Source organism: Sorex fumeus, unplaced genomic scaffold, assembly GCF_029834395.1.
Source record: "Sorex fumeus unplaced genomic scaffold, SorFum_2.1 ptg000055l, whole genome shotgun sequence".
Taxonomy (NCBI): domain Eukaryota; kingdom Metazoa; phylum Chordata; class Mammalia; order Eulipotyphla; family Soricidae; genus Sorex; species Sorex fumeus.
This window is the reverse complement of record NW_026606112.1, coordinates 6,014,433-6,086,521: the sequence shown is the minus strand read 5'-3', so window position 1 is coordinate 6,086,521 and position 72,089 is coordinate 6,014,433.

Here is a 72,089-nt window from a genome sequence, read left to right as displayed (position 1 = left end):
AATAAGCAGAATATATAAAGCAAAAAAATAGATGTCTATATGAAAACATAAGAAACAAATGTTGTATATACATCTAATGTACTTATTTCTGCAAAAATGCATATAAAATACACATTTAAGTGCATCTATGAATTCACCTATATATAAATTTGCATCTTTATATATGTATATATGAAACATATATATTTGTACACTTATTGTTTCTATATGTTTGTCGGATCATCTGAATAGGTAATGCTGACAATAAATTTTAATTCAAGCTGTGACTATAATACATTTATGAGAATTTATTGTGTATTTGTAAATTAAAAACTTTGTACTGAGAATATGTTAAGAAACATGCCATCACACAAATATAGGATCCACAAAAATGTTTTTTGCCTTAAAGGTTTAAGCAAACATCACACAAATTTTATGATGGAAAAGTGACCTTTTTAATCAATAATTATGTCTTTTCTTTAAGAGACATGACAATTATAAACAAGATGAGTGATTTCTCATTTGCAGCATTTTAAAAAGTACTTCCTCTCCACAATAGAAAATAGCTTCTCAAAATATTTCTTTTTAAGATTTGTTCATGAAAAACTAAGAATGTTGAATTCAGTTTTGATTGAAGGTATCTTCCACTGTATTGCAAAGAAGGGAACACCAGGAAAAATAAATTGGAAAAGAACATGTGCATTACTGAAGTGAACAACTATCTTTGAGGAAACAGATAAAAGAATATGAGTACCAGAGAGATAGTACAGGGGCACTTACGCTTGCATGTGGCTGACCTCAATTCAATCTCTTACCAACTCAGTTCAAGTCTGAGCACCATTAGGAATGATCTCTGAACAGAGTCATGTGCATCCCCTGAGTGCTGCCAGATATGGCTTGATTACACAAACACACACACAAAATTAAAATCAAAAAGGAGAAAATAAGACAGTGCGTGTATGTGTGTGTACAACAACAGAAATGAGTAAACCAAAATATAGTGGTTAAACTTAGAAGTGAAAGAAAATTTCTCCCACCTTAAAAAATAAATAGATCATCTATAAAGTCACAAATTTTCTTGCACTCATAAAAGCATGAAAATCACAGAATAACTGACTATCCCAAAATCCAAGTAAATAAATGTGACTGAGAAGGAGGACTACGGCTACAAGATGTAGGATAGCATTGGTTTGTTGCTTTTCCCTGGCCGCAGGGAGCTTAGATTTATTGCTCACAGTGCTTCTGAGACACTACCATTCCTCTGTGTTTATCTGTAACCTCTTTTCTGTGCTCTGCTTCCCCAGCCGGTCAATCACCTTTATCCCCAATCAGACTCTGTTGTCTTGTAGGGTCAGATGGTTCTAGGACACTGGACTTGTATTTTTAAATAATGTAAGTATTCGCTTTTCTTTTTGCCTTATATTCTTTGCATAGTCACTTTGAAGTGATGTCCTTTTTTGTATCGACACAGGAAGACAATTAATGCCATGCTTTTATAACTTGGGAGTTATCTGACTCCCAATAATATTCACTCCTGAGCATCTGTTTTTCTCGACTTAAGCCTCAGCTACCCTTAGTTCCTAGAACCCCAAAAGCGAGGTCCCAACAAGGGACTGGATGAACCCAGGGCAAGCTGTGAGCTATCCTGGCATGGAAATGGGCCAGGTTAAGCACCATAAAACTTAACTATATTTTAAGAGCATGGTCACGGAAAAATTCTGTCATGATTCCAAGAGTAACAACTGGATTAGGACACTGCTAGGGTTAGGAAAGACTAATTTGGCCTGAGCACTGTAGTCTGGGATCTATAACGGGATGTCCCCAGGAAAACAACCCTATAGGTTTAAAGTATCTCTTACTGTGTCCATACAAAATGGCTAAAATTAAGAAGCACAATTAAGATGAATGCTTAAATGGTTGTTGGACTAAGGAAAGGAGAAACACACGCAAAGGTGATATTTCATCCTTGAGTGGATCCCCTGACTACAGGAGATCAGAAAGGGCTTTCATATGTTGATTGTGCTACTTGACCTATATGTTGTTGCTACACCCAATGATTGGAGGTTGGGCATGAGATGGAGCATGGAGAGACTAGCATCCGGGACAGGAGGAGATAAGAATGAGGGGCAGTGTGAGACTGGAATGGGGCACTCTGTGAGACTGGAACAGGAGTGTGGGGAGAATGAAATAAAGGGCAACTGATCACCAACCAGCCTGATGACCTGTTCCCTCCTTCCTGCATCTGTTGGTGGAGGCTGCAGGCCAAGGTGGGGAAGTGGTACATGATCACCGAAAGCACCTGGCGGGTGAGATAGAATGCCACCGCAGCTGTTCACTTATTTGTTTTGTGATTACACAAGGCATATTGGGGACAGACACTGGATGATTGATAAGCAGATAAGAAAACTCTGGTTACTTAATATTGAGGAATTATAAGCCAATGTTGATGATCATGAGAATATAGACCTTCTGGAAATCACAGACAGACGGATGGAAGCATTTCAAAGCAGGTTCTCCATGAACCTTACTGAGTGCTTCTAAGAAACTATTTGGGTAGGGTCAGAGATTTGAGAATGTCTGCACTCTGGTGTATGGGGAAGAAGGAAGCAACTAAGAGAAGAATGAAAAGAAGGTGAAGGTACATCTAGGATTCTCCTACATCTACCCTCTAAGAAACAACAGTATGAACCCTCTGAGGGAATAGATGGACCTGCTGTTGCCCTGAAGCACAGGAGACAAATTGAGTAGCTGGGTAAAGTTGGAAACAATAGATCATCGACACCCGCTCTTGGGGGTTGTAGAGAGGAAGTGGAGCAGGAGCATGCACTGAGACCAGATCATCAGAGATCACTTACTGTGGGAAGTTGTCCTCCTAACAAAAACCCCAAGGTCAGGGTAGCCACCTAGAATAAACCTACCTTATTTACACATGAGGGCAGTAAACATGTGCTCAGACAAGAACGAAATAAAATCAATTCAGGGTAGTTTAGAAATTCAAGACAATAAGAATAGGATGGAAATGTTCATGATTTTATAGTATATTTTAAAGGTGATTGCTGAATGGTTGCATAAATATCCCAGCCTTTGTTTTTGATGTACCTGCTAACTGTTCTTAATGTGCCTGTTAATAGAAACGCTCATGTGTGGAGACAGGGAATCGGTGTGACAAAAAGATGTGTGCTCAATAAATGGCCAATCTTATTCTTTTGTTCAGTACTGTAGAAACTAGCTTGAAAGCTGGACATGTAACAGAGTCTGTCTGTCTTATATTTTGTGACCGGTTCTGCTGGAAAGAGGATAAAGGTGGCAAGCCAATAGGCTTTATTGTGGTAAATTGCTAAGACATACAATCATGCAGGGAAAGAATCACTAAAATGTTCCTAACTCCAGCACCTGCAAACATAGGGGTGACTCAGGGAAATGGAATATCTCCAAACTCCTCCCAGTAACTCTGGATTCAGCAACTGGAGAAGATAAGAATGTAGAGATCAAACTTCAAAACAGGGGTTCACTGTGGATTTGTTTCTCTCCCTCTTCTTTCAACATCAATCATTATGTCAAAATAATACTTTGTGGCATTTGCCTACACGACAATTCAAGGTTGTAATTACTGATCATTTGATTGAATGAAACCTCAGTGAGATTCTAGTATAACTTTGACCAAGATACAAGTTCATAAAATATTCAAGGGGAAAAATTTCAGTTTAGCTCTTAATAGATGCTGTATTGCTCTAATCATGAATATAAATCAAGGGGACTATTCAGCTATCCTGTTTACCTCATAACTACTCTTCTTTACATGATTCTGCTCTGAATTGATGAGAATCTTCAAACTACATTTCAAACAATCTGATACCAGCTGACACTCTTTAGATCCACATTCGGCAAAACAAACAAACAGACAAACAAATACCTTACCAGAGCAAAAGACTGAAAATAATACTTTATTATTTTAATTTAAATGCTATTGCATTTTATGGAAATTTATGGAAAATTATGATTTCTTCAGCAAAGATAGCATGATTTTAAGTTCTCTTCTCATAAACCTAGTTCGACTGGAAACAATATCTCTACAACATACACAGAACTGACTGTGATAGTGTATTCATTAGTATAGTTATTGATTCAGGATCCCAGTTCACAGTATAATAGCTTTGGATTTAATCTTACCATTTTATCTGATCTACATCCACCTACCTATTTTCTTTTACAATTCTGCTAAACACTGCAGTGTTTAAGTATATTAGGTGTAACACTGCAGTGTTTAAGTATATTAGGTGTATAAGTATCCAATTCCTTATATTCATTTTCCAGGGGTTGAAAAACTTCGAGAAGCTTCATTTTTCCTGTCTATCCCCTTCCTGAGATGTGTCTCTAAGCAGAGAAATTTAGAAAAAGAAGTATGAAGCAGGTGGGAAGGACTGCTGTGACTCGTCTGCCAGTGGAGGAAAAGAGCTGTGTGGCTTGTAGATGTTATCTGACACAGCAAAGCTCCAAATTCATTTACTTAAGGTTGCATTTGAAATGAAAAGCTAGCAGTTGATTTAATGTTGTCATTTGCTCAACTGTGGACCTTCTTTTATTGGTCTGTCACCAGTAAAATGAAATCAATTTGACTATCCTGTAACCAAATGAGTATTTTTGCCATGAATTATTTGCAGGAAGTCAGGCTCTTACTTGCACCCAGGCTGATGGGATATTAAGCTCTTCTTTCTTCTCCTTCTAGGACTCAAAGATTGTCACTTCATCCAGGAAGTCATTTGGAGCCACATATACCTCTTATAACTATGTTATATGCATATTTCATGAACTAGTCCAATATACTCTACTTCCACAACAGAATATGTAAAGAGGCTTTATTATCATAGTTTAGTTAACTGTCTTCCTAGTTAAATTCTATTCAGAGAAAGAAAATTGCCCCAATTTCTACAATCCTTTAGTCATATTCAGGACTGGAGCGATAGCACAGTGGGTAGGGCATTTGCCTTGCACATGGCCAACCCAGGTTCTATTCCTCCATCCCTCTCGGAAAGCCCGGCAAGCTACCAAGCATACCCCGCCTGCACGGCAGAACCTGGAAAGCGCCCAGTGGCATATTCAATATGCCAAAAACAGTAAAAATAAGTCTCACAATGGAGACGTTACTGGTGCCTGCTTGAGCAAATTGATAAACAACGGGAGGACAGTGCTACAGTGCTACCATGCTTTAGTCGTATTCATCATTGCTTTTTATAATTTTAATGTTTTTATTAAGATATAATCACTTAATCACTTAATCACTTAATCCCCGTTATTCATCGATTTATTCGAGCGGGTGCCAGTAACGTCTCCATTCATCCCGGTTGCGTGCTAGCGTAGCCCAATGGTATCTGTTCGTTTTAGGAACATGTAGAGCCTCAAACCGATCATTTAGGGTCTTGACGAAGAAGTCTGACCATCTTATAGGTGGGCGTCCACGTGATCTTTTGATGTCTCGTGGAATCCAATCAGTAATGGCTCTAGTCCAGCGGTTGTCTGTAAACCTCATTACATGTCCAGCCCATCTGATTTTTGATGTCTTGGCAAATGAGACAGCGTCTCTGATTCTTGAGCGTTGACGAAGATCAGAACTCCGGATTCTATCTCTCATTTGAGTGAATCGTGATATTCCAAGCATAGTTCTTTCGATTCCTCTTTGAGAGACCCGAATAGTGTTCTCATCCTGTTTTCGTAGGGTCCAGGTCTCTGAGGCATATGTTAATGCAGGAAGAATAGTGGAATCAAAGAGATGTGCTCGTAGTTGGAGGTTCTTTGTCCTTTTAGTTATTTCTTCAATGCTCTTGAAGGCATTCCAAGCCGCTCTCTTCCTCCTGCGTAACTCAGGTGCCAGGTCATTCATCATGTTGATTTCTCGACCTAAGTATATATAACTGTTGCATTCGGAGATGGTGGTTCCGTTGAGAGCGAATGGAGCGTCAGGAACAAGGCTGTTTCTCATAAACATTGTCTTCGTAAGATTCAGCTGTAGTCCGACCTTTCCACACTCACGGTCAAAGTCCGCAAGCATTTGTGCCGCTTGGCTGATGTTTGGTGTTATTAGAACGATGTCATCAGCAAAGCGGAGGTGGTGTAGTTGCCGACCATCTATCTTCACTCCCATGTTTTCCCATTCTAGTCGTCGCATGATGTTCTCGAGGGTGGCACTGAAGAGTTTTGGTGAAATGGTATCACCCTGCCGAATCCCTCTCTTGATATGGATGATTACTTCTTTGTAGAATGGTGAGATCTTGGTAGTGAATCCGCAATAGAGCTCACGAAGGATCCTGATGTATTGAGTTTGTACGCCCTGATTGGCTAGGGCTTCCATGACCGCTTCCGTCTCAACAGAATCAAAGGCCTTCTTTAAATCAATGAACGTTAGACAGAGCGGCATCTTGAACTCCCGAGATACCTCAATGAGCTTGGTTATTGTGTGGATATGGTCGATGGTACTGAATCCTTTTCGGAATCCAGCTTGTTCACATGGTTGTCCTTCATCTAGTGTTCTGCTAATCCTATTCAGGATGACTCGAGTGAATAGTTTGTAGATGACAGACAATAGGCAGATTGGGCGATAGTTGCCAATGTCGTGGATGTCTCCTTTCTTGTATAGTAGTACAGTCTTGCTGGTTTTCCATTGGGATGGAACCTTGCATTCAGACAGGTAGCGTGTGAAGAGTCGAGCTAATGTATTGATGAGTACTGATGGTAAGTTCTTCAGGTGTTCAGGTCTGATCTTGTCTGGGCCAGGTGCTTTTTGTTTCTTTACCGACGAGATGGCATGTTGGACTTCGGAAGGGAGAACATTGGGAACGACATATCCATCATGTGGTATGTGGTATGTGGGCAAGTGGATGTGGCTATTAAAGAGATCTGAGTAGAATTCATGAATAATCTTCTCCATTGCCCTTCTGGAAGATGTGATAGATCCATCATGATGTCGGAGGGCAGTCATCTTGGTTTTGTAGTTGGTGAAGGACAGGCGGGCATTACGAATGTTTTTCCCAGCTTCTGCTGCATCTACCAGTACTGCTGTTCTCCTGTTTTTGAGGTCATCCTTGATGGCTTTTCTGCACTGTTTTGCCAGTTCGGACGTTTGCTTGTGGTTGCCTGAGGCACGTGCCACGCCACATTGGCGAATAAGTTCAAGAGTGTTCGAAGAAAGACGGTTTTTTGTGGTTATCTCTCTCTTGGCATTCCTTGCACAATCATGGAGGTGCTGAATCATTCGATCGTATTCCTCATCAATGTTGTCAATGATGGCATCTTCCCATGTTGCTGCAACAGAGCCAAAGAGTTCCCAGTTGGTGGTTGTTCTGGGAGTCTTCTTCTTAAACCTTGCATTCTTTTCTCCTCGTTCTGTGAGGTAGAATTTTGCACGAAGAAGACGGTGGTCTGATCCCGTTTGGAATTTTGGGACAACAGCAACATCGGTTAGGCAAAATCGCCGATTGAATATGATGTGGTCTATTTCATTGTGGAACCGTCCATCGGGAGACTCCCATGTCCAACGTTTAGATTCAGCCTTTTGGAATTGTGAGTTACCATGGAAGGTTTTGGTTGACATGATGAACTCAGACAGTCTGTCACCTTGTTCGTTCCATTCCAGGCCATGGGTTCCGATGTGGAGTTCATCGACTGATCTTCTTGGTCCTATCTTGGCATTAAAATCACCAACAATGATCTTGTAGAAGGTGTGATCTTCTTTATAGAATTTCTCCAGCTCCATGTAGAATTTCTCAGTTTCTTTTTCACCATAACTGGATGTTGGTGCGTAGACAACAAAGATAGAAACTGCCGGTAGTGAGCCACATTTATTCAAGTGTAATCGTCCGATTCGGGTTGTTAGGCATTCAAATGAATCAATGCTTGTGACTAAGTTTGTGTTGACAAGGATACCGACACCACCGACGCCTCTTTTATCACATGTTCCAAGGAACAGTTCTTCTCCAGTGTCGAAAACAGCATGATGGGATTGATGTCTTCTCGTTTCGGTCAGACCAATGATGTCGTACTTGATCTTTCGTGCTTGTACCATAAGGTCTTCAATGGATGCAGCAGATGCCAGCGTACGAGCATTAAAAGTACAGATAATCATTTTTGTTTTTCTGCGTTTTGGCAGCCCATGTCTGCCTTGGTGTTTTATCAGCTTCTCCTTCCATATCCTTCTCGACTCTGCATAATCAGGGCTAGGGGAATGAGATCCATTTATTACTGGATTTGGCATATCAATTTGGTCTATTTGGCATAGATCACGGATAGCTTGCCAGGCTCTGCCGTGTGGGTTGGATATTTAAGGATATTTAAGGTATCCGGAAAAATATTAAATAAATAGTCGCGCGGCCGCAAACGCGTCCGCGCGCTCCCGGGAGCTTGTTGTGATAATCTTTGGATCCTGGCCTTTGTTGGGGTTACACGGCAGTTGGAGGGTGTAACTGTTTAGCTACTGACAGGTCCAGTCCCAAACCGTGCAGGCTTAGAGATCTCAGTCCCGGGTCCCACACACCTGGGTTCCTCTGCCAGTTCGGTTATGTCTGAGGCTTATCCAAGTGTGTGGAGAGTGGCTCCAGTAAGGCCTTGGTTGGGGCCTGGAAGTCTTCAGCTGTTGGGCCCTGGCGAGGATAGTCAGACACAGGGTAGGAGACTCTGCCTTGTGCGCTCCCGGGAGCTTGTTGTGATAATCTTTGGATCCTGGCCTTTGTTGGGGTTACACGGCAGTTGGAGGGTGTAACTGTTTAGCTACTGACAGGTCCAGTCCCAAACCGTGCAGGCTTAGAGATCTCAGTCCCGGGTCCCACACACCTGGGTTCCTCTGCCAGTTCGGTTATGTCTGAGGCTTATCCAAGTGTGTGGAGAGTGGCTCCAGTAAGGCCTTGGTTGGGGCCTGGAAGTCTTCAGCTGTTGGGCCCTGGCGAGGATAGTCAGACACAGGGTAGGAGACTCTGCCTTGTGCTCTCCCGGGAGCTTGTTGTGATAATCTTTGGATCCTGGCCTTTGTTGGGGTTACACGGCAGTTGGAGGGTGTAACTGTTTAGCTACTGACAGGTCCAGTCCCAAACCGTGCAGGCTTAGAGATCTCAGTCCCGGGTCCCACACACCTGGGTTCCTCTGCCAGTTCGGTTATGTCTGAGGCTTATCCAAGTGTGTGGAGAGTGGCTCCAGTAAGGCCTTGGTTGGGGCCTGGAAGTCTTCAGCTGTTGGGCCCTGGCGAGGATAGTCAGACACAGGGTAGGAGACTCTGCCTTGTGCTCTCCCGGGAGCTTTGAAGATTAAGATATAATGGTTCATAATAGGTTTAGGGTATATGGCTCTTCCATAACATCTCTCTAGACTATATTCTGGGCCTCTATTATGATAAAAAAAAAAAAACCTAGTCATTACCATACAACTGGCTATCTCTAGTCATTCTACCAAACTCCCACTTCCCTTGCCTTTTATTAACCACCACTCTATTGTTAGACTCTTAGGGATTTCTTTTGTTCCTTTTTGTTGTTGTTTATTTGTTTCTGTAACTTCCAAGAATAAGTAGAGTCGTATGGCATTTGCCTTTTTCCTATGGCTTGCACCATTTAGTATGATTACTTCCATTCATAGTATTGCAAATGTTGGGTTTAATAATTTTATAGCTGAGTAGTATCACCTATGTTTTAATTTATAAGTAATATCCGGTCACGGAAAGCGCCCAGTGGTCACGGTCCGGTCACGGTCCTCCTGTTGTTCATCGATTTGCTTGAGCGGGCCCAGTAACATCTCCATCATGAGACTTCTTGTTACTGTGTTTGGCATATCGAGTTCGTCATGGGTAGCTTGCCGGGCTCTGCCGTGCGGGCGAGATACTCTCGGTAGCTTGCCGGGCTCTCCGAGAGGGGCGGAGGAATCCAACTCGAGTCGGCCATGTGACATCATGATCCATCTTCAAATACAATTATATAATGAATCCAAGCTTACTCCTGGAATTTCAAATTTAATCCTAGAATGTTTACAAATACTCTTTAAATCAAACTTCCTCTAATACAAAAGTTTAGGAAGCAGAAAATCATAAAAGATATGCTTCTAATATGAAGAGATAAAATAGAAGATAATTTACTTGCCCTTCAAGCTGCTGACCCTAGTTTGATCTGGATACCATATATGATCTCCTTAGCACCCCTAGGTTCACTTCTGAGCACATAGTCAAAAATCTCCTGTGAGCATCTTAAGAGCGTGATTCCAAAATCATCCTTCAAATTTTTAAGTTAAATAAAAATGGATGTTTCTAAGTCATAACAAACTGCTTAATTTCTTGTGAGGTTGAGACTATAAAGAGAAAAGAGAAAGAATTGTAGGACATTACATTCCTGTGTCTGTCCTCCTTCAGGGAAATACGTGCTATGAAGCAAGGTTCTTCTTCCCTGATCCCATATACTTTTACCATAAAAGACTTTCATTTTCATAAGGAGAGATATGTAAATGTGAACCATTAATTCTCTCACAGTTATTTACCTGAGGATTTTTCTTTATTCTTATGAATATACAATCAGTGTCCCCAAGTAAATTTATACAATATTCAGAGGTATTTTGTCACCATTGACATCTACTTGACAATATCTTCCTCCCAATTGCTTTCTAAGTGATAAATTTCTACTTTTGAGTACAGAAAGACAAATAGCATATTTTCCTATACTATTAATTTTTCCTTTACCAGGTTGATATATAAAGTCACTAATGTATTTTGGTCAGGCTGTGATTTACATATGATACAACATTTGACTTTATTCTCCTAAAATATTCTTCTAAGATATAGAACAACCACAGAAGATTTCTAACCATAAGACAAGAGTGTAAAATATCTTTCTCTTGCAATCTTTGTACCCAGTGGCAGGACCATTTGCCAGAAACTCTTCTACAAAGCCAACTCCCACTAAAAGTAGTAAAAGTTTAAGTATAGACTAATTTTACTTGGAAATTGAATCATGTGTTTTACATAATTGCTGCCAGATGAAAGAGAAGCTTATAGTTTTGAAATTCCAATCAAATGATCTGATCTGAACTAAATGTAAATCCTTTAACAAGAGAATAAACTACACATTTTCAAAATGATCAATGTCATTTATTGAATTTTACCAAGCAATATCAACCAATAAATTTTGAGTATATTGAGAAGAGGAAAATTGCATTTGATTATCCATCAGCAAATCCTAGGGGGTAATATTGTTTCAAGGGCTATGGAAATTATACAGAGTATTAAACTATTATGGAGGGGAATATAAGTCTTTTCAATGTATTTGGTGACTCAGACTTATTGTTTGCATCAAATTAAATTCCATCTCAAACTTGTAATGTATATATTCCACTTCCACAAAATTTATGAGATTGTCATTTCTAATATCAGTTGTCTTCTACAAAAATGAGTCTGTCTTTGATAGGTGACCTCTAAAAAATTAACGATATTTATATCTTTGCTACTTATTGTTTTTAAATCAAATTTTACTTATTTATTAGAGAAGTTTAATGCAGAAAAAAATCAATGCTGTTAAATTTATTTACTTATTTTTATAGTTTATTTTTTATTTAGGGAAATTCTTTTAGTTAGAAAATCCATTGGTTGCAAATAGTTTTCAATAACACAGCTGACTAAACAACAAATTTACTTTCTTTTATCCTTATCAACTTCATGCTTTTAGACTGCATTGACTGTGAAAAGCAAGATTTAGAGTTGCAAGTCCTTTTGAGACTAAAATATTGAATAGTCATATTATTAGGACTAGAGATAGAGTACTATGGGTAAGAAATAGAGTTTAATGGATAGGGCACTTGCATGCAGTCAATCTGGGTTTGATTTTTAGCACCCTGTATGGGTCCCTGAGACCCTCCATGAGTGGTCCCTGAGTACAGAGCCATCAGTAATCCCTTAGCCCAGCAATGTGTGCCCACCAAAACAAAGAAAGAAAGAAGTACATGTCTTAATATTAAAGCAACCATTGTATGCAAGTATAAGAACTGACTAGTCTCATTATTTAATTTTTAATTTTATAAAGTAGTTCAAGTCTCCAATGGAGACGTTACAAATCGACGATCAACGGGAGGGCCTTTACCTTTACCTTTTTTTTAAAGTAGTTCACAATATTTGATTACATTTAATATTCAAACACCAATCCCATTACACTTTCCAACCACCATATTTCATTTGTGGCTTGATATATAAAGTCATATTTCAGGTTCCATCCCGAACCCCAACCCCTTCCCCAAAACAAAACCAAAATAACATATTTTGTATTGTTTACTATGAAAAACTGCTGAAAATGCTACAAAAAAGTATTCTTAGAGGAAAGAGTGTGAAGATTGTTGTATTTCATCCAGGGACCATTAAGTCCTATAATATACCACTAACATGTTGTTGAAGATTGAGCCTTGGGGGGGGGGGGTTGGAGTGATAGCACAGTGGGGAGGCCATTTGCCTTGCATGCAGCCAACCCAGGTTTGATTCCCAGCATCCCATATGGTCCCCGAGCACCGCCAGGAGTAATTACTGAGTGCAGAGCCAGGAGTAAGCCCTAAGTATCAAGCATAGCTGGATGTGACTCAAAAAGAGAAAAAAAAAGATTGATCCTTGTGTGTGTGTGTATATATATATATATATATATATATATATATATATATATAAAGGTAAAGGCCCTCCCGTTGATTGTCGATTTGCTCGAGCGGGCCCAGTAACGTCTCCATTGCAGACTTTGTTGTTACTGTGTCTGGCATATCGAATACTCTCGGTAGCTTGCCGGGCTCTCCGAGAGGGGCGGAGGAATCGAACTCGGGTCGGCCATGTTGGTCGCTTGTAAGGCGAACGCCCTACCCACTGTGCTATGGCTCCAGCCATATATATATACACATATATAAGATAGCACAGCGGGTAGGGCGTTCGCCTTACAAGCGGCCAACATGGCCGACCCGAGTTCGATTCCTCCGCCCCTCTCCGAGAGCCCGGCAAGCTACCGAGAGTATCTCGCCCGCACGGCAGAGCCTGGCAAGCTACCCGTGACATATTCGATATGCCAGACACAGTAACAACAAAGTCTCCAATGGAGACGTTACTGGGCCCGCTCGAGGAAATCGATGATCAACGGGAGGGCCTTTACTTTACTTACTTACTTACATGAAAAAAAATTCTCCCTTAAATGTCAGTATCTCAGAGAACCAATAATGATCAAGAATCTTCTTCTCTCACTAACCCACCTATCCCACCAAAGTAGTTCCAAAATACTTTCATGCTCTTTTTATATATTTTTCCAATGACATCCATACTTTTTGTTCTTTTTTACAATTCTTTTTCTTCCTCTCTACTTCACCCCACAAATTCGATTCTCATCTGCTTTCTTCTATAGTTCACAATATCTATTTGCAAATTTAAGGTAATTAAAAACTTCCTTTTCTGTGTAAGCAATGACTACTTGTTTGTGGGCCGTACGCTGTGGTGCTCAAGATGATTCCTGTCCCACTGCTTTGGAGTTGAAGGCTAGAGTCTGAGGATTCAGCCTTGCTCAGGCCTTGCAATGCCAAAACTACCAGCATTACCCTGGAGTACTCAGGGGCCTTCGGGGTCACAAAGCCTAGGAATCAAACTGGAGTTGTACACATGCTAGGTGTGTGTGTTCTAAACCCAGTATTATCTCTTCGACCCTAAAGCAGAGAATTTTTGATTACCAAACTCCTTTATATTTGAAATAATACAAAATGTGCCAATACACTTGCTTTAAAAATAAGCACTGATGGGTCATTCTGAAAAGATGGATGTCATAAGTACTTCTATCGTAACAAATATTAAGCTATCAATTATTTAAAAGTTATTTCTTAAATTCATAAATATTTAATAATAAGTATTTTCTAGCTACACTGTACCACTACAAAATTTTATCTTATTATATTAAACAAAAGTTGGAGACAGCCTAAGTAACATTTTAAAAATCACATAGCTACTCTATACATATAGTTAATATCATAAATCTCCCTGTAATTCATTACAATGCAAGCTTTCATTCATTGAATTTTTGAACTATTCATAAAATAATAAGAGGCACACATACTTTGAATTCTTTTTTAGAAAAAAGAATTAATTTTTTGTGGGAGGAGCATCAAGGAGGTGCTTAAACTACACTCAGCACTGTTCAGGACTAACTCCTTTCTCTATGTTCAGTGATCACTTCTGGTGTGCTTAAGGGAACATATGGGATGCTGGAACCCGGCCATAAGCAAGGTAAGCTCTCTACCCACTATACTTTCACTCCAGCCCTAAAAAGCATTGAAAATTAAAGTATCATTTTCAAATAAACCTTGACAACCAATAAACAACAAATAATATAGATATTTATATTATCAACATTTTATGGAAGGAAAATGTTTTAAAAATTCAACATGAGGACTATTATTTGGAGTACATTTAATAATAGCAGTTCTCTAACTGAAGTTTCATGAAATAGGGAAATGATTTTGTCAGCGTGAAAAGGATTTTTTGTTTGTTTGTTTGTTTTGCATTGGTGGGTTCTTGATAATTGTACGAAAGATTTGCATATGAAACTCAGAAGAGTATGAGAGAGTTTGTTGTACAGTTTAAATAAACAGTTCTGGGTCCAGACCCCTCTTCTACCCCTGTAGGATGTCACTCATCCTGTCCCTGACAGTGGCCCATCCCATGTGTGGAGTCTCAGAGTCAGCTCACCTGGTCTATGCCCCTTCAATGTATAATGACCAGGTCCTGTTTCTACGATGTTCCCAATCCTGTGTATGTTTTTTCTTGTGTGAAATTAAGTCCCGGGGTCTTTTCTGGACATTATCATGATGATTTCCTGATGCCTTGTTCTGACCTTCTTTCCACCCATGGCCATGTGTGCAAGGGCGAGATGCCTGTGCTCTGTTCCTATTGCTGGGTCTCTCAACTGTATCTCAGTAATTCCTGTCATCCAGCCTCAGCTCTCCCACTCTCGGGTCAGGCCCTAGAGCTCATGGGTTAGATTCCAGGGCTCAGTATAATGACAAAAAAAGAAACTGGACATAATGAGAATTATAAAACTGTAATGAGAACTAAGAGGATGTATTGAGAACTGAGACACTGAAACTAACCCCAAGGTTAACCAGAGAAGTGAAGAAGAGTTTTTCCTTTGTATGACTCTAGTCAGCTGGGATAAGGGCCCACCAGATGAACGGGAGTGCACTAGGCCAGTCAGATGTATGGGCATGCATGGAAGGTGACACAAGAAGGCCACACCAAATGGGAAAGAGATACTAACACAGACTGGGTTTTTTTTGGGGGGGGGGGCGCCTGAAGGCTGGGAGAGATGCTTTGTTTTTTTTTCTTTTGTAGATTATAGCTCATTCTTAGAGAACAAAAGAAAGACCCTCTCAGCAAATGGGGCTCCACTTTTTGTTTCAACCTGGGGACCTTAGCACTGGCCTCTAATAACTCATACTATCCTATCCTGAGTGAGTGCTCTCTGTCTCCTTGGGTTTCTGTCTCTCTCTCTCTCTCTCTCTCTCTCTCTCTCTCTCTCTGTCTCTCTGTCTCTCTGTCTCTCTGTCCCTCTCCTTTTTTAGTTATAGTTTATAATACAGGCACTGAAAGGTTAAGTAAAAAGTAAGTAAAGGCCCTCCCGTTGATCATCAATTTGCTCGAGCGGGCCCAGTAACGTCTCCATTGGAGACTTTGTTGTTACTGTGTTTAGCATATTGAACACGTCTCGGGGAGCTTGTCAGGCTCTGCCGTGCGGGCAAGATACTCTCCGTAGCTTGCCGGGCTCTCCGAGAGGGGCGGAGGAATTGAACCAGGGTCGGCCATGTTGACGGCGTGCAAGGCAAATGCCCTACCGCTGTGCTATCGCTCCATCCAAACTAAACATTCTCTCTCTCTTTCTTCTCTCTGTCTCTGTCTCTGTCTCTCTCTGTCTCTCTCTGTCTCTCTCTCTCTGTCTCTCTCTCTCTCTCTCTCTCTCTCTCTCTCTCTAGCACAACACTCAGTATCTGCCCCTGCTTGGGAAACCAAGCCCTGTGAATCTGAACCTTCCTGGGTGTCAGCACCCTGCCTGTACTTTGCCCTTGCTCAGTCTATGAGGCTGGGCCATCTGTCTGATCTTGCAAGCCCAAGCTGATCCTTCAGTCTTCCTGGGTGTTAGTAAAGAGAGAGAGTGAGGGCAGAGAGAAAGAGTGGAGCCCAGAAAGAGAGAGTCCAAAGACAGAGAGTGGGATTAGGGGTCTCCTTTTAACTTCTACCATATCCCAGCCCCAGATATTCCGTTGTCTATTTTGAATGGCTATCTGTCCGATGGGATACCTATTCCATAGATGAGACTTAAAGTGTCTGACTAAATTCAACTGACTCTCCACACTTCCCTTCCTGCTGTATCCTTTTTCTCCTAGATATTCAAGGGAAATTATCCTACTTAACACAGTTATTCAAACAATCACTTAGTTCAGTGGAAGTATTTGTTTTGAGACTGAAATGGAAATTAATAGTAAGAACAGTACAAACCATAGGTAGCTTTCTGTTACACCTATGATAATTTTAAAATAATTTTAATATACAACTATATCCCTATTTATATAATAGGCCCATAAGGTCATTATTTTATGTTGCTTAAGGAAGATATAGAGATAAGCTTTAGAACAAGACTTAAAAAAAGCCAAAGTTGGAGCCTGAATGTGTCTCAGGGCACTTAGTTGTATTCCTGCCCCACAAGATGCCCCTTAGCACTACCACCAGCAGCTACACACGCTAAGTCAGGGTAGCTTTTGAGACCCCCAGGTGTAGTCCAGTCCACACCACCAAACCCAGTTTATCATGTTTTTGTATTGAGAAAGTGGAAGCACAGGAATATATGGTTGTTCAGAATATGATCGGAGCACATTAGTGCAGAAAAGAGCATCCGAGTTTCTCATAGAGAGTATTGCATGATCTTCTGGAGTAAATTTGGAAGTTTCCCCTTCCTGCTCAACTCTTCAGTCATCAATCCACTATCCCATTGTTTATTCATCTGCTCACCAAATATCGTATGGTCATCTACTTACTCCTAGAATCATGCAAGAAACTTATGATAAAGTCATAGTCAGCCAACACTGTGGAAAGAAGGAAGCATTATTTTCTACTTGGAAGAGTAAGTCACTTAAAAATTTAGATGGGACGCAATCAAATATAATTTAAACATAGTGTAATTGTATTAGTTGTTTACAAAATAAATTTAGAACAAAATTCAAACCTGGGTCTTCATGTTATTCTTGCTTATAACAATTCCAGCTCTTCCAGAGACTAATTTCTTACTATCTACCAGATAAATTGGCACTTGTTGTTCTCCAAGTTAGATGTATTGACTCTGTCATCCAAAAGTTACAGGGAGAGATAAATAACTTGTCAATGAATCAAAAAACAACTTGCTAAGATGAGAAGTGAGTCTGATTAATAACAGAACACACAGGAACCTGAGGTTTAGTTATAGAGTGGAGCCTGGTTTTATGAAGAGTAGAATTAAGGTGAAACAATGTCCTATACCATTTTCCATGAAAATTTATGTAAGTTTTTGAGCAGGAGTGTTGAGTACATAACATATGGTAAGCAATGGACATATAAAATCAAACATTTCATGTAGAGAAAGAGATATAGCAACATCATCACAGATTGTTTATCAGTATAAAAAAATGTTGACTCTCATTCAAATGTACAGTCTTGACTGACCAGTGCTATTCATTCAGCATCATTTTACCATTCTATATTGGTCCAACCAGAGCCAAAAGACTGGGACAACATAGCTGGTTGGCTGGTCCCAGAAAGAGGGTTCCCTCATCATTCAAACTAGAACTTGAGTTAGTTTTGTGACTTCCTTCACAGTAGCATTCGTGTAGTTTGGATAGGAAATCAAGCGTTGGGGGAAGATGAAATTTAATGATTAGGTCATGGACCCTATCATCTTATAAACAAAAATGAAATAAGGGCAGCCTGTTGGCCATGGGGTTCACTCATCTACTTGATTTTTCTCTGTATCACACTAATAAGAAAATCATCTTATTAGTGTAGTACTTAGTCATATGACATCTAAGAATGTCAGACTTATCACCTATGACCCAGGATTCAGAATAGCTTGTTTCTAAGCCAGTTCAATCTATGCCTGCCTCTATTTAAAGTATTAATTCCCTTTTGTAATTAAACTTGGTTTTTGGGCATGCTACAGAATCCCTTGTAGTTTTGAATTCCAGCTGTGCCAGTTTTGATTAATAACACATTCAGATTGTATTATGAAAACCTGCTGAGATCAGGATTACTTTGTAAGTGCATAGAAGTTTAAACTGATAGAAAACTCATCAACTAATTGCATATCACCTAAAAAAATTGAATGTGGTCTTGCTTTTAAAAATTAAAAATATCACAGATCACATGTCTTTTACTTCCGGAAGAAGCAGAACATGACGCTTGCCATAACCATGTCTCCTGACCCGGCACCTGGCTGTTTCACTTGGAACGCCCTGGGGAGGGGTGGGAGAGACCCCTCCCTGCCCCAAGGAACACAGCCTTGGCAGCCAAAACCCTCCAGAACCTCTCCACTGCCATGCTCACGGTCGCTCTCCACACTCTCGGGCAGAGCAACACCCACGAGTGAATCTATTCCTGGACATTTCATACCGCACACCCTACCCAGACTTCACAGTCTTCATAACAAACAATACAAAATATATTATTTCGGTTCTGCTTTGGAAAAGGGATCGGGGTTCGGGATGGAAACATCCGAAATATGGTGGTGGGAAGGTGTAATAGTGGTGGGATTGGTGATTAAATATTAAATGTAATCAAATATTGTTCACTACTACATAAAATTAAAAAATTATAAATATTTAAAATATCAAACTCATTAAAATAATGTAAAAGCAATCCACACTAATTTACTTTTGGAGAGGCTTTTTTTTTAGGCAATCACAACAAGGCTCAAGGCTTTATAAAATCAATGTCACATATAAAACACTTACTGTTTTGTTTTAAAACCAAACCCAGCAGTGCTCAGGGATTACTCCTGGCTCTATGCTCAGTATCATTCCTGGTTGTGCTCAGAGAATATACAATGCTGGGGACCGAAACCAGGATGTGCAAGGCAAAGGGTCTTAACCAATCCCTATATTACCTCTGTGTCCCCCAAAACACTTTTTATGGAGAATAGGGGGATTTGATCACATTTAGAAGTGCTCAAGGTTATTCCTGCTTTATGCTCAGGATCACTGCCAGTGATGCTCAGGAGACCATATGTGGTATTAAGGAGGGAGGGAAGGAGGGAGGGAGGGAGGGAGGAAGGAAGGAAGGAAGGAAGGAAGGAAGGAAGGAAGGAAGGAAGGAAGGAAGGAAGGAAGGAAGGAAGGGGAAGGGAGGGAGAAAGAGGGAGGGAGGGAGGGAGGGAAGGAAGGAAGGAAGGAAGACCTTTACTCCAAAATAGTGCAGTCTACTTGAACTAGAGATAGTTCAAGGATAAGGTTCTTGCTTTGCATGTTTCCAACCCCAGTTTGATCCCAGGGACTGTATATAGTCCTCTGAGCATTTGCAGTTTCACTCCTGAGAACAGAGACAAGAATAGACCCTGAGTACTGTCATGTGTGCCCCTCAAAACAAAAACAAACAAACAAAGCCAACTAAGAAGTAAAGAAGTACAATCTGGGTGGCTTAAAAAAACCACAATTTATTGTCTCAATTTTGAAAACTAGAGGTCTCCAAGATTTTGGTAGGGTTGGTTGCTTCTGAGAATCTTAGAAAAGGTACTCTAAGGGAAGCCCCACCCCCCTCTATGCAAGGCTGCTGTTGACACTTAATAACTTAATAACTTAACCTCTGTTTTTCACTGTCTATCACTCCCGTCTATAAAACACATTTTTGTTTTTTTGTTTTTGCTTTTTTGTGGGGATAGGGGTTGGCAATGCATAGGGGTTACTCCTGGCTCTCAGGAGTAACTCCTGGTGGTGCTCAGGGGACCATATGGGATGCTGGGAATTGAACCCGGGTTGGCCGCATGCAAGGCAAACACCCTACCCGCTGTGCTATTGCTCCAGCCCCAATATAAAACACATTTTTAATGGTGGCTTAAATACTCTAAAAACTAATCACTATATGACAAGGAACATTTGCCAAGCAAAAATGGTCTTTATGGGGAGTTTTCAATCCAAAGGTAGATATTTGACTGAAATGTCTATTGTACTGAAACTATAGTAAGAGATCATCTTGATTTGTAAATTTTAAGGAGATTTTTGTCTAGAAGGAAATACCTGGAGGTTAAATATATAGGCTGACAATAAAACATTTGGGTTTTACTTAATGCTCATAATTAGTCGTGTTACTTCAAGCAACTTGTTATAGCATTTTGTTCCTCATTTTTGGTTTGGATATTATAAAATCATAACATGTCTATTCTCAAAATAATATTTCTTGAAATTATTTTCTTTACCAGATGCATACAAAGTGTTAGCATTCTATATATAATCCATTCTACTTTTTAGAAAAGAAATTTACCTACTTCAAAAAAAACTGCTTTAATCTACTTTTCTTGTTTTATACTTCTAAATACTTGCCTGATTTCCTGACTATTCTGATCATACCCCAAGTTCTATAAGGGACTTAGTGGTAACTTTGACTTATGCTTCCATCTTTTCTAGTCTGTCATATGCTATCAAATTTATTTTCTTTTTTAATGAATCTTACGGAATTCATCATGTCATTCAATTATATACACACTGCCTGGTTTTTATTTATAGCACTGTGGTTGATTGCATTAACTCTAAACCTAGACACATTAGAACCACTGTCATAGATTATTGTGAGGGTTTAATGAGCATTTTCCTATATTACCGATTCCTATAAATTGTTAAAACAGCATTTTTAACACTCGTACATACACAATAAATGCTCACTATACGATTACCTAAGAGTTTCTCTGGGAGCAAAATTCATGTTTGTATGAACTATGCCCAAGGGTGCCATGAAAGGCTCCTGCTGAGTTTAATGCTTTCCACTTGTTGCACGCTTTAAAATCCTTAATAAAATTTAAACAAAATGCCTAACATTTTGCTTTTCTTGTGAACTCCCCTGATCCCTATCCTCAGGATATGGATCATGTTCAGGTGCCTGTATTGCTGGTATCAGTTCTTTTCCATTAATAATCTTTCCCTTTCAAGTATCCAAAGAAGAATTGGTAAATGACTATTTACAAATTATAAAACCAACCTCATTATATATATATATATATATATATATATATATTTTCTTTCCCTGCATTGGGGCATAATACAATTCACCCTGGTAGAAACATTTGATTGTAGAACATGGATTTATCACTTAACACAAAGGATATCCAGGGAAAAAGAGATTTTTAAACTATTTGGTTTGAGAAGAAAATACATTTGTCATATTTCACTTAATTCAATATACAGTTTCTAATATTATCCAAACTTTGAGTTTGGAAGATAGAAATATGTTTCTTATTTAGCATTAACTTTGATTGGAAAATCGTACTAATGAATGCTGAATCATGGTAGTGATAGTGACCACTTAAATTTTATGTTTATGAGAAGAGGTTGGTGTAGATGAAAAGCACAATTTCTGGTTTATACCTAGAGGTGATAGAGATTGTTCCCTAAAGTGCTCAGGGGACCATGTGAATCTAAGGATCAAAACTGGGGCTCCTGGGGCTGGAGTGATAGCACAGCGGGTAGGGTGTTTGCCTTGCATGCAGCCAACCCTGGTTCAATTCCCAGCATCCCATATGGTACCCCGAGCACTGCCAGGGATAATTCCTGAGTGTAGAGCGAGGAGTAAAACTTGTGCATTGCTGGGTGTGACCCAAGAAAACAATAAAGAAAAAAAATACTGGGATCCTCAAACAAAGCATATGCTGCTGCACTTTGGGTCAGCTCCTTAGTCCCTAAACTTGGAATTTATTTAAGTCATGGGTATTCATCATGAAGAGCCTGTTTTCACATTATGGAATCATATTATCACCATGAGAAGCTCATTGGTAAGTTTTCCTATGTAGCTGTATTAGTAACATAAAATAAGAATTCATAAACCTTATATTAAAATCATGCTTACTATAAAAATCACCATAGACACGACCCACAGTCAACTAGAAAAGTATAAGAAATTAAATTATAAATATTAAAAGAGAAGAAAAATAATGTGAAGCTCTGAAGCCTTCATTACTCTAGTAAGCTATGTTTTGTCCCAATGAAATCTGGGTTCTAACTTGCAACCAGTAATTGAATAGAAGCCTTGAGTTAAGTAAGAGTGATCCGTAGGTCACTGTTTTAGGTGCAAGATTACCTCATACGTATCCTATTTGGCAAATATTGTTGTAGTTTTTAAGCATTAGCAATAGTTTAGGTACTATAGCATGATAAATAAGAAAGAAGAAAAAAAGAAGGAAGGAAGGAAGGAAGGAAGGAAGGAAGGAAGGAAGGAAGGAAGGAAGGAAGGAAGGAAGGAAGGAAGGGGGAGGGAGAAAGGGGGAGGGAGAAAGAGGGAGGAAGGGAGGGAGGGAAGGAAGGAAGGAAGGAAGGAAGGAGGAGGGAGAAAGGGGGAGGGAGAAAGAGGGAGGGAGGGAGGGAGGGAGGGAGGGAAGGAAGGAAGGAAGGAAGGAAGGAAGGAAGGAAGGAAGGAAGGAAGGAAGGAAGGAGGAGGGAGAAAGGGGGAGGGAGAAAGAGGGAGGGAGGGAGGGAGGGAGGGAAGGAAGGAAGGAAGGAAGGAAGGAAGGAAGGAAGGAAGGAAGGAAGGAAGGAAGGAAGGGGAGGGAGAAAGGGGGAGGGAGAAAGAGGGAGGAAGGGAGGGAGGGAAGGAAGGAGGGAAGGAAGGAAGGAAGGAAGGAAGGAAGGAAGGAAGGAAGGAAGGAAGGAAGGAAGGAAGGAAGGTCTTTACTCCAAAATAGTGCAGTCTACTTGAACTAGAGATAGTTCAAGGAAAAGGTTCTTGCTTTGCATGTTTCCAACCCCAGTTTGATCCTAGGGACTGTATATAGTCCTCTGAGCATCTGCAGTTTCACTCCTGAGAACAGAGACAAGAATAGACCCTGAGTACTGTCAGGTGTGCCCCTCAAAACAAAAACAAACAAACAAAACCAACCAAGAAGTAAAGAAGTACAATCTGGGTGGCTTAAAAAATCACAATTTATTGTCTCGATTTTGAAAACTAGAGGTCTCCAAGATTTTGGTAGGGTTGGTTGCTTCTGAGAATCTTAGAAAAGGCACTCTGAGGGAAGCCCCACCCCCCCCTATTTTTTTTTTCATAGAAGACTATCTTCACCCTGTGTCTCTTATCACTGTATTTCAAAATGCTTCCTCTTAAAGAACATCAGTCTTATTTTACCTTAGAATCCTTCCCTATTCTCTGTGTGACCTCCTTCTTAAGTCATTACACTGGAAACAAATTTCTAATGATACTCTCATTCTAAGGTACTAGTGGATAGGATTTCAACATATTACTTGTGGAGAATATATCTAAACCAATAAAATAAGAGAAGAGAGTGATGGGATAAGAGAGACAGAGACAGACAAACAGACAGTGAGACAGAGAGACAGAGGGAGAGATCTCACGTAATATGTAATTCCCAAAGCTCACGAATTTTAAATAGATTGAATGCCATAAAGAACAAAAATATACTGCTGCTAAGGTAGGTCAGGAGAAGTTTCATATTTAAATCTTGTGCTAGAATTTATTTAATTCATTCAATCATTACTTAGAAAGAGTAGACAGAACCTGGAGCCAGAGAGAGTACAGCAAATAAGTCACTTGCCTTGCGTGCACTAACCTGGGTTTAATCCCGGGTATCCATATGTTTTCCCAATCCCTGCTGGAAGTAAACCTTGATAACTGCCATGTTAAATAAAACCATGCATAACTGCCCAAAGACAAAACCAGAAAAAAAGAAAAGAAGAAAAAGCTTGACATTGGCTAAGCAACTGATGGTAATGCTTCTTCAAAACTCTGAATCATAGTAATGAAATCTTGAACAATATTAATCCTAACAAAACAAATTTAGATGGAGAGATTGAGTCGAGCTTCTCACTGGGGAAATATCTCACATTAGGCTATTCTGTATGTGGTAAACTCATGGGTGATATACTTTTCCACCAATGTCCTTCATTTTTAATTTATGACAAAACAAAATGATTAAATTTTGTATACATCAATCTCCCAATCATCCAGCTGCCTACTGGTCTCAATACATTTATAAGTTCATCTATATTCAGAAAAACAGGTTATTTGTGAGAAAAAACTTAAACATAAATTTATATGATGAAAAGAAGTGATCAAATTTGCACAGGAGTACAAAGAGCAGAGAAATCAATTGTTCTTAAAGGGGTCAGAAAAGGATTCACAGGGAGGATACCATGAGAGCCAGAAAATGAACAGAAGTTTGTCAGTAGGAGAAAGCAGGGAATATAGATCATGATGTAGAGCATGAGAAAATACAGACGATTATTAAGATGCATACAGTAAAATAGGTGTAATGGTATTGGCTTTGATTATCTCTCTATAAAATCTGAAAATAAAACTGCAATAAAACATCTCCAGGGAGCAGAGAGATAATCTGGTGGATAGGGGTTTACCTTGCACTAAGCAGATGCTGGCACAATCCCTGTCACCACATATGGTCCCTGAAGCCCACAAGGAAGGAGCCCTGAGTGCAGAGCCAGGAGTAAGCCCTGAACACAGCCAGGTGTAGCCCCTAAACAGAACAAAACTGTAAAATATGTTTACTTAAGATTCCCACTTGGAACCTTAAATACAAAACTGCCATTTTAGACCTTGATGGGATCTACCCTCTCTAACCATGATTCAGAAATCACCACAATTGCTAAACTAGATCATTGACTTAGTTTTGACTTCATTCTTTCCTTTCTCTATAATCTTTCATTGCAAGCAAATGAGTTTGGCCATGGTATCCCTTCAGTTTCCAGCTCTGCAGAGATTTCCTTTTGAATTTACTGGCAAATCTTGGAGTGAAATATTCAAAGAATAAACATGTGCCAATGTGTATTTGCAAATATCTAGAAAACAGAGTATATTTGTATATCATATAGAAACTAGTGTTGTTATCATACCAAAATAATGCCCTTTACAAGCTAGTTCTCCTATACCCATCCAAGTGATGGCTCACAGCTAACCTTCTGTGTGTGTGTGTGTGTGTGTGTGTGTGTGTGTGTGTGTGTGTGTTTTTGGGGAGGTTTGTGCAGGGGGTTAGGCCACACCAGCCTGTGCTCAACCACCGCAGTGCCAAAGACACGTTCTGCTCTGAGAAAACTAGCACCCTACCTGCTTCTCAGGCCCTTTTGTTCCGGTGTAAATGACTTTTTTCTTAACACATGACTTCTTTATAGCCACACAGGGCTCATCTTGGACTGGCACAAAAACAGAAAGGATCTGTCCCTTGCTTCAGGGTGGGACAAAGCCTACATACAATTGTATTCTAGAGACAAAAGCTTTCCTCAGATCTCATCAAAGCTACCTCCAAACTGCAGCTACTCCAAGATTCAATTTTCTCACCTTCTAGTTCATACCCCATTTCCTTCTAGAAGCATATGAACTAGAATTTCTTTCTCTCTCTCTCTGTGCTTTAAATAATAATTTGGCATGGGATATTTTAAAGAAATACTTATCACACTCAAATCCAAAGTATAGCAATTATCAAAATTAATAGTCTTAACAAAAATCTATCTAAAAAAAGTCCAAGCATATGTATTTTTATTGTTCTCTTAGGACTATATTATATATAACCTGATTTGCATTAAAAATAACTATGCTTAATGATCCTGCCACAGCTAATGGACATAATTTGCCTAATTATTGTGCCTACTATGTTGCCTAAATAATTTGCCTACACAAAGAAGTCATTCACTTTTTCAAACAAGAAAAATTAGCATTATGTGTATTGCCTGGAGGCATAAGGTGAATACATGCTCAAGCATATTCTCTACAATTTCTAAAACATTTTCTATGCATAGGAATAATCAGTAATTTAATTTCTAATGAAACGAGTTGCATTTGTTTTTTTGTATCAAAAGTATTCATTATGATCAATTGAAGAACTTAAAAGAAAATAAAATCCAATGGGACTCTGTAAAATCTTACTGATTTTTTGGTAAATTAAGTAAAACTGTTTTGTTACTTTCCTTAATGAAAAGGTTTCACATTTGATAACGCATTCCAAAACTTAATAAAGCTAAATCCTTCATAATTCCCACTAAAGTGATAAAAGACTGCCTAAAAGAATTAAAATGAAGTTCTTTAATGTGACTCTTCAATTCTTAATTATATTTCTAAATAAATGTTCTTAGTACAATGTCAATATCATGTTGAACAATTTCATGTTTATGTCTATGTCAAAGAAAAAATCTGATAAGGTGATGAACCATATCTATCTTCTTTCTTTGAACATTTTATCAGTATTAAATCAGAATATGTAACAGCATTAAATTATGTATATTGCTCTCTAAGTGACTAAAAGTGGCATAATACACTATACCTCTCCCCAGACTTTGAGCTGTTGTACAGAGAGTTTTTATAAAATAATTCATAGAAGCCTGGCATGTAGCTCAAGTCGGAGAGTGCATGCTTGTTAGAAGTAAGCCCTGAGCTTTTGTTTCAACATTGCATGCACTCCAAAGCATTGCCAGGTATGATTCTAGTGGCACTGAGTACCACCAGCTCAGTCATAACCTACTGGGTTTATCATTTTTAAGAAGCACCACTTAATTACATTAAGTGTAATTGGATTTTTTAAAATTTTGTATGCTGTGTGCTGGAACGATAGCACAGCAGTAGGGCGTTTGCCTTGCACGCAGCCAACATGGCCGACCCGAGTTCGATTCCTCCGCCCCTCTCGGAGAGCCCGGCAAGCTACCGAGAGTATCTCGCCCGCACGGCAGAGCCTGGCAAGCTCCCCGTGACATATTCGATATGCCAAACACAGTGACAACAAAGTCTCCAATGGAGACGTTACTGGGCCCGCTCGAGCAAATCGCTGAATGACGGGAGGACAGTGACAGTGACAGTGTGTATAACTTCACTGTATCACTGTATCACTGACATCCCGTTGTTGATTGATTTGCTTGAGCAGGCACCAGTAACGTCCATTCGTTCCAGCCCTGAGATTTTAGCAGCCTCTCCTTACTCATGTTTCCCAACGGTGCTGTATTAGAGGCTCTTTTGGGATCAGGAAAATAAGACCCGTTATTGTTACTGTTTTTGGCATACTGAATACACCACGGGGAGCTTGCCAGGCTCTGCCATGTGGACGGGATACTCTTGGTAGCTTGCTGGGCTCTCCAAGAGAGATGGAGAATGTATATAAGAGAATACAAGTAAGTATGTTAAAATCAAATACATGTGTGGTGCTCTAGGTACACCAGTGGGCTAGACTATAAGAGGTCGTGCGTCCTCTGGGAGCTTTGTTTTATAGTCTTTGGATCTTGGCCATTGATGGGATTACATAGTGTTGGGGGCAGTTGGTGGAGGTGACTGCCAAGCTGCTGGAAAATGTGGGAATCAGGGTAGAGGAGACCCACTCAGATCGGCCCAATCTGAGCAGGCTTGGAGATATCAGCCCTGTGTCCCACATACCTGGGTTCCTCTGCCAGTTCCTTCATTCATGAGGCTCCACCGAGAGTGTGGAGAGTGGCCTTGAGCATTGCTGTGGCTGGGTTCTGGACGTTTTCGGCTACCGCACACGTTCCGCTTGGAGTGGGGAGGGAAACTCAACCTACCCCCTCCGAGGGGCCCCAGTGAAGACAGCCTGGTGCCCGGGCAAGAGATTCTGCCAAATATATATTCTGCCAAATTATACATTTGTGCATAGCTTAACAATTATAAAGCTAGTGCCCATTCAACTTAAGTCCATGATCCCATATTTTCCAAAATAAAGATACTATCAACTTAGAGAAATAGCATATTATACCCATCTGTGATTGTTCATGAGATTGTTATTCCAGGTCACAGAGTCCACTATTCTCCATGGAGGCAACAACCATCTAGAATATTGTGATAATTGACTTATGACCTCTAGATAAATAATTTCACTGGCTATGCATTCATCTGAAAGAAATATGAATCATTTTAAACTTGCAAACAAATAACAATAATGCTTATATGAATGTGAATTTTGATTCCTCCTTGACTTTTCTTAATATTTGTGAAATTTATCTCAAGCTCAGCTTTGACTTTATTATTTTCATTGAAATATAGCCATAGCACACTTTATCTATCTTGAAGTTAATGTATATTTTGCTTAGTTTCAGTAGTTAGCTATTACAAGCAATGGTTCTATATAAAACTGCTTTTATATCCTCATAAGCATCACTTGATCACTTGACTTCTAGTTAATCGTTGATTTGCTCGAGCGTTCGCCAGTAACATCTCCATTTGTCCCTGTTGCGTGCTAGTGTAGCCCAATGGTGTCTGTTCATTCTAGAAACACGAAGAGCCTCAAACCGATAGTTTAGGATCTTGATGAAGAAGTCTGACCATCTGATAGGTGGGCAGCCATGCAGTCTTTTGACGTCCCTTGGAATCCAGTCGGTAATGGCTCTAGTCCAGCATTCATCTCTAAATCTCATTATGAGTCCAGCCCATCTGATTTTTGATGCCTTGGCAAACGAGACAGTGCCCCTGATTTTTGATCATCGATGGAGGTCAGGACACTGGATTCTTTCTCTCATTTAAGTGAAATGTGATACTTCAAGCATAGCTCTTCAATTCCTCTTTGGGAGATCCAAATAGTGTTCTCACTCTGCTTGCATAAGGCCCAGGTCTCTCAGGCATATGTTAATGCAGGAAGAACAGTGGAATCAAAGAGATGTGCCAGGAGTCAGAGGTTCTTTGTCCTCTTAGCTATTTCTTTGATGCGATTGAAGGCATTCCAAGCTTCTCTCTTCCTCCTGCGCAACTCAGGTGCCAGGTTATTCCTCATGTTGACTTCTCGACCTAGGTGCACATAACTGTTGCATTCGGAGATGGTTGTTCCGTTGAGAGTGAATAGCGCGTCAGGAATGAGGCTGTTTCTCATAAACATTGTCTTAGTAAGTAAGATTCAGCTGTAGTCCGACCATAAGCATATGCAAAAGATTTTTAGGATATACATATAGATGTAGTGATTGCTAACATCATTAGAACATTAATCAATAAATAATAATAAATTAAATAGATTTCCAATAAAGAAAGTAACAAACTGAATTTTTGTTTAATTTTTAATTTTTTGTAATGGACCCCAATGTGGTGCAGTTATAGACTTACAAACTTTCGTGGTTACATTTCAGTCATACAATGTTCAGTACCCATCCCTCCACAAGTGCGCCTTCCGCCACCCTTACCTCATCCCCACACCTTGCCCCGCTTCTGTGGCAGGGCATACCCTTTTGTTCTCGCTCTCATTTTGGGTGCTGTGGTTTGTAATAGAGGTATTGAGTGGCCATAGTGTTAGGTCTATAGTCTGTTTTCAGAAAGCTTCTCCCATCTCAAGCGGGCCCTCCAAGCACCCTTTACTTGGTAGCCCCTTGTCTTTGTGAACTGCCTTTCCCCGCAAACATGTGAGCCCGGCTTCCAAGCCATGGATAAATCCTCCTGGTGCTTATCTCTACTATTCTTAGGTGTTAGTCTCCCATTCTGTTACTTTATATTCCACAACTGAGTGCAGATCTTCTATGTCTGTCTCTCTCTCTCTTTCTGACTCATTTCACTTAACATGATACTTTCCATGTTGATCCACTTATATGCAAATTTCATGACTTCATCTTTTCTAACAGTTACATAGTATTCCATTGTGTAGATGTACCAAAGTTTCTTCAACCAGTCATCTGTTTTCGTGCACTCAAGTTTTTTCCAGATTCTGGCTGTTGTAAACAGTGCTGCAATGAACATACAAGTGCAGATGTCGTTTCTACTATACTTTTTTGCCTCTCCAGGATATATTCCCAGGAGTGGTATTGCTGGGTCAAATGGGATCTCAATTTCTAATTTTTTGAGAAATGTCCATACTGAGAAACTGATTTTTAACTTGGTTGTTCAAATGTACAGATGCCATTAGAGCACTGTTTCACATTCTTGTTAACATAATTATTGTTATTAATTTTTTTGTTGTCAACACAATATGTATGTAGAGTATCTTCATTGTTTTCTAACTTACACAAACCCAAACCCATGCACACTTCTGTTCATTGCAGCAGTATTTAAATAGTCAAAATATGAAAACAAACAGGATCAATGATAGGTGAATAAAGAAAAAATGGCATATATACACAAGGAATACTACTCAATCATGAGAGGAAATTTTGTCTTTTAAAACATAGATGGGGACTGAGTGATACTATAACTGGTAGTGTGTTTGCCTTGCACGCAGCCAAGCCAGATTCGATCCCCAGCATTCATTATGGTCCCCTGATCACCACCAGGAGTGATTCCTGAGTGCAGAGGCAGGAGTAACCCCTGAGCATGGCCGGGTGTAACCCCAAAAGCAATAAATAAATAAATAAATAAATAAATAAATAAAAAAGTAAGACACAGATGGTTTGGAGAGGATCATGCTTAGTTAAATAAACCAGAAGGAGAAAGAAAAACAAGAAAGCTTCATTCAACATTGGATATGAAGAAGTAATCCAAGGGAGTAAAGAAAAACTAATGAAAGCTAGCAGTTGAATTCTGACTGTTGAATCATAGAGGTTATCAGAAGGGAGGGATTTGAGTATTCTGGTGATGTGTCCAGTGTAACATAGATTTTGCAGAGTCTAAAATTATCCTCTAAAACATAAATAGTCTTTATAGACAGAACATGATTGCCACTCAATAGTTCTTTTGCGAACCACAGCAACCAAAAAGAGAGAGAGAACAAAAGGGAATGCCCTGCCACAGAGGCAGGGTTGGATGGGGGGGAGATGAGGGGTGGGAGGGATACTGGGATCAGTGTCAGTGGTGGTGGAGGATGGGCACTGGTGGAGGGATGGGTATTCTATCATTATATAACTGAAATCCAAGCACAAAAATTTGTAAGTCTACAACTGTACCTCATGGTGTTTCACTAATAAAAAATTTAAAATATATATATATATATATAGTTTAGCAAACAATTATCTCAAGACATTAATAAAAATTCAAAGTGTCATAAAACCATCATAAAAGATAAAATCTAGGTGATGCAATAACTTTGTACATAAGAACCATAATCATTAACACTGCTACAATTAACACTGCTATTATTGTATTAACTAAGCTAGTAAAATGAAATCAGTATAAATAGATACATAGGAGTGAGATCATCTACATCTAAATACATTTTTCACTGAATTGTATGAAGCTATATAATGTTGAAGACAGATGGCTAGAATTGGCCTTCTTGCCTTGTCTGTACCTTAGGAGAAAAGAACTTATTTTTTCACCACTAGTTTTGATGCTGGCTTCAGTTTTGGTTTATTGATTTGATTTTGGAAATATTTCCTTTAAAGTTTTTTTTTAAAAAAAGTTTCCTAGTGTTTCTCATTGAAATGGGTGTTTATTATTAATGGGTGTTGGCTTTCACTTGATGACTTGACAACTTGACTTCTCATTAATCGTCGATTTGCTCGAGCAGGCGCCAGTAACATCTCCATTTGTCCCTGTCACATGCCAGTGTAGCTCAATGGAATCTGTTCATTCTAGGAACACGAAGAGCCTCAAATCAATCATTCATGATCTTGATGAAGAAGTCTTACCATTTGGTATGTAAGCGGCCACGCAGTCTTTTGATGTCCCCTGGAATACAATCGGCAACGACTATAGTCCAGCATTCATCTCTAAATCTCATTACATGTCCAGCCCATCTGATTTTTTTTTTTTTTTTATAATTTATTTATTTATTGAATCACTGTGGGAAAAGTTACAGAGCTTTCGGGTTTAGGTCTCAGTCATGTAGATACCGAACACATTTCCCTTTACCGATACTCATTTTTAACCCCGAACCCCAATGGACCCCCACCTCCCACCCCTCCCAATTCTTGTGAGGTAGATGAGTTCTAGTTAATACTCTATCTACTTTGACTAGATAGATTATTTCGATAAAAGATGCACAATTATTGTTAAGAGTTTACGACCCACCCCCCCCCCCCCCAATCAGACATGCTGAAACAGCGTTGTGAAATGATTTGCTTTCTACAACTTGGTTTAAGAATAAAATGATGTCGCGCGGCCGCAATAGCGGCCGCGCGGTTTTGAATTTCTGCTATTTTACTTATTGACCCTGGAAGAATTTCTATAGCCCATCTGATTTTTGACGCGTTGGCAAACAAGACAGTGTTCCTGATTCTTGAGCGTCGATGGAGGTCAGAACTCCGAATTCTTTCTCTCATTTAAGTGAAACGTGATATTCCAAGCATAGCTCTTTCAATTCCTCTTTGGGAGACCCGAATAGCGTTCTCATCCTGTTTGTGTAGAGCCCAAGTCTCTGAGGCGTATGTCAATGCAGAAAGAACAGTTCTAGCTTCTGCCACATCTGCCAGCACTGCTGCTCCTTTCTCCTAGAGGTCCTCCTCTATTGCCCTTCTGGAAGATGTGATCGATCCATCAGGACGTCAGAGAGCAGTCATCTTGGTCTTGTAGTTTGCAAAGGACAGGCGGGCATTACAAATGCTTTTCCCGGCTTCTGCCGCATCTACCAGCACTTCTGCTCTTCTCTCTTTGAGGTCTTCCTTGATCGCATCTCTGCACTGCTTTGCGAGCTCAGACATTCGCTTGTGGTTGCCTGAATCATGTGCCCAAACACGTTGGCAAATAAGCTCAAGAATTTTCAGTTTTATTTGACTTTCATCAAATACAAATCTATTGAAAGAACTATGTGATTGCCTTCCTGTAATATACTGAAATTTTAAATACTTTATATCTACTGAAAAAATTATGAAAATGTCCTGTTTATCATGTTTCATTCACTGAAGTTATATACTAAATCAATTTTGTGTTTATGGTATAGTTTCTAGTATTCATTTTTTTATGATATGAAATTTTATTTGCAAAGGATTGATTTTGGATATTTGCATATCATCACAGAGGAAATTGATTTAGAGTTTGCATAACTGATACTCTGACTTAGTTATCAGTGAACTTCTGGTTTTATCGAATAAAGTAAAATTTCCATGTTTCTGGAAAACTTTATTTAAAAATGGTAGTATTACATCAAATATTGCTAGAGTTCACCTTAGTTATCAACTGGACCTGGACTTTCTTTCTAAGTGAATTTAAATTTCAATCCTTTCTACTTTAAATATTTTCAACTTTTCTAGTTTTACTTATGTCAAATGGGAAACTTGTATTTTTATAATGTAAATGATACTTCACAGCCCAAGTATTAAAGAAACACAATAAATTAAAACCTTGATCGGGAGAAGCAACAAACTTTGGGGGCTGAAATAGTCTTTAAATCACTAGATGTTTCACTTAGAGAAATACACAAAATATAAGTGGAGTGTAACAGGAGTAAATAATGATGTAGCAACTACATAAATCTTGGACATTTCTTTAAATGGGACTTTAGTTTTCTATAATTCAGATGATTTTAAAATGTAAGTCATAATTCATAGTGTTTTGTAAAACCCATCATAAAATACTTTTTCTTTTTTTCTTCTCTCATTTATTATAACCTCTTTTGTCTTATAAACCATTTTGTGATCCAGAGAAAGAGTACAGGAGTAAGTCACTTACCTATCCTGTTCTCACCCCGTTTGATCCTTGTTTTGGTTTGATCCCAAAGTACCTCCAGGATTGATCCTCAATAACAAGACCAGGAGTATGTCTTAAGTACAGCTGGGTTTAGGAAAAGAAAAAGAAAAGAAGAATCCTCTATCCAATAGCTTTTCAGTCGGAAGAATTTTCCATGATCTTAACTGTTGTCATATACACATTTATCTTTATAAACTACACAAGGACAAATGCATCAATATGTGTTAAGGCAATTGTTTCCAGCGGAAAATCATAGTGGTCTTTCAGGTGCATAATTATTCTAAAAATAATCAGTAATCTTATTTTAAAAAACAGCATAGAAAATAATGATTTTGTTTTGAAACTCCTATCATCCTACTTGTTTTTGCTAATGTCTGAGAGATCCCCAAATATGCATCTTCCTATGTGCCTTTAGTCAACCCATCTTCCTTCCTTGAGTGCCATTCTCCTAGTTACAATTTGTCAAACTGATTACTATTTGTCAAGTCCTACTCAAGTTGTATCCCTCTCATGTAATATTTTACAGTCCCTCCCACACTCATCTATATTTTGATCCACACATTCCCAATTCAAACTGCACTGGCTAGCACACCAATATCATTTGATTAAATATGGTTATCTAATTATTTGGGTTTTGATCCTTTTGTCTTTCTTAATTATAATAATATATTATGCAAGTATAAATATTTGAAGTTACAAAATATTTTTGCTTCTTATTTTTATTTCTTAGCATGAAGGCTCAGAAAACTTAAATCTCACTTAAGTTGTGAGCTCTTTAAATAAGAATTTGGAAACTTTATAAGATGTAGGTTATTTTCTCGAAATTTTTCTCTCTAAAGTGATATTTATTTTGGTTTGGTTTGAGGCCACACCAAGTAGTTCTCAGGGCTTACTCCTGGCTCTGTGCTTAGGGATCACTCCTTGTTGTGCTCAGAGAAGAATATGGGGTTCCAGAGATCAAATCTTAAATGGCCACATGCAAGACAAGCACCCTGCCCACTGTGCTATCTCTCCAGCCCCAAGAGACGTATTTGACATTTTACATTTGTACTTAAATATTTGTAAAAATTTTATGAAGATTAAATATAACTACAAAGCTAAATTATTTAGGAAATATCTATCTCCCAGCAAGTATTCAGTATACTATGATAAAGTTACAAAACTATAATTATGTGCTATGTCTATCACTGTCACTGTCAGTGTCCTCCCGTTGTTCATCGATTTGCTCGAGTGGGCCCAGTAACATCTCCATCGTGAGACTTCTTGTTACTGTGTTTGGCATATTGAATATGATATGGGTAGCTTGCCAGCCTTTGCCAGGCGGGCGATATACTCTGGGTAGATTGCCCCACTCTCTGAGAAGGGCAGAGGAATCGAACCCAGCTAAGCCAGGTCAGCTCTGTGCAAGGCAAACACTCTACTGCTATGCTATTGCTCAGAAAAATAAAATAAAATAAGAATACAGTACTCTCTCAAGGCCCTGTATTTAGAATGAGTGCTATGTCTATAGCAGTCCAAAACATTTTTATATCCTATGTCAACTAGTATTAGTAGTATAAAATTTTGTAAAGAAGCTGAGGTTGAAATATCGACCATGTTGTACAAGTTCTAAAACTGATTTTTTCCCAATATATTTATTAGTTGCTGTTTAATGTAATCTTATGACAAAATTCAACAGAATGTGCAAAAGTGGTGGGCATATACTGCACACAAAATTCAATAACTGATTTAGATTCATGTCAATGTGATAAAGAACCCTACTGGCTATCATAGATTCTGAAAGAATCCAGAGCATCCAGCTGTATCTGAAAGGAAAGGTCAGTGGATCAACTAAAATTGATGATGATGATTATAAATAAAACCAGTTACTGAAGACATGCTATTATTAGTTCACACCAATAGCTCCTACTCTAATCCGTCTCTGCCCACTTCCTCCATATATTTTATCATTTGTTTTATTTCTTTTCTTCCACATAGAGAACTGGTTTTCAATAACTTCATTTGATCATTTTTTTCAATTTTCAGAAAAACTAGAATATCTCCAGAACTGACTTACTATACCACTAGAACAGAACAAATTTATTCAAGATAACCAGGGTTTGTTTGCAGTACTAAGTGTATGTGGTCAAACTTGTAGAAAGTTTCTTACAGGAGTCTTTAATCTGTTTTCCTTCCTTCAACACGATTATTCGTTTTAAAAAATGGTTTATTTATTTAGATGGACATTCTGTTCTTGCTATTCAAGGTAATTAAATAGACAATTCTCCCATTCTTATGAACTAGAAGACTCAATATTGTTCAGATAGACATTGTTCGAAAACTGATTATTACATTCTCAATCTCAAGATACAATGTAATCAAAACCAAAAGCACAGCAGACTTCTGGGGAAAAATCATATTGGGATTTCAAAATGTATATGGAATTATATACACTTTAACAGGCAAAAAACATCATAAAGAATAAGCAAGAGGATATACATGGCTAGATTTCAAGACATCTCTTAAAATTTTAGTAAGATGAATAATATTGGTTGTAAAAAACAAAATTGGTATAAAAATTAAAAAATAAACAATACAGTTATTATTGATATATTCTGTCATATTATGATTATTTTACTTATGGCAATTGATTTGCCACAAATTTAATGAACAAAGAAGTTAACTGAATATTTTTGAATACTCAGTCATTAAATGTATATTTATTATATAACAGCAGTGAATAAACAATAATTCCTGATCTCAAATTTTAGATATATTTGAAACTATCTATGACATAGAAATAATCAGAAAATATTTAAAAGCTACTCCAATTTTACTTAAGGAGCATCCTAAAAAACTTGAGCCAGTAATCATGAAATAAAATTTAATGAAGCTTATCTTTCAACTGTGCATATAAACAGAAATTGTCTGACTTTTCTTGATGTTTGTCCCCCAAAAATGTTCATTGTAGGAGGATGAGTTTCAGAGAACAGGACTGAATAATCAAATAGTATAGTGTGAGTAGTAAAAAATATACACATTATCAAATTTATGTAACTAAATTCACCAAAATATAGTTAATTCAGTACATTATGCCTTTTTAAAAACTAAATCCTACTTATTCATACATTACTTGAGTCCATATTTCCTTTCGTGAAAGCACAGTGTTATTAGATTGAACCAGGAAAGAGTAACAGATGGTATCAGTGATATTGAAAGCTATTTGCCTAAGTCATAAATTTTATATTAGCAAGATATGGAAGGTAGACTAATTACTCATTATACTGTGGTTTTAAAGTTCCTCAAGATTAATTTCCAATAACTTTGTCTATGTAATCCCAAAGAAAATTAAATTTGTTTATATTCTTCTCCTTCCTATTTATTAATAAAAATAAGCAGGATAAATTTTACACAGCATCTGCTAAGACCGAATCATCTGTGATAAATGCCAGAGAGTGCTGTGTGTTCCTAGGATCCAGAATTGAAGAGACTGACTTCCTGTGCTTCCCTATCTGTAAAACAACACAGCATAATTACAAAATCCCTCAGCTCATATTGTTTCTAAGCTTTTCAACCCCTACCTCATTTACAACTAAGTGTTTTTTCTTTTTAATTTTTGGTAAAGAAAATAAAATGAATAACACAAATCAATTTTAATTTAGACATGTGGGACAATGTTGTCAGAAGATGAATTATAACTTTATAAGAGATAAACATAGACTGAAATTTAGATTCCAGACAAATCACAGAGACAAAGAAAAGCATGGCATTGAATAGGATAGGGGGAAATGACTTAATCGCATAGAAAACCTAGGTTGGAGATATCTGAAGAACTTTGGCTAAATCAGTCAGTAAAGAAAGACTTTAGCTATATAGCAATGGAGTTGGACATAAAATGAATAAAGAAAATGAATTATTGATTGTAGCAACAAGCAAATTGTGTTTGAAGAATCAAGCACTTCAGAACTTATTTATCCACTAGCTGCAAGTTTATATCTTAAATGACATCCCCCCCAACAACATGCACCTGCTTCAGCCCCTGTAACCATCATTTTAATTTCGGTTTTTGTGAGTTTGGCTTTTTCAGTTTCTACAAATAAATGATAGAATACATTGCCTGTATTCCTCTGCCTCACTTTTCTCCCTTGTTATTGTGCCTACACAAATATCTATGCTGAAGCAAATTCTAGCATTTCCTTCTTTCTTATCACTGAATAAAATTCATTGTGCATTTGAGTACATTTGAGTACATGTTCAAGTATTTAGGATTATGTCAAACATACTATATTATAAATGTTAAGGCTGCTAAGAGATTAGATATTAATTGTTCTCAATGTGAAAAATAAATGATAATTTTGTTTGGGAGCCACAGCCATCTGTGCCAGGGTTTACTCCTGGCTGTGCACTCAGGAATCAGTCCTGGTGGGCTCGGGGGACCACATAGGATGCCATGAATCAAATTCAGGTCTGCTGCATAGACAGCAAGTACTCTGCCCACTGTACTATATCTCTGGCCCTAAGACAAGATATTAAGTGACATTATGCAGATATTAATCAAGCTACAGTGGTAATCATATATTAATACAATGACAGGTTGTGCACCTTGATACATATTTTACACAAATTTATGTATAAATTATCACAATAAAATAATTTTAAATTAAAAAACAGCATTCACAAATAGCATTATAAATGAATAGGTGTTACTATAAGTTAATAAATTAAGAAAAAAGGTGGAACATAATCTTTGGACCATGTAGATAAAAAAAATAAACTTAAAACTAGATTGTGGATATTATACAGAACTAATGCACAACTTAATGATTATAGTCACCAAAGTTGTAAACATCAAAGTTGATAAAATAATAGATCTTAATGCTCTCACCATAAAAGTGATGATTATGTAATAAATAAATTCATTTAAAAATAAATGAATAACCACACTGCTAATCATATTGTAGTTTAGAAATCAAATCTAGGTACAGCCCGCCCCCAAGGGCCTGGGTTCCTCTCTGGGCACGCGCAGCTAGAAACAGCCCCGAGACAGCCGGTTTTCAACCCCTGAGCCGCGTGGGACGGGCACAGAGGCCCAGCTCTGGGCAACAAAGCTGAACGGCTCCAATTCCAACAGGTACAGCCCGCCCCCAAGGGCCTGGGTTCCTCTCTGGGCACGCGCAGCTAGAAACAGCCCCGAGACAGCCAGTTTTCAACCCCTGAGCCGCGTGGGACGGGCACAGAGGCCAAGCTCTGGGCAACAAAGCTGAACGGCTCCAATTCCAAACAGGAGACATTCCCAACTCCTCGCCCAGTGCCAGGGACTCTTTCCGGAGCCGCGGCCGCTGACGCGGCCGCGAAATATTTTCCCACTGCATATGCCATAGGAACCATAAGCTAACTTCTTAGATGGAAACTTCTCTATTTTAGCTAAGCCACTAGAAATACAGTTGCCAATAACTCATAAGCCTATCTTAACTCACACTGCATATCAAGCAGAATAGTAACACTGAACGTGAAGGACTAAACCACACCTCTCACAATGGTAAAGCAACGCAAAAGCCCACCAAACATTCATATTGAAGAGTCTAGCCCAGATGACACCAACAGTACTGTAGTGTTAGACAACCTCTCTGACAAGGAATTCAGAAGGGAGCTACTTAGGATGCTTAGGGAATTAAAAGAAACAATGGAAAACAATGCCAATAGAAGACAAGAGGATCTGAAGGCAGAAATGAGGAAAATGCAATCAGAAATGTCAGACCTGAAAAATCTCGTAGGCGAATTGAAAAGCTCAGTGGAAGGCCTCAGCAGCAGAGTAACAGCGGCTGAGAACAGAATCAGTGAGCTCGAAGATGAAGTTCAGAGACTCTCCCGAAAAGAGCAGAAAATGGAAAAGAGACTCACAATTCGGGAACAGATGGCAAGAGAAGATCGTGATGAAGCCAAGAGGGGTAACATAAGAATTATTGGAGTCCCAGAGGGACAGGAAGAAAACCTCGATGAAGAAGAAACTGTCAAAGACATCATTGCTACAACATTTCCAGAGCTGAAGAAAACTTGTGACCACATTCAGGAGGCCCGAAGGGTACCAGCTAGAAGAAATCCGAATAAAAATACCCCAAGACACATTCTGATCAAAATGACCAAAACCTTAGACAGAGACAAAATTCTGAAAGCAGCAAGATCCAAGAAAGAAATCTCTTACAAAGGAGCATCCTTAAAATTCACAGCTGATTTTTCTGATGAAACCCTCATGGCCCGAAAACAGTGGTGGGACATAGTAAAAAAACTCAATGAAATAAATGCCTCCCCAAAAATACTTTTCCCAGCAAGACTCTCATTCATAATAGAAGGAACAACACACAGTTTCACAGACAAACAACAGCTCAGGAACTTCATAGACTCAAAACCATGGTTACAAGAACAACTAAATGGGCTACTTTAAGGCAAGAAAGGCCCCTCAAATACACCCAATTTTAACATAACAATGGGACAAAATCCCATAACAATAATCTCTCTCAATGTCAATGGGCTAAACACACCAATTAAAAGACATAGAGTGGCAGGATGGATTAGAAAATTGAACCCAACATTCTGCTGCCTGCAAGAAACGCATCTCAATAGTCAAAGCAAACACAGACTCAGAGTCAAAGGCTGGAAAACAATCCTACAGGCAAACAGCTCCCATAAAAAAGCTGGGGTAGCCATCCTTATATCAGACCACATTGATTTCAGAGTGAGGAAGGTCATAAGAGACAGTGAAGGCCATTACTTATTGATCAGAAGATCTGTACAACAGGAAGAACTTACAATAATAAATGTATATGCACCTAATGAGAGACCAGCAAAGTACTTAAAACAACTACTCATAGATTTGGAAAAAGACATCAATAGCAACACAATACTAGTGGGAGACTTCAACACTGCTTTGTCACCTCTTGATAGATCAACCAGACTCAAGCTTAGCAAGGACATACTTCATTTGAGGGAAACAATGGAAGAAAGGGACTTAGTAGATATATACAGGACACTTCATCCACAAAAAGCTGAATACACATTCTTCTCAAGCGTACATGGAACATTCTCCAAGATAGACCACATGCTGAGCCACAAAACATGCCTCCATAAAATTAAGAAGGTAGAGATTGTATCAACAATCTTCTCAGACCATAATGCGCTGAAACTAGAAGTAAATCACACACAAAAACAGAAAACTAAATCAAACACCTGGAAATTAAACAGTGCACTATTGAACAACGAGTGGATTAGACAGGAAATCAAAGAGGAAATCAAAAGATTCCTAGAAATGAATGCAAATGAGAACACGAGTTACCAAAACTTATGGGACACAGCAAAGGCTGTGTTAAGAGGAAAGTTTATAGCTCTACAAGCATTCCTCAGGAAGGAGGAGCGAGCACACATAAGTAACCTAACCTCACAGCTTAAGAGCTTGGAGAAGGACCAAAAAAAGGAGCACAACCCGAACAGGAGAAAGGAAATAATAAAACTCAGAGCAGAGATTAACGAGATGGAAACCCAAAAAACAATCCGAAAGATCAATGAAACCAAGAGCTGGTTCTTTGAGAAAATTAACAAGATCGATAAGCCTCTAGCAAAACTCACAAAGAAAGGGAGAGAGAAAACCCTAATAAACCGAATCAGAAATGAAAAGGGGGTCATTACAACAGAAACCACAGAAATTCAGAGGATCCTCAGGGAGTACTTTGAGAAGCTTTATGCCACGAAACATCAAAACCTCGAGGAAATGGATAAATTCCTAGACTCCTACAGACTCCCAAGGCTGAACCAAGAAGACCTGGAATACCTGAACAGACCTATCACCATCAAGGAAATTGAAATGGTAATAAAAAGTCTCCCCAAGCACAAAAGTCCTGGCCCGGATGGATTCACTAGTGAATTCTTCCAAATCTTTAAAGAGGACTTACTCCCAATGCTCTTTAAGCTTTTCCACGAAATTGAAATATCAAAAACACTTCCAAACAGTTTCTACGAAGCAAATATCACACTGATACCAAAAGCAGACAGAGATACCACAAAGAAAGAGAATTACAGGCCGATATCCCTGATGAACACAGATGCAAAGATCCTCAACAAACTACTAGCAAATAGAATCCAACTACTCATCAAAAAGATCATACACCATGACCAAGTAGGATTCATCCCAGGGATGCAAGGATGGTTCAACATTCGGAAATCAATCAACATAATCCACCATATCAACAAAAGAAAAGATAAAAAGCATATGATCATATCAATAGATGCAGAGAAAGCATTTGATAAGATCCAGCACCCCTTTATGATGAAAACCCTAGCCAAAATGGGTATAGAGGGGACCTTCCTCAGCATAATTAAAGCCATCTACCACAAGCCTACAGCAAGCATCATCCTCAATGGGGAAAAACTGAGAGCCTTCCCTCTAAGATCAGGGACGAGACAGGGATGCCCACTCTCTCCACTGCTGTTCAATATAGTACTGGAAGTACTTGCAATAGCGATTAGGCAGGAAAAAGATATTAAGGGCATTCAGGTAGGAAAGGAAGAAATCAAGCTCTCACTATTCGCAGATGATATGATACTCTACTTAGAGAACCCAATAACTTCCACCAAAAAACTCTTAGAAACAATAGACTCGTATAGTAAAGTTGCAGGTTATAAAATCAATACCCAAAAGTCCATGGCTTTCCTATACGCAAACAGTGAGAGAGAAGAAAGCAACATGAAAAAAACAATCCCATTCACAATTGTGCCCCAGAAAATCAAGTACCTAGGAATCAGCTTAACTAAGGAAGTAAAGGACCTGTACAAAGAAAACTACAAAACGCTACTTCAGGAAATAAAAGAGGACATGAGGAAATGGAAAGATATCCCCTTCTCATGGGTCGGGAGACTTAACATTGTCAAAATGGCAATACTACCGAAAGCATTGTATAAATTCAATGCAATCCCTATAAGGATACCCATGACATTCTTCAAAGAAATGGAGCAAACACTCTTGAAATTTATATGGAACAATAAGCCCCCACGAATAGCTAAAGCAATTCTTGGGAAAAAGAAAATGGGAGGAATCAACCTCCCGAACTTCAAACTGTACTACAAAGCAGTAATAATTAAAACAGCATGGTACTGGAACAAAGGCAGAACTGCAGACCAATGGAACAGGGTTGAATACACTGACATCTCTCCTCAATCATATGCTCATCTAATCTTTGATAAAGGTGCAAGTAATGTGAAGTGGAGTAAGGAAAGCCTCTTTAATAAATTGTGTTGGCATCACTGGACGGCTACATGCAAAAAAATAGGCTCAGAACTCTGCCTAACACCATGTACAAAAGTAAGATCAAAATGGATTAAAGACCTCAACATCAGACCAGAAACCATAAGGTACATTGAAGATAAAGTTGGCAAAACCCTCCATGACATTGAAGCTAATGGTATCTTCAAAGATGCCACGCCACTGGCCGAGCAAGTGAAAACAGAGATAGATAAATGGGACTATCTTAAACTAAGAAGCTTCTGCACCTCCAAAGAAACAGTGACCAAAATACAAAGACAGTCTACAGAATGGGAAAGGATATTCACCGAATACACATCTGACAAGGGGTTGATATCCAGGATATACAAAATACTGGTTAAACTCCACAAGAAGAAAACATCCAACCCCATCCAAAAATGGGGCAATGAAATGAACAGAAACTTTCTCAAAGAAGAAATCCGAATGGCAAAAAAGCACATGAGAAAATGCTCTACATCATTAATCATCAGGGAGATGCAGATCAAAACCACAATGAGATACCATCTCACACCTCAGAGACTGGCCCAAATTCAAAAGAACAAAAGCAACCGATGCTGGCGTGGATGTGGCGAGAAAGGGACACTCCTTCACTGTTGGTGGGAATGTCCACTGGTTCAGCCCTTCTGGAAAACAGTATGGACGATTCTCAAAAAATTAGAAATTGAGCTCCCATTTGACCCAGCAATACCACTCTTGGGAATATATCCCAGAGAGGCAAAAATGTATAGTCGAAGTGACATCTGCACTTGTTTGTTCATTGCAGCCCTCTTTACAATAGCCAGAAACTGGAAGAAACCTGAATGCCCAAGAACAGATGACTGGTTAAAGAAACTTTGGTACATCTACACAATGGAGTACTATGTAGCTCTTAGAAAAGATGAAGTCATGAAATTTACATACAAGTGGTACAATATGGAAAGTATCATGCTAAGCGAAATGAGTCAGAAAGAGAGGGATAGACATAGAAACATTGCATTCATCTGGGGGATATAAAGTAACAAAGTATGAGATTAATACCCAAGAATAGCTGAGATCAGCACCAGGAGGATTACTCCAGAACTTAGAGGCCAGCCGGGTATCCTAGAGGAAAGGGCTATTCAGATAGAGAAGGGAGCACCAAATAAAGGATGTTTGGAGGATCCTCCCAGGAGGGGAGATGCATGTCGAAAGTAGACTATGGACTGAACATGTTTGCCACTCAATGCCTCTTTTGCAGACCACAACACCCAAAAGGAGAGAGAGAACACAGGGGATTGCCCTGCCACAGAGACGGGGGGATGGGGGGATGGGGGTGGGAGGGATATTATCCATGGTGGTGGAAAATGGGCACTGGTGGAGGGATGGGTATCTGATCATTGTATAATTGAAACCAAAGCACAAAAAATTGTAAATCTACAACTTTAAAAAAAAAAATAAAATAAAATAAAGGGGAAAAAAAAAAAGAAGGAAAAAAAAAATCAAATCTATATGCTGTATACCTAAAACATATAATACTGTAGGTAATTTATAATATATATATCTATATTTATTATCTAATATCTATTCATCCTACATGGTTACCTACCTGTCATTTCTCTGGCTATACAAAGAATATTTAGGACAAAATCTTGGATCCTTCAATCTAAGTATTTCCCTTTCCATAAAAATAATGTTTATTTGAAATTATTAACAGCCATATTTCATTTTATATATATATATGTGAATTTTAATGGCTGCAGTATATAAACAATCTGGAACAGATTAGGAGACTCAACAGGAAAGAAATATAAAACGTGGTAAATTTAGATGATTTTGGTCAATTACATATATTCTTGTTTTCTGAGCATGATATTTCCTTAGATAGCAAAAATGACCAAGAATTCTGTATCAAGTTTACAAGGGTCTGTGATGGCGTGTGGGTGGGAGCAGCAGGGTGGAGGAAAACATAATGAAAGAGAATGCAAAAATATTAATATGCAATGGTTGTGGGGGAGGAACTTCAAAGGGCTGAAGCAAAGGCTTTCCATGTAGGAGTCCTGGGCACCAGCCCTGGCACCATTGTCCCCCAGCACTGTCAGCTATGACCGTACCATTCTACCTCCTCACTCCCCCAAAAAACAATTTCTGAGAATTTTCTCTTTTCAGGAGCAGGAAAACTAAAAGGCACTTAACCTTGCCATTTTCAGGAAACAGTTTCTTGGTGAAGGAAAAGGAAAGAGGAACAACCTGGAATTGAAGATCTTTAAAGACTCTAATCAAATCACTTGACATATGTAAGACATAATCTATTGTAGCCATCATCAATACTGTTGAGTCCCCTCTCTAATCAAAAACATGGTTGCCTACTCAGTCACTAGAACAAGTCACCTGTCACCATTGCTTATTCTTCTAACTCCCTTACAGTCAGTTAATCAGCCAAGTATCCTGCTGTTTTATTAATTTTGGTATTTTTAAAACAATTACTGCCTTTCCATTTTTTATGCCTGCTACCTCATTTAAGCCACTGTCAAAGGGACACAATGAAATAAGCACCTGATTTGAAATTACTTTTCAAATTTCCTGAAAATCGGTTCCCTTTTGCAACAAATATGTAAGATCGCATGTAGCAAGTACTTGGTACTCACTATTAATAATGCCTTAAAAGATTTTCTTGTCTTTAAAATAAAAGCAAATACCACATACTGACTTACAAATACATTTATTATCTGGCCCTTAGTTTCAAACACTAATTTTAAAATGTTCTTTTTGCATAAATAGAACAAGTTTATTATTAGAGTCTAATAATAGCAAGATTTGAAAGTTTTGCCATTGTCTTCTTTTTTCAGATATGAGCCTAAGAATCTAAGCAAGTGGACTTAACTCAATGTTCTTGAGGATTCATGAGCAGTATTTGTGGGAGACCAAAATTTTTCTTCCATCCAAGTGGATATGCTCCAGAAGTTCAGGAACTTGAAGGCCACTTGAGTTATGATGAGCAGACTGTAACACCAACATTTCTGAACTAAATGCTCTACAGAAATAAAAATGTCCTGTGGTTTATTAATGTGAGTAGATGACCATACAAGCCCAGGTGTTCAACACCTAGGACCTCTGAATACTTATGTTCCTTAGGAAACAGAAATCATGAAGGATGCTGAATTGAGATAAAGTGTTAGTCACTTGGCAGAACAGAGTTTGTGATAGAAATTTTGTGCAGTTGGGGTGGTGGTGGTGAAGAAACTGAACTTTTCCATGAGAGATATGCATATTATACTTAAGATACTAAATCCTTTTAAGATTTAGCAATAAAATAAAGGCACTGGGCGTATAATTCAGTAGTAGAACACATGCCACACAGTGAGGCTCTGGATTTGATTCCAGGTACCACAAAATAAAACAAATCAAAAACAACAGAGTCTGAATGATAAAAACAATGTAATATTGCTGGCAAATACTCAAAGGACTCCGAACTGTAATTTCTTTTGAGTGTACTTTTAAAACCAGTGAATATTTAGTAAGTAAAAATTATAGAGTGACAATACTTTTTGCAAATTAAATTTTAAAAAAAGTAACAGCTCCACTACTGATCTTTAAAGAAATGAACTCTAATTATTGAGATCTACCATAAAGATTTGGAAGAGGATCAATAGAAAAGGAAGTATGATAGAAGTTCTTCAGTTTGTTAAGACCCCATTCATATGTTTTCTAATATGTTGCCACAATAGTATATATTTTTCCAGTGATATCAGAACTGCAAGCACTTAAGTAAAGGACAGTTACTCAGCTGGGAAACCAAAAACCAAAAGAGCTAGCATTATAACCTATCTTATTAAATTTAAATTGAAAAAGAAATTGCAGAAGTATGTGGAAACCTGAAGACACTCATGACATTTTGTTTGAATGGTATGCCTTATGCTCTGCTGGAGCGCTTATCTACTTCTGAGACTGATTGATGATAAGATGTTGCCTCAGATAATTCTAGTCCTCTCATGCAAGTCTCTCAATAATCTTCCCTCATTAGATTTATAGAATTAAGATGTGAAGTTACAGAAATACATTCTCATGGGGAAAATATAGCAAGAAATATTTAACTGATGCTCATACTGGAAAAAAAGTCTTGAGAAAGAAAACAAAAATTGTGCCATTTTTTCCATGTTTTCCTTACCATCATAAAGACACAGAGGGGCAAGATGTAACTGAGAAGTTAATTCTTTTGAATCATATCAGATCTCTTGACAGTGGTGATTAACACCTGGCTAATGGGTAAGTTATTTGATGAAAGAGTTATTAAATGCTTTTTGTTTGGCATTTAGAAGTAGTGCAGGGATTATTTTATGGAATAGCTGACAGAAAGATGTTAATATTTCTGAGAAATTCATAGATGACATTCAACTACTTATGACTTTGTGACTAGAAATAATTCTTATCTTATTTTTTATTTAGACCTGTTAATCACAAAAATATTACTTCTGTTGCATTTAATGGAAGTAACCAGAAATTGAAAGTTGGTGATGCAGAACAGGATCAATATTATATTGACTGATGAGAAGCTTAATATACAAAACTAAAACAATTCCTTAAACACCAAAAATTAACAAGTATAAATAAGGATGGTGATGCTAATAATCTTCATTTTTCATATTTTATTTATTAAAATGGATGATACAAGTTTTATTTTTAACACATAGTTTATGTATGCTTGCAGTAGCACTGTAGCACTGTAGCACTGTCCTCCCGTTGTTCATCGATTTGCTCGAGTGGGCCCAGTAACGTCTCCATCATGAGACTTGTTACTGTGTTTGGCATATCGAATACGCCACGGGGAGCTTGCCAGGCTCTGCCTTGCGGGCGGGATACTCTTGGTAGCTTGCCAGGCTCTCCGAGAGGGGCAGAGGAATCGAACTCAGGTTGGCCAGGTCGACCTTGTGCAAGGCAAACGTCCTACCCGCTGTGCTATTGTTCCAGCCCATAGAGAAAAAAAAAATGCCGGTAAGATCTTGTTAAATGTTAATTTGCTCCTTGGGTAGCTGGAGGTGTGGGTCAGTGGACGAACACATGCCATACATACATGAGGCCCTGGGTTTTCTCTTCGGTACTGAGAAATAGAACAAAATAATTGCTCTGTTGATTTTTTAAAATCTGTGTAGGGGAAGGCCATCCTTACAGTACTCAAGGCTTCCTCCTGTCTCTGTGCTCTCAGAATCACTCCTGGTGCCGCTTTGGGAACCCCATGGTGTGCCAGGGATTAAACTGGGGTCAATCACGTGCAAGGCCTTCCCTGCAATAATGCCTCTCCAACCCCCGAACCTAATTTGTTAACAGCTGCATTTAAAGTCAAAATAATGAGAGAAAACTCGGACCTGGAAAAAAATCTGGAAAGGAAGAAGATCATACTAGATGGGGTTTTTTGTTTTGTTTTGTTTTTGTTAGCTTTCTTTTCAAAATGTTGTCAGGAATTAGAATATAACCTGAAGTTGTATCTAGATAAGTCTGCCGGAGAAAGGGGAAAAAATTCCCCGGTTGATTTTTTTTTTATATGTGTTGAAGGAGGGGCTGGAGCGTAGTACAGCGGGTAGGGCATTTGCCTTGCACACGGCTTGCAGTATATATATTAAATTAAAATAAAGACAGCCTACAGAATGGAAAAGGATATTCTCCAAATACACATCTGACAAGGGGTTGATATCAAGGATATACAAGGTACTGGTTGAACTCCACAAGAAGAAATCACCCAACCCCATCAAAAAATGGGGCGAGGAGATGAACAGAAACTTTCGCAAAGGAGAAATCCGAATGGCAAAAAGGCACATGAGAAAATGCTCTACATCACTAATAATCAGAGAGATGCAGATCAAAACAACAATGAGATATCATTTCACACCACAGAGACTGGCCCATATCCACAAGAACAAAAGCAACCGTCGCTGGCGTGGATGTGGCGAGAAAGAAACCCTCCTTCATTGCTGGTGGGAATGCCGGCTGGTCCAACCCTTTTGGAAAACAGTATGGACAATTCTCAAAAAATTGAATTTGATCTCCCATTTGACACAGCAATAGCACTCCTGGGAATATATCCCAGAGAGGCAAAAAAGTATAGTCAAAGTGACATCTGCAATTGTTTGTTCATTGCAGCACTCTATAATAGCCAGAATCTCGAAAAAAACCTGAGTGCCCGAGAACAGATGACTGGTTAAAGAAACTTTGGTACATTTACACAATGGAGTACTATGTAGCTGTTAGAAAAGATGAAGTTATGAAATTTACATACAAGTGGTACTACATGGAAAGTATCATGTTAAGCGAAATGAGTCGGAAAGTGTGGGAAAGACTGCATTCATCTGGGGAACATAAAGCAACAAAATGGGAGAATAACACCCAGGAATGGCTGAGATTAGTACCAGGAATTTTGCTCCATGACTTGGAGGCCAGCCACACGTGCTATGGGAAAGGGAAGCTCAGATGGAGAAGAGAGCACCAAATAAAGGGTGTTGTGAGGATCCTCCCAGGGTGGGAGAAGCATGCTGAAAGTAGACTATAGACCAAACATGATTGCCACTCAATGTCTCTCTTGCAAAACACAGTACCCAAAAGAAGAGAAAGAGAACAAGGGGGAATGCCCTGCCACAGAGGCAGGGTGGGATGGGGAGGGGGGATGGGGGGTGGGAGGGATGCTGGGTCCCGTGGTGGTGGAGGATGGGCACTGGTGGAGGGATGGGTACTTGATCATTTTATAACTGAAACCCAAGCACAAAAATTTATAAGTCTATAATGTACCTCATGGTAATAAAAAAAATTAAAAAGAAACCAAAAAAATAATAGAAAAAGTCTTAATTGCTTGCATAGGCTTTTAGTCAGTCATTTGCAGAGTTTAAAACTAAGCCTTAGAGTCTCAACATTGGTACAGCAGAGGTGGCATATCATAAATTTGTCTGCATTTTTTACTTTTCTACTGTACTAATTGATTCTTTTTTTTTTTAATTTTTTTTTACACTTTATTTTATTTTATTTTTTTTAAAGTTGTAGATTTACAATTTTTTGTGCTTTGGTTTCAATTATACAATGATCAGATACCCATCCCTCCACCAGTGCCCATTTTCCACCACCATGGATAATATCCCTCCCACCCCCATCCCCCCATCCCCCCGTCTCTGTGGCAGGGCAATCCCCTGTGTTCTCTCTCTCCTTTTGGGTGATTCTTAAACCACACAGCATTCATAGATAACCCTTGAATTAGAAATCACTTGCAAGAAGAAATAACAGTAACTATGGAGAATTGTGGAATTGCATAGTAATACAAAAAAGTCGGGTCTCTCAATATATTTTTATTACACTTGAGTTTTCCTCCCCGCCCCGACGAGGGCTCCGGCCGCCGAAGACCTCCAGGACCAGCCACCACCATGCTGAGACCACTCTCCGCACACCTGAAGGTACTGGCAGAGGAACAAAGGCAAGCGGATCCCGGGGCTGAGATCTGCTGTTCAAGGACCAAATAAGAGACAGCATGATGAGTTGACATCTTATTATGACATCTTATTATCTCATTCCTACTTTGGGCAAAGTGGCAGGCTACCGAATGTAAACTGCCCACACGGCAGAGTCTGGCAAACTCCCCGTGGTGTACACAATATGCCAAATACCAGTAACAATGATGGGTCTCATTCTCCTAAAGATCCTTGAATATAGCACTTTATTAAAAGTCTCAGGGCTAGGATGAAGGAGATGTTACTGGGGCCTGCTCGAAGCAATCGACGAATAACACTTAGTCATACCTTTCACTGCACCAAACAATGTTTTATACTAATGCTATTTAATGCTATTTAGTATTCATTGACTACATATTAAATACTTTTTTAAAGTGTTTAATATGCATCCTCATTTGGTATATACAATATATGCTGTAAGTACCCTTCATTTCCCATTTTACAATATTAAAAACAGTATCAGAGATGGAGTCTTTCCATGTAATTTAATACATAGAGGGTCCAGATTATACCTAAGACTTTTAAAGTCCTAATATGTCAACTCTAACACTTAAAGTATGTGTAAACTTTCTACTTTAAAAAATGCTGAGATATGATATTCACTTTAATTTTACTTTGGCTAAAAATAATGAGAATATTTATTCAATGTCCAAATATTCTGGAAAAAATTTTTAAAAAGTCACTATCCTTAGAGAATGTAAGTGATAAAACGCTAAAAAATCAGCTTATGACATCTGAGCTATCTCTTGTGGTGAAAAATATATGAAGGCTGAATATTACCTAGGAAAATTAAAGTTTCTTTTTTGGGAAAAGAATATTCCTTAAAAAAATGCAATGTCTTGAGCAAGAGGGACAGTACAGCAGGTAGAGTCTTTGCTTTGCAACTGGTCAAATCTGGGTTTGATCCCCAGCATCTCACATAGTTCTCCAAGTTGACCATGAGTGACTCCTGAGTGAAGAGCCAGTAGTAATTTCTGCAACTTCTGAGCACCACCAAGAATGGCTCAAAGTCCTGTCCCCAGCATAATAATAATAATAATAATAATAATAGCAATATTTAATTCCCTCAACTCAATCCAAAAATATCAGCATTTTCTAAATTTTTTGTCAGTAATGAAAATAAACATGATATTTAATAGCTTAAAACTGTCATCATTGATGGCATTACAATCCTATGTCTAACAACTGGCTCACTCACATCTTGTCAGTCACCAAATCAAGGTTGAGTTAGGCTTTTTCATTCAGAAGTCAGGTGAGATGAGATATGGCTTTTTCCATTTTCCATGAATATGTAAATTCCTGTGGTCAAGATCTATGCTAGATCATTAAAATATCACCAACCCTTTGTCTATGCCTATATGGAACTAGATGTTTCATGTTAAATTCCCTCCTTGTGGTATGCTAGCTTAGCCTTCTTATTTGAAGCAACCACAGCATGAGAAGAAAAAGGCTTTAAAACCGAATAAAAGAATTTTATGACAAAAGGTTTTGATATCCTGAACTGAGTTATATTTGACCTGTGTGTCTGGGGAAAGATTCTAACAGGAGGTACTGCCATGGAGAGATGAGGGAAAATCAGGAGGACAGTGGTGTGGGCTAGTGGGTTGAGACGGAGTCCTGCTGCACCTTGCTGATTGCTATTAATCCGATAAATATTTTATACACAGAGATAACACAGTCTAGCAAATATTATGAAATACCAAGGAAACGTAACAAAATAACTGGAGTCAAATGATTTTAATTTCAAGTCTATAAAAGATTGCTAGTTGGGTAACTTGGATAGGTTCACTATCAGTCTTTAACAGAGTCTCATCTGATAATTGAGGACAGAGATACTTAATATTAAATAGGGAGTTTGTGTGACTAAAATTAGGAAAAAGTAAAATTAATTTAGACACTGAGAAATAGGAGACAAAGCAATAGTACAGAGAGTACAGCATTTGCCTTGCATGCGGCCAATCCGGCCTTAAAAAATTAAGAAAAGGAAATAGAACCTGGAGAGGGGAAAACACTAATTCTGTTAGAAGTCTGACAACAAATCAATTCAAATTCTCTACATTGATTCAAGAGGCAGTATTGAATTATATTTCTTTTTTACATGGAGAAGAATTAAAAGACAAATTAGCCCCAAGTCCCACATAAATGGGTTTTCTGCAAATTCACTCGAGTATTAACAAATTATTTTGTATTCGGAAGATCTCAATAAAGTGAGTATCCCAAAACAGATACTTTGTCACCACAATTAAAAGATTTTTAATTGAAAGGTAAATCCCTAATAGAGGTATGGTCTGTATAAATGATACCAATGACCATAATTTGAAGAGAAATAGGCACTTTGATTTGACTGAAGGGCAGCTACAACTTTTTGTTCCTATTTACACTTTAAATATTAGGTAGTCCTGAGTTTTTTATAGAAATATGAAAAAGAAAAATGAAATGCTTACGTTATTCTTCAGTAATTTCTTTTTGATAATTTTACAAGATGTCTATGTCCTATCTAGGCTAAACATAATTTTATACTCATTAGAAAATAAACATCTTATTTCGCACATGAATTCATTTGATTATTTGATGTTTTACTAATACTCACATCCCTAAACCCAAGTTGAAATGATTAAATAGCAAATAAATGAAAAGAAAAATATTCTCATTGAAATCAACTGATTTATTTATCAATAATGCGTATGTTTCACTATTTTTTCCTCTGAGTTAACCTGTTGTTAATAAACACAATAAATGAAAGACTACACAAATGAGAAGTTATGACTTAACTGGCACTATGTCACACTAATACAACAGTGCACCAGTCAAATAGCACATTTTACACCTCTTGAAAACAATTAAAAGGGTAGAAATACCCAAATATCATTTCTATCAATTGATTTATCCACATTATTTCTGTAATTTATATGCACCAGATTGAAGTATACACAAGTTTCGATTCTAAAGGCAAATGTAATAAAAAAAAAATTAAAACTGAATATATAGTTTAGAGTAGCGTTATAAGTCGGTATTTAAAGATAGCAATTGATATTTATAAACAGAAAATCAGCATTTAACTATATTTATAAATATAAATTATATTCAGTTGTTCCTTTTGAGTGTTCTAATGCAGCATTTTTATTTGATTTTTTTTATATTCCGAGGAGCAAGTGAGGGAAATCACAGCATGTAGCAAAGTTCTCAAAGCTTCACTCTTACATCCCTTCCAGGTTCTATTCCAGTCCAACTCATTTCTATTCTTTTCAGCAATTGGTGAGCTCCAAGTATCAACTACACCAGACTCAACTCTCAGGATAAATGAATAAAGGTAAAGTAAAGGTAAAGGCTCTCCCGTTGATCGTCGATTTGCTCGAGCGGGCCCAGTAACGTCTCCATTGGAGGATAAATGAATAGTGAGATAAATATTTGCTCCAAATAACATACAATCTGAGTCACAGCTATCTTGTGTGCTATAATAATATGGAACTGAGGAAGGGCATTAAACTCTACAGGGGAAAGAGGTCAAGGAAAGCAATCATGAGGAAGTAATGGTTGTCTTATGAAGTCACAAACAAGAGTAGGGTGGGCAAAGGCCTTGCTCCACACGCTCAGACGAGCCTTGCCCAAAATGCGATGAGCCTCATCCAAGACGGAATGAACCTCACCAGAGAGCAGAGGATAACTCAGGTATGCAGGAACTTGTGACTGAGATCTGCAAGCCCACTCGGATTGGGACTGAGCCTCCTCCCCCCCCCAGGTTCCCAGTTTTCCAGAAGCTTGGCAGTCACACCCTCAAACTGCCCCCGGTGCCATGTAATCTCATTAACAACCATGACCCAGAGACTATAAACTAAATCTCCTGAAAGAGAATGACACAGAATTTCCTGAACATTATATTCTATCCATACCAAGCAATATAAAACAAATCGTTTAGCATTGCTTTCTCAGCAGGTTTGAGTGGTGGTGGGCCTGGTATTGAAATATCGAATGTAATCAAAGTAGAGAGAGAGAGAGAATGAGAAAATTGTCTGCCACACAGGCAGGGGAATGTTTAGACCCAGTGGTGATGGTGGTGAGGGTGACGGGGGAGGGTGACAGTGGGGGTGGGGGAATACGGGGGATTTTGGTGGTGGAAAAGGTACATTGGTTAACGGATGGGTGAAGGGATGGGTGTTTGATGATTGTATGACCGAAGCTTAAACATAAAAGTTTGTAACTGTATCTCACAGTGAAACAATAATTTTTTCATTTCATCATCCTGTTATTCGTCGATTTCCTTGAGCAGGCCCTGAGATTATATTCAATATATTATATTATATTTTTGCTCGAGCGGGCCCAGTAACGTCTCCATTGGAGACTTTGTTGTTACTGTGTCTGGCATATCAAATACTCTTGGTAGCTTGCCAGGCTCTCCGAGAGGGGCGGAGGAATCGAACTCGGGTCGGCCATGTTGGCCGCTTGTAAGGCGAATGCCCTACCCGCTGTGCTATCGCTCCAGCCGATATTATATTATATTATATTATATTATATTATATTATATATAATATATATTATATATTATATTATATTCAAAGCTCTTTAGGAGAATGAGACCCATCATTGTTACTGGTATTTGGCATATTTGGTACGCCACAGGGACTTTGCCAGACTCTGCCCTGTGGGCAGGAAACATTCGATAGCCTGCAAGTTTGTCCAAAGTAGGAATGAGATAATAAGATGTCATAAAAAGATGTCCTGATAAGATGTAGCGGCCGCGCGGTTCCAGGAGCTGAATTTTATAGTCTCTGAGTCTTGGTCGTTGATGGGATTTCACGGCGCCAGGGGGCCAGGTGGTGGGTGTGACCCCCGCCTACTGGAATTTGGAGGATCTGGGTGGAGGATGCTCGATTCCAATCCGAGTAGGCTTGGAGATCTTGGCCCCGGAACCCGCGTGGCTTTGTCCCTCTGCCAGTACCTTCATGTGTGCAGAGAGTGGTCTCAGCATGGTGGTGGCTGGTCCTGGAGATCTTTGGCTGCCGGAGCCCTGGTCAGGGCGGGGAGGAAAGCTCAACCTGCTCCCCTCCAACGGGCCCTGGCGAGGAACAGCCAGGCACGTGGGCAGAAGACTGCACTGTCCTCGTCCGGGAGCTGGATTTTATAGTCTCTGAGTCTTGGCCGTTGATGGGATTTCACGGCGCCAGGGGGCCAGGTGGTGGGTGAGACCCCCGCCTACTGGAATTTGGAGGATCTGGGTGGAGGATGCTCGAATCCAATCCGAGTAGGCTTGGAGATCTCGGCCCCGGAACCCGCGTGGCTTTGTCCCTCTGCCAGTATCTTCATGTGTGCGGAGAGTGGTCTCAGCATGGTGGTGGCTGGTCCTGGAGGTCTTCGGCTTCCAGAACCCTGGTCGGGGCGGGGAGGAAAGCTCAACCTGCTCCCCTCCAAGGGGCCTCGGCAAGGAACAGCCAGGCGCGAGGGCAGAAGACTGCACTGTTCTCGTCCGGGAGCTGGATTTTATAGTCTCTGAGTCTTGGCCGTTGATGGGATTTCATGGCGCCAGGGGGCCAGGTGGTGGGTGTGAGCCCCGCCTACTGGAATTTGGAGGATCTGGGTGGAGGATCAGAAAGACTCAGAAACAATAAAAAGGGGGGAAAATAATAAAATAAAATTAAATTAATATTCTGAATTAGAAAAAAGCAATGTGGAGTTCATGCCCAATTCAATCAGCTTAATCAATGGCTGAATAAATAGCAGTACTCCTACATCATAAAAAAAAAAAAGAGTATGGTGGGCAGCAGCGCATGGGAACTGGATAGAAGGAAGGAGATAAATCATACTTCATTCTAGGATCAATTTAGAGCTCTCTGTTCTTTGAATTTCTACTGTTTTTCTCAAAGTGATACAAGCAATTATAGCTTCACAATATTATGAAACTGCTCCAAGCTTTTTTGAAAACTGTGATTTCATTTCCTATTTCTCCCTCACTCTTAATCAGGGTCCAGAAGAGAGCTATGTGCAAGGAATGTTCTCAATAACTAATTTGTTAAATAAAAGTAGAAATTGAAGAATTTTCTTAAGGATCTTATGTTATCACCCACAAAGCAAGAGATCTTTCTTCTCTCTTGGTATAAGTTTATTCCAGTAGTTATTTAACTACATTCAGCATTTCCCACCTTTGTTTTCCACCACAAAATATGGATTTTGCTCATATATAACAGAATAGAATCAATGATTTTCATTTGTTAAAGAAAGTTTAACTGAGGTCAGTGGGAAACTGCCTTTGCTGCCTTCTCAAGTAAGAAAAGGGCAGCATTCTCAAGATGAAATTAACCATTTTTCACCCCCCAAATTGTTCTGTCATGTTAAGTTGAATGCAGTTATTCTGTTTTATGAAAAGTTATTTATAGCAGCTCTTAAGAGAAAGGGTTCTGCCAAGATCGAATGTTAACATCGATCACATTTTCCCCTGGCATAAATGCTGAAATAGGGAAAGCTGATATTAAAAAAATGCATTTTCAGATTTGATTTCTAATTTTTTCAAATTTGTTTCACATTCAGCTTTTCTTTAAAGCAAATGTAGTAATAGAACGTGGTATTGCTTTTAAAAGAATGACCTTTATTTTAATTGGAAGGAAAAAGTGAAATCGTTATAAACAGAAACTGCCTACTATTTTAAAATACAATAAATATTCAAAATAAACACTGGTCACATTAGTACAGTTTTTCACATTATGACAAAGAGAGAGCAGAGTGTAATTCTAAAAAGGCAAAAATCACTGGCTTAAGTGACACACAAATAGGTCTGTCATTATGGGCTATTACATTCTATCTCATTCATTTCTTTGAAATTCATAATTCAGTCAAACAACGATCACCATTCACCTTGAGGTTGTTAAGAAAGTAGAGCTCTACGGGGCTGGAAAGACAGCACAGCGGGTAGGGCGTCTGCCTTGCTTGTAGATGACCTGGGCTTGATTTCCAGCATCCCATATGTTCCCCTGAGCACCGCCAGGAGTAACTCCTGAATGTAGAGCCAGGAGTAACCCCTGTGCATCGCCGGGTGTGATGCAAAAAAAAAGGAAAATAGAGTTTTAGAGAAAGAAATCAACATAGAAGTTGATCTTTCTCCTGAAATGGGAGGTTAATCCTTTACATTTATATTAGAAACAAACCTATCTACCTACTATGAGGAATTCTCCCTTTCAGGAAACATCCTCAGAGTCAGGTTCACCCTTGGTAAAATCAGGTCAGTTTCAACTTTTCAAAAATTTTAAATTCAAGGAGTAATGAGTATGTGTCCTTTCTAATAGTGTGACTTTGTATTATGACATGTGGCTAGTAAAGACTTTAAAAAAAGAAGCCTATGTGATATGTCTCCTATTGTTTCCCTCTCTCTTATTTTCCTTGATTAAGACTCTGCCAATATGGTGCTTGATGCCACTCCATAAACCAGCAGCAGCCTGATTAGTCTCGATATATTCAAATATGGATGACCATGGCGAACAAACTCTGAATCCACCTCTTTTTTTTCTCTTTGGGTCACACCTGGAGATCCACAGGGGTTACTCCTGGCTCTGCACTCAGGAATTACTCCTGGCAGTGTCAGGGACCATATGGGATGCTGGGAATAGAACCCAGGTCGGCCACGTGCAAGGCAAAGGCCCTACCACTGTGCTATTACTCCAGCCCCTGAATCCACCTCTTAAATAGCCTTCTTCACGAATGACAGAAAAAGGAGCTGAAAAAGCACTCAAATATGATAGGTCATACTTTTGGAAGGTCTTCTCTACTCACACTGTGTTTATAAATTGTATTGAGTAATAAATATAAGTCATAGTAATTCCATTTATTCATGGGAATACTTCCACTGTCTAACAACTTTTTCCCTTGGAGAGAAGAGTTACTTAAGCAGAGTTGGCAGAGATAGAGTGTAAGTTTTCTTCTCAAACCACTGAAACCAAAGAAAGGAGTGACATAAGAGGGAAGTTTTCTTTTGAATTTTAAATGTTAGTTCAGTTAGCACTTGTCAATATATGTATAATATGTAATCTATGGTAACGATAGTCCACGAATGTTTCCTGTCCCATTGTAGTACTTAATAGCTCTCAGTATAATTGGTTTTCAGATTTTAGGCTATAAGGGTAGATACTAGATGAAACAGCAAAGAGGTTCGTCATGTTTGACTCTGAACTTGTTGCAGAGGTTTGTTATTAAAAAGTGGTTGGAGAGGGACCAGAGAGATATTACAGCAGACGAGCTACATGCCTTGCACATGTTCAACCCAGATTTGATTCCTGGCATCCCATATGGTCCCCCAAGCACCACCAGGAGTGATTCCTGATTGCAGAGCCAAGAATTACCCCTGAGCAGCTCCAGGTGTGGCTCAAAAAACAAAAATAAAAAGTGATTGAAGAAGATTTCATATATGGTGAAGTTACATCGCTGTGTACCTAGAAATCTAAGACTTTGGGAAGAAAGAGTAAATAAAACAATACCCATAGACACTTTTGTTAGGCAGCTCAATGTGCCAAATCCTACTCCGTTTTTTTTTTTTAACCTAGCACAGCAGGTAGGGCGTTAGCTTTGCATGCGGCCAACCCAGGTTTGATTCTTGCTTCCCTCTCAGAGAGCCCGGCAAGTTACTGAGAGTATCCCACCCGCACTACAGAGCTTGGTAAGCTCCCCATGGCATATTGATATGCCAAAAATGGTAACAACAAGTCTCACAATGGAGACGTTACTGGTGCTCTCTCAAGCAAATCAATGAACAACAGGAGAATAGTGCTAGTGCTGTCTTCATTATACAGAGATGAAATTACAGAAATTAATACACAATTTAAGTAACTTGCCCAAGCTTACACAACTCTTAGAGGGAGAGAGAGAGAGAGAGAGAGAGAGAGAGAGAGAGAGAGAGATCAAATTCAAGAATTCTGCATCAAGAACTGATAATTCTGATACTTCTTCTATCACTGCCATCCTAGAATTCAGACACAGTTTGACTCACTTCTAACGATCACATCTCTTCAGCATCAAACTTCAGATAGGAAATAAAAAAGAAAACAAACAAACAAACAGAGTCAACAGAGTTCTTGGAGTAACTACAGAAAAGTACTCCACAACGAGAACATGTACCTGACTTAATATTTAGAAATTCTAGAGAAGATTTCTTCAAAGTGTGCCCCTCCCCCTCCCCATGGCCTTCAAGGGTAGGTGTAACAAGGTACACATGGTGACACTGATGTTGAAGCACAGAGACACTTGAACTCTACTTAACTGTGCTAAGAAATAGGTCCAGGAATTCGGAAATTCTGTATGTTCTATCAGAGAAAAAAAAGACATCTGAGAGGGATAAGGCTTATTTAAAAGTCCTAGAACTGCTGTGCCATAATTAAACGTGGTTATAGGGTTTCAGGGAACAATTGCTTATCAGCAATATCTATGAAAACAAAGGTAGGATGAGTTACTAAGGCCTCAAACACACCAGGGAGACTGACACTAGGCACACAAGTGCATATAGGTCAGCAGTAAATTCTAGCTGACAACTCAGTGGACAGACTCTAGGACCAATCCATATGATCACTGTGTCCAAATTATAATCACCAGCCCTAGGTAGTAAAAAGGTCTCACATTATTCTTTGCTCATTTGCAGGTGAAGGAAAGAACTATCTCTAAATTTCTGAATATTTACCCATAAAGGAAAAAAGTGTGGTAGAAATTATTTTGACAGAAAAGGTCTGAAATGTGAGTGAATTGGCACTTTAAATTGTTTTTTCAATTTTTCTGCCTGCAGCCAAGTACTGAGATTATGGTGGAGATTAAAACGATTGTGAGAAGAAAAACAGGAGAACTATTTTAGCCCGAGTCAATTTAATAACTACTTAGAGGCAAGAAGCAACTACATAGAACATGAATTATATGGCTATTATTTGATACATTCACATATTCAAAAGTATTTCCTTGCTATATATTAGGAGATATGGAAGTTTAAAAGTTAGGTTTCCATGGTGCAGAAATTCTCAGAAATTAAGACAGGATCACATTACATGAAATCTATGAACTCAAATTACAAAATGACCAATTTTGAAATGTACTGTTCCAAAATATTTTGCGTTCTAAGTATTCCAAATTTTAAAGTTCATAATACAGCCATCCAATACAAGTAATTAGAACTACAAAGAAGAATCTTTGGGAAACAATGTTTTGGCTCAACTGGAGAGAACTTACATTAAGCATAAAAGTCAGAAATCCAAACTAAACATTCTTTCTTCTCTGTTTCTCTGTCTCTGTCTCTGTCTCTGTCTCTGTCTCTGTCTCCTTTTGGCCATTATAGTTTATAATACAGATACTGAAAGGTTATCCAAACTAAATATTCTCTCTCTCTCTCTCTCTCTCTCTCTCTCTCTCTCTCTCTCTCTCTCTCTCTCTCTCTCACACACACACACACACACATCGAGACAAAGCAAAAGAGAAACAATCCTATAATCACCTTGGAAGTGTTGGTGCAAAAGTGGGTATTTCTGTGCCGGTAGGTTCTTGAGAATTATTTGCAAGATTTGCACACAACTCAGAGGATTAATTTAGAGTTTATTATCCAGTTTAAGCAGATGAGTTCAGGACCCTTTCCAAATGTCCAGCCTCTTGTGAATGATGTCCTGTCCCTGGCAGTGCCCTAACTAGTCTACTAGCCTCCTGTGAATGATGCCCAGGTCAGTTCTGGCGATGCTCTCTATCCTGAGTGCACTTTCCTTGTCTTCAGCCATCACCACAAGCATGGGCAAGAATCTCGTGCTCTGTTCCTGTCACTGGGCCTCCCAACTGTACTTCAAAATTTCCTGTCATCCTGTCCCGGCTTTCCTAGTCTCCAGACAAGGCTATGTGTTTGTGCGAGAGACTCCTGTGCTGGGAGCTGTGTCAGGTAAACCTGAGCCTTCCTGGGCATCTAGGCTCTACATGACTCTGAGCCTTCCTGGGCACCTGGGATCTGCATGAATATGAGCTTTCCTGGACCCCTGGGCCCTGCCTGTTATTCTGCCCTGGTCCTGATTGGAAGACCAGACTGTACTCGGGCATCGTTCTAGCTCAGCAGTGGTGCCTGATTTTGCAGTCTGCTGCTGAACAGGTCCAGAGAGAGTATCAGAGAGAGGGTCAGCGAGAGCAAGGGATGCCTGTTCAAGGAGGGATTGAGGGTCAAAGAGAAAGAGAGCATATGTGTGGAGCCCAGACTTGCTTTCTCTGCTGCCATCTCCCATCCCCAGTGAACCATTATCTACTCTGATTGGCTACCTGTACCATGGGCAAGCCTTAAAGTGGTCAACTAAATTCACCTGATACTCCACATTTCCACTCTTGTTATATCAGAAGTATTCTGTAGTAACTAGTATGTTGATGAAAATTTTGAGAATTGGCACTCATCTTCAGTAATCTGCACCATACATCCATTTTTGTCCTGGGCAATGAGACAATGAGATTGATGTTTCTTCTCAGTGCTATTAGTCCTACTAAATTGTTCCAAATTTTAATTCAACATTATTCAAAACAATCTGAGCAAATATTCCATTCTGGCTTCTCAAGCAAAGTTTTCACATTAGTACAGAGAAGCAGCGGCTATGGGATTCTTTCTCAGGACTTCCTAAGATTTATTAATTTTCACTAGAGATTTCTGAGTAAATATTTGCTAGGAAAATGTAGATAACCAAAAACGAATGATTAAACATGAAACTTTTATTCTTTATTTGTCAATCTGCCTATATTGAAGCTTAAAAAAAACCCTATCATTTGAGGTAAAAACATTTCACTTACTGTAATTCATCTATTAAGACTTTTGATGTTGCACCATTTTGTGTGTTACTCTTAGGGACATCACATCTAACTCTGAGACAGGAGTTACAACACAGCAAGTAGAGAACTCACAGCACATCATACTTATTCTCAAACCATATTAATGTTGCACCAACACAAATAAGCTGTTTAAATTCATGCTTTGGCAGCATCTGTTGCTAGCAGACTTAATACCTGATTGTCAGATCAGGATTTCTAATTCCTTTCATCCAGGAAATATGAGAAGCACGGCTGAGCTGAACCTTGTGTCAGATAAACCTGTAGCCTAAGAGGTTCATTGGAGGAAGTTATCACCTGCCTCCCACTTGGCCCCTGTTTCTTTCTGGTTTTAAAGAATTTTTTAAAATAAAAGTAGTCTTTTGTTCTTTGAAGTTTCAAGTTTAGTCAGTGAGGAATGCTATGAGTAAACATGAAGAGCAACAAGGAAAATCACACACCCAGAAACGTGGATTGTGATCCCAGAATTAGCAGTTTCCCAGATGTCCAAGAGCAGCTGTAGAGTTCTTTCTGAAACACTCTGCTCTTTGAAATGCCTGATGATGCTTCCCCAGTCACACACTTAGCCAAACATCTGTTGGCTTATGCAGTACTCCCAATCATTAGTTCTCTCTCTTTGTCTTACAGTAACAGCCCCCAAAGAGGGGATTTGGTTAGATTAGACGCATTCTGATCATTGGAACCTCTCTCATATACTCTTTGCTGATCGCTGATTATATGACTGGTCATGCAGATAGATCCATACCTGTCTCCAATAAGCACTGTCAGGAAGTGAGGGTTACATCATTAGCTCTTCTCAAAAAGAAATGTGAGACTTGTACGCATTCTGGAACCAATAAATTCCCTAATAAATTTCTTTTCAATATGTCTGAGTGTAAAGACCCTCTCAAAGCCTTCCAGGATATCAGATCTTAACCTATTTGCCATGACAACCTGACTGTCACAGGTTCATGGTTGCAGGCAGATGACAAGAGATTCTTCATCCAGATAGAAAAGCCAGTTTATTTTTCACACAAAAGCAAGAACCAGAATAACATCATTTGAAAAGTACCACTTTGAAAAGTCATAGACCCCACAGGGCAGCAAGAAAGAAGGTGAGGTAATGTGACACCCAGATAAGAAATCCCACAAGTAGGGTTGCTTTCTTTTTTCAGTTTCTGGTTTGTTTGTTTGTTTGTTTGTTTGTTTTTTGGGGGGTCAGGGCTTACCCAGAGATGGGTAACTTAGGGATTTCTCTTGGCTCTGTACTCAGGGGTCACTCCTGGCGTAAAGTCCTAGAGACTGACTTAGGGCCAGCTGAATGAAAAACATGCTCCTTGACTCCGGTACTATCTCTCAAGTTCAGAAGAGTTGTATATTTCAAAAAAACAGTAGTATGCATTATTTTCTCCCAAAAGATATTATCTATCATAGGTACTATATTTTGGATGTCAATGAGACGATATTAAAAAGCAGGGACATTAGGATGGCGAGGGGTGAAGGAAGGGGAGTCATTAGTTCATGAAGGTGGTGCTCTTATCAATGGGAGCAATTTGGTGCTCTTATCAATGGGAGCAATGTTTAATGACAGACTGCAGCAGAGTCCCTGCTTCTTTCACTTTGCGATAGGATCCAAGAAGACTGTACTCCAGATAATGCCATTGCCACACCAGTATGGCACTGTCATTTCCAGCTTCTAGCCTTCAGAACTTTGAGGAAAAATGTTTTCTGGTGGTTTCTTCAAGCAGCCTGAACAGACTAAGGCAATGTTTGTTAAGTGGGAAACAATCCTGAACTTAGCTCCAGAGAGAGAATGTGTCTCTGTCTTCCAAGATTCACCCTTGAATGAATATCCTATAAAGTAGAAAAATAAAATAACCAGTGCCTTTCCCTATAGGACACAAGGAAATAGAACATTGTCTTCTAGAAGATCCCTGCATACAGGACACTAAATTTAATTTATGTGAAGTGGTAAGATTAAACAGAAGCAATTTTGTAAAAGTGAAATATTTAAGCTGCATGGCAAAAGTGAAAACACCAGGTATCAATTGCTCTTGCATGCTCACAGGAGAAAACCATCCTTATTCTCCCTCATGCCAAGATTCTACCTGAAGCATTGCTCTTTGTGTTGAGTGAGTCTATGATAAAAGAATGAAATTAAACTTCTATCCTTCCAATGCCCAGGATATTCATAGGAATAAAACACTTTTTATCCAATTTAGCACCTTCATAATCTACACATACAAACACACACACACAAAATTATATGAACAAAAACTGCACTGTTCTCAAGAATCAAGAAATCTCTCTAATATCCTATGTTCCTCTTAAAAAAAAATTTTATGGCTAGAAATTGAGAACAAAAATAATAATAATAAATTTCTGGAGCAAACACCAAGGAGATTATCATACTTTGTTTCAATTTAATTTACATAAATGTGTCATATTTCAGATTGCAAAATAGTAAATAATTGTGACAGAGATTCTACCTTCCAATATTTATTTCCTCTTCTTCCATTAGTATGAATAGGCCATTACTCAGGTCATTAGTATGAACATCACAGAATATGTTTCTTTACCTTTCTTGATGTTAGAGATGGGATGAAACTAATCTCTGCTGCAAATGATATAACAGACGCCATAGATGGAAAATGGAGATACACCATGAATCAACTCTCTCTGATTAAAGTGCCTTCTTTTGTGACTTTGGTCTGCTTTAATACTGCTCCCTGAAGTGTGGTGGCTGGAGTTTTAGTTGTCCCTGCTGAAGACTGTGGAATAGAAGGTTAGAAGTAGCCTGTGAGTCTGATGACTTTCTGAAACATGAGATGAGCCCCGTTATATCTCTAAACATTTTTTTGGAAGGGGGTGTTGGGGGCTATACCTGGTGATGCTTAGGGTTACTCCTGGCTCTGAATTCAGGAATTTTTTCCTGGAAGTTCTCAGGGGACCATATGGGATGCTGGAGATCATGCACAGTAAGTGCCTTACCCACTGTGCTATTGCTGAGGACCCTCTATCTCCAAACTTCTGTGATGAAAAACTAAAACAAACAAACCCTAACATCTTTAAGCCACTATATTTGCATGTTTATTTTGGAACGGGAGTATTTTTATTCTTTGTAGACAGAATAACTGTGAAATATGTGATAATTCTTAAAGAAGTTGTAGGTCTCACAGTCAGAAATACTTAAGTAAAACTACCTCATATTATTAAGCGGGAAAATGTGTCCATATTACATTGCATATCTATATTTATATGTGTTTGCATATGAATAGAAGCATGCCACCAACACACCTTTAGTTTGAGGAAATAATATTATGAACTTTGTCTTGAATATTTATTGACAGATTTAAGAATCAATATAATCCTGCCCTTAGGAATAAAAAAATCCAAATTTTATTCTATTCTCTTTATTTATTTCTCATTTCTGTGTGGTCTTAGGGGCACCTGGTTGTGCTCAGGGCTTACTCCTAGCAATGCTCTAGGATTAATGGGTGTGGTTGGGGATCAAATCAGAGTTGGGCACATGTAATGCAAGCTCCTTAACTCCTGTACTTGACCTTCTCCTGCTTCTTTTCCAGTCTTAATACATGAAGATCCATGAGGGGTTTTTTTGTTAAATAGCACCCACTGAGATTTTCATGAGGTCTTGGTGTTTTAATGTTTTTCATTCATTTGTAGTTTATTATGACTATAAAGCAGGCACAAGATAAATTCAAATAATACAAATATATGACAAAAGGAAAATGTTCCCTTCAAAGCTATTCTATTTCCATCAGTCACAAAATGGTAAATCACTTTTTGGACTATTGTCCAAATCTTTCATAACTCATTGCTCAACACATTGAACACCTACTTTAGTGCAACACATTAATTTTGACAAGGAATTCAGAACCACTCATGGAAAATACTCTGGCCTCTATCAATTTATAGGAAGCTGCTTTCAAGAAGATGAAGATATACAGATGCATGAAAGTCACGGTCACGGTCCTCCCTTTGTTCATCGATTTGCTCGAGCTGGCCCAGTAATGTCTCCATCATGAGACTTGTTGTTACTGTGTTTGGCATATCGAACACATCACGGGTAGCTTGCCAGGCTCTGCCGTGCAGGTGAGATACTCTCAGTAGCTTGCCAGGCACTCCGAGAGGGGCAGAGGAATCGAACTCGGGTCAGCCATGTTGGCCGCTTGTAAGGCAAATGCCCTACAGCTGTGCTATCACTCTAGCCCGCATGAAAGTACATATTCAATATTGTTATCCAGTGACAGGGATGTGGTATGAAGAAAAAAGAGAAAAGAAATAACGATGGACTTCAGTGTGAAGATTGGGGTATCTGACAGGTGAAGGACAGCTTGTCTGCAGAGATGAAAAGTTTTAAAGTTTTGAGCAATAGGTAGAATCTAAAAATTTTACTGCTAATGCTATCTTGTTTAAAGTATGTACTTGCAGGTATAATATACAGAAGTGTGAGTCTTCTATGTATGATAAATTGAGGTAAAATTAGAAATGATTTAAAACATATTTGTAGCCACATTTAAGTTCCATTAGGCAAGTCTAGTTTGGCATGGTAATACTTCTTGCAGTGAAGGAATATGATCAAATTTATGTTCCAAAAGATATACTAGCTGAATCTTTTATCTTGTTTTATTTAATGAATAATTTTGAATTTAGAAATTAAATTGCTGACTACCAGATCTAAATAATTAAAACAATTAAGAGTGTTTTCAATTGCCCTGAGATGGAACACAAAGAATTTTATCCCCATAACATTATTATGAAATTTCTTTGGGTAACAATGAAATAGAACAATGATAAGATATGCTAATTCGAAGCAACATCAAGGCATACAGAACTGTTTACATTTCAGCTTATTCTTCCACTGAAGCATTGAACAAAATTTGAAACTCATGTTAAAATAAGCATTTAAAAGACTTGGAAATTGTCTCAAAAATAGCAATCAAGAATTTGGAAACCTGAAAATAATGATTGTGAAAATTTCTAGTGGACCTAACAAGAATAACTATATTTTCCCCTGGTTGCTCAAACAATAATTCAAACAAGATAAATAATGTTAATTTCTAATATACAATGGAAGTAAGGACACATTGGCGTTTGCCTTGCATGCAGCCAACATGGCCGACCCGAGTTCGATTCCTCCGCCCCTCTCGGAGAGCCCGGCAAGCTACCGAGAGTATCTCGCCCGCACAGCAGAGCCTGGCAAGCTCCCCGTGACGTATTCCATATGCCAAACACAGTAACAACAAAGTCTCCAATGGAGACGTTACTGGGCCCGCTCGAGCAAATCGATGGTCAACGGGAGGGCCTTTACCTTACCTTTACCATCAGCTCCTTAATTAGCTTTTCACTTCTTTTCATCTCAAGGGAGCTATATGCACATCATGTTTAAAGGTGAACTTCTTTGGGGTGATTAATATGTTAAACTTATTTGTGGTTAAATTATTATGCCATTTGTATTCACCCAACTTTATAATTCCTTTATATTATATCCTCTAAATCGCATTTCTACTCCTAGATTTTGGATCATCAATTTGCAGTGCCAGTTCAGAAATGAAATTGCATATCATACATAATTTCAAAATAAAAATTGCTATTCAGAACAGATACTAAACATGGGTGTGTTTGCTATTTAAATTACCTGCAACAAAGGCAGCTTGTGTTGCTGCCACTGTCATCACCAAAAGTAAAAGAAATTGTCCATCTTCCAAAATTTTATAAATTTAAGTATTTCCACTTGCAGTAGCAATTAAATAAAAGCAATGATTGAATTAAGGGGCAGGAAATCAGAAGTCAAAGTGTGGTCATTTTTTTATACTAAAATTTTCTTCAGTACTGACTTAAAATATCTATTTTATAATTATGGCAAAGCTGACGATGTTTATCGTAAATAGAGAAAAGCCTAGCAGAAGAAAAATGGAAATGCATTATAAAAAGCAGAAATAGGGAATAAAATGAGTCAGAAATACATTATAAAAACAAAAAACAGTTAATACTGTTTTATATTCAGTTATAGTATCCATTATACTAGATCCTTTTCTTTCAAACTCAAAACTTTAAATAGTAATATTTGAAAAACATTAATCAAAAGCATTGTATTTTCTACTATAGTTCCAGTCTTTGAGAACTAGGGAGAAATTGTAGATTAAACTGAAATTATCCTTAAGTAGTGCTTGGTTGTGATCAAAATCACAGTGCATGTTATCAGAGAAACGAATATGAGAAGAGAAAAGTGTAGAACGAAGGTAGTTAGTTAAAGGTTGGTACCCTTTCAGTAATGTTCTCCTTTGCACACTGTGTAGGTACCTCTCTTTTTATCCCTGCATTCTAGGTTAGCATAGAAATGTAAATGCAGTGTTTCTATTTTTAAGCAATTCAAGAAAACAAAAATAAATAACAACAGCAAAGCTTTCAACTAGAACTTTTAGTTTTATAGTAGTTTTTCCATATCCGTAGGAACCATTAGTGACAGGATTTTTTTTTTCTTTTTGCCAGTGATGCACAGGGGTTACTCCTTGCTCGGCACTCAGAGATTACTCCTGGCGGTGCTCAGGGGACCATGGATGCTGAGAATCAAACCCGGGTGGGCTGCATGCAAGGCAAATGCCTTACCTGCTGTGCTCTCACTCCAGCCCCAGTGCCAGTATTTTTAAGTGAATGCCTATACAGTGGATGCTGATAGAGTGTCAAACCCCATGTATGCTATGCTATGTTTTTAGAGAGAGAAAAATACACACCACAGATCACGATCATGATCACGATCACAATCATCCTGTTGTTCGTCGATTGCCTCGAGTAGGCACCAGTAACGTCTCCTTCGTTCTACCCTGAGATTTTAAAAAGTGCCATATTCAAGGCTTTTTCAGGGTCAGGAGAATGAGATCCATAATTGTTACTGGTATTTGGCATATTGGGTATGCCACGGGGAGTTTGCCAGATTCTGCCATGTGGGCAAGTTACATTCAGTAGCCTGCCAGGTTGTCCAAAGTAAAAACGAGATAATAAGATGTCACTGCGAATGCCACCGCACACTTTCGGGAGCTGGGTTTTATAGTCTCTGGGTCTTGGCTGTTGATGGGGTTACCTGGCGCCGGGGACAGTTGGTGGGAGTAACTCTAGCCTACTGGAAGATGGAGGATCTGGATGGAGGATGCTCAGCCCCTATCCGAGAAGGCTTTCACCACAGATACCGTCTAAAATTAGACTAACGCAGCAGCAAGGTGGCCGCTGCCTCAGAGCTCATTGGAAAACCAGGTGTGAGCCGGCGGTGACGGAGCAACTGCAGTCTCATGGGAAGGGTGACAGTACCAGCTCGTCCTTCACGCACTACCGAGGTCACAAGTTGCCCCCCACTAGTGTCTTCCTGCCACGGGCATAACACCAGACGCACAGAAACATATCTTGTAATTGTCTGTCTCTTGGAAGAAATCCCTCCAGACTTACCTAGTAAAATATTAGAAATCCAAAATCAAGCAGCCGTGATCATAGCTGCACGTCATCATATGGTTCTCATAAGCAGCTATAGAAAACAAATTATTTCACAATGCCTTTTCAGCAGTTCTGATTGTTGGGGGGAAATTCTAAACAATAATGGTGCATCTTTTGTCGAAATAATGAATGTAATCAAAGTAGAGTGAGAGTAAAGTAGAAATCATCTGCCTCACAGGTATTGGGAGAAGTGGGAGGGGAGCATATTGGGGTTCTCGGTGGTGAAAAACAAGTACTGATGAAGGGAAAGGTGTTTGATCATTGTATGACTGAGACTTAATCTTGAAAGCTTTGTAGCTTTTACCACAGTGATTCAATAAATAAATATAACCAAAAAAGTAAATAAATAAATAAATAAGATAAAAAAATTAGACTAAAAACTAATAATAAAAGCTAATAATAGAATAGAGAATATAGTAATATACTATAATAAACGATCTGAAAACCATGGCAACCATGTTACCTAAATTACAATTGAAAAATTAATAAAGTTGTTTATTCATCTCCATCTTAGCTACAAGAGTGAATGTGAACTCTAAAGTGTCCTTTTATGTGCAGAAAGCGCAAATATCTATGCAGGCTTTTCCACATGAGGGAGAAGAGAGAGAAAATACTGAGCCCAAAGAACTGAGCAGATGCTACTGATGCAACTATAGAGTTTATTAAGATATCAAATTATATCTGTAAAATATGATGCAGTGCACAACTTTAAGCAAATAGATGATATAGCTTAATTTTCACTTTTACAAAATGATCCAAATAATAAAGTGAAGTCCAGTAAATAATTGGATATACCAATCTGAAACTTAAAAATAGTGATTTGACCACAAAATTTGCAAATGTATGTTTCACAGGAAGTGATTGAAATAAACATATATCTCATGAGTTGATAAAGAGGGAGGAAAAGCTAGGAATTTTTCAAAGAACAAATAACAATTCTATTTAATGCTTGTTTTAGTACAGTTTAACAACTAATGAAAATCTTTGACTCCCAAACCAATAACCATCATTAAGGAGTGAATTCAGGAAAGGGAGAGGAAGGGCATGTGGATCTGTAGCTTTATTTTCCTTTAACCATCTGGAGAGTGTTGATTCAGTGTTTGTAGTGTTATCGTACCTAATTTTTGAACTAATTTTGGAATGAACGCAAATAGCTATATTTTTTATTTCCAGCACATTTCTTTTTTAACATTCAAAAAAAATGTAAGTCTATGGATGAGTCAAAGGATAAATTTCTGTGAGTCACAAGGGAATAAAGAATAGACATGCCAATTCCAATCTCTAGTAACTGACACTCTTGATAAACATTTATAAAACAAGATTGTCTGTACCATAACATACAAAGAGACAAAAAAGTGCAATGTAGAATTTTTCCTTTGTTTGATTTTTCTGCATTTGTGAACATAATGACTAAATAATACAGGGTCGTTACTAAGACTTAAGAGCAGGAAAAAGAAGGAACTAAAATCAAGTTATTCCAGGTCAGTTATATTTGCCAGAAACAGAATTTGCTTGGGGGCAAAAATCTAGTATCAGTGGACTCTGGGGATGTGCTTTCATCAATAGTTGTTTGGTAATACAGATATATATATATATATATATATATATATATATATATATACTGGTTTGTGTCTCCTATATTTGCCAACAAAGACCAAAATAAGAGTGTCCCAGTGATAGAGAGAGAGAGAGAGGGAGGGAAAGAGAGAGAATAATCCCACGTGCTCCATTTGTCAGAAACTTCAACATCAGTGGCATATAGACAGTAATTTAATTTCTTGCCAAACACTGTATCCCAAATACTGCTCTGCCACCAATATGCCTTACTTGTCAAGTCCCTTTGAGACTAGAGTAATAAGAGCTGTATCCCTAAAGTAATTTGTTTTTAAGAAACAGGGAAATAGCATTGAAAAATATATTAAATCCAGGTATTCTCATTGCTGCAGAATTTTATTGTGTGCACTTCAAAAAAGCTCTAACTCTAACATTCTTGTATTATGTGAACATTGAGAATTGATAAGCCCTAAAGACTCCTGCTTTAGGAAATGCAATGTCACGTGCTGAGGTAGAATTTCTAGTACTTTTATCATCTCTGAACTCAGTCATATATCCAACATTTATGACAATAAGGAAGGATTTACTTGTGTAAAAGTCTGATTCTTTTTACTTTACTACCATAGCTACACTAGCTATTTTGTATCTTGAGGGAAGAATGGTATGTTAAGGCTTAGCCCCTGGGGTGTGGCTCATACTCTTGGCTATTTGTTCAGGGATTAGTCCTGGCAGGGCTCAGAGAAGCATTTGGAGTATAGGGATTGAATCCGAATCAGTTACCTCCAAGGCAAGCCTTACCCACTGTACTAGCTCTCCAGACCGT